This window comes from Periophthalmus magnuspinnatus, chromosome 1, assembly GCF_009829125.3.
Source record: "Periophthalmus magnuspinnatus isolate fPerMag1 chromosome 1, fPerMag1.2.pri, whole genome shotgun sequence".
Classification (NCBI taxonomy): Eukaryota; Metazoa; Chordata; class Actinopteri; order Gobiiformes; family Gobiidae; genus Periophthalmus; species Periophthalmus magnuspinnatus.
In genome coordinates, this window is record NC_047126.1 from 30,439,788 (window position 1) to 30,511,161 (window position 71,374).

A 71,374-nucleotide genomic window follows, 5' to 3' on the forward strand; every position below is an offset into this window, starting at 1 on the left:
CGAGCCAGGACCTGCAGCAGGCACCGCGGCGGTTTGCAGCTGAGTGTGAAGCAGCTGGGAAGAAAATCAGCTCCTCGAAATCCTGTGCACTGCCTAGATTGATTACAAGAAATCCTATGACTCAGTGTCACACACGGATCACAGAATGGCTGGAGTTGTACAACATCAACAGGACTCATTGCAGAGCCTTCATTGAAACTCGATGAGGTTGTGGAAAACTACCCTTGAGGCCAAAGGCAAGCTACTTGCACAAGTGACCATCAAATGTGGCATATACCAAGGAGATGCGCTGTCCCCACTGTTGTTCAGCATAGGTTTGAACCCCCTCAGCCAAATCATCAACAACACTGGGTATGGATATCGACTCTGGAATGGGGCACCATCAGTCACCTCACCTTAGCGTACATCAAGCTGTACGCTAAGAATGAGCAAGACATCGACTCACTGATCCACACCACCAGGATCTACAGCACAGACATTGGAATGTCATTCGGCCTTGAGAATTGTAGCCAGATGGTAACAAAGAGAGGGAAGCTAGTCCACACAAAACAGGTCTCCTTCCCAGAAGGGACAATAGCAGACATTGAGGACAGCTACAAGTACCTTGGTATCTCACAAGCAAATGACAACCTTGAAGAGGAAACAAGGAAAGCAGCCACGGCCAAATACCTCCGATGAGTAAGGCAAGTCCTAAGGAATCAGCACAATGGCAAGAACAAGACCCAGGCAATCCAATACCCAGCAGAAATCATAAGCTGGCCAAAGAAGGAGATACAGACCACAGATGTTAAGACCCAAAAGCTCCTGACCATGCATGGAGGGTTCCATCCCAAATCCAGCACCCTGAGACTGTACGCGAGCTGTGAGGAAGGAGGCCGAGGACTAGTGAGTGTGAGAGCCACAGTGCAGGATGAAACATCCAAGATCGATAAGTACATCAAGGACAAGGCCCCAGTGGTTGATGTGCTCAGCGAATGTCTCAGACAGTGGAGCACAGAGGAAGAGGTGCTGGAAGAACCATTATGGATGGACAAGCCCCTGCACGGGATGTACCACCAGAACATAACTGAAGTGGCTGATATCAAGAAATCCTACCAATGGCTTGAGAAAGCTGGACTGAAGGACAGCACAAAGGTTCTCATCCTGGCTGCACAAGCGCAGGTCTTGAGCACTAGAGCGACAGAGGCCCAGATCTATTACACCAGACAAGTCGCAAGGTGTAGGCTGTGCAAAGAGGCCCCTGAGACGATCCAGGACATACCTGCAGGGTGTAAGATGCTGGCAGGGAAAGCATACATGGAGCAGTATAACCAAGTGGCAGGCATAGTGTACAGAAACATCTGTGCAGAGTACCGACTGGAAACCTCAAGGTCAAAGTGGGAAACACCTCCAAAGGTAGTGGAGAATGATCGAGCCAATATCCTGTGGGACAGGTACAGACTGACAGAATGGTGATGACAAACCAACCGGACATTGTGATGGTGGATAAACAACAGAGCAAAGCCGTTGTGGTGGACATCGCAGTACCAAGTGATGGGAACATCAGGAAAAAGGAACATGAGAAATTAGAGAAACACCAGGAGCTCAAATAAGAGCTGGAAAAGGTCTGGAGGGTGAAGGCATCAGTGGTGCCCGTGGTCATCAGTGGCAACAGCAGATCCCAGAAAAAACATAAGTTGGTCTCACAGAGATTCTGGTAATCCGTCCAACTCCTAAGGAGGAAGAAGCTTCCCCAACACTGCAGGTGGAGAGCTGCTGACCTTGACTGGGGATGTTATTGGATGGTGGAAGGAATACTTTGAATACTCCTTTGAATACTCCTCAATTCCACACCACGTCGTCCAAGGAGGAAGCAAAGATTGAGGACTTGGAGGCTGACTCATCCATCACCCTGGCTGAAGTCACTGAGGTGGTTGGCAAGCTCCTCGGTGGCAAGGTTCCAGAGGTGGAAGAGATTGGTCTCCAGTATCTAAATTCTTTAGATATTATGGGGCTGTCTCAGCTGACACGTCTCTGCAACATCACTTGCAGTCAGGGACAGTACCACTGGGCTGGCAGACCAGGGTGGTGGCACCTCTGTTTAAGAAGGGGTAACAGAGTGTGGGTTCCAACTACAGGGGAATCACACTCCTCAGCCTCCCTGGTAAGGTATATTCCAGGGTCCTGGAGAGAAGAATTTCCAGTAGTCGAACCTTGGACTCTAGAGAAGAAGTGTGGTTTTCATTCTGGTCACAGAACACTGGACCAGCTCTATACTCTCATGGGAGTCTACATGTGCATTTTGTATCTGGAGAAAGCATTTGACTGTGCCCTTTGTGGTGTCCTTTGGGGGTGCTCCGGGAGTACGAGGTGTGGCGCCCTTCGCTAAGGGCTGTCTGGTCTCTGCATAACCAGAGCAGGGCCTGTGTTTGCATTGCTGGCAGTAAGTCAGACCTGTTCCTGGTGCATGTTGGACTCCGTCAGGATTTTCTTGGACTATATCTCTCGGCTGGCCTGGGAATGCCTTGGGATACCACTGGAAGAGCTGAAGGACGTGTCTGGGGTGTAGGAAGTCTGAGAGGCTCGACAAAGTGCTACACTGTAGTCAATATTCACTAACTCAATGTTAGGTATTTGTAAGCTACTTTTTGTAGCTACAGCTGCCCTGGTGTAGTGTTACGGAAGCAAGGCTACCAATCTGTGTCATCAGCTTCTCCGGCCACCACCAATCGCTCACACACACACACCACTTTCATACTAGGCAAGGTGGATGAAGTGTCCTGTTGAAAGACACAATGACAGAACTTGATCATAGCAGGAATCAATGCCCTGACCTTTGGTTTAGGGGACCACTGTAATCTTTACTGTAATCACTGAGCCACTATCAAGCCGTTGTTTTTAGAAGATGCTTGGTAAAGCAGTTAAGTGCATTTCTCATCACTCAAAACCAGTTGTATATTCTCCATTAGGTACTTAATTGTTATTGTTCAAGTTTGTCGAAACAGTTCCATGTTATGTGTGGATCTGTAGAAGCAGACGCACAGCAATACTACATGATTAAAACATGTTTCAAATATTTCAGATGAGACTGTTCTTATGTGATATTTTTAATAATCTACATACCTTCTGTTAAAAGCCAAGAATTCAAAATGGAGACACTATACAGACACATATTTCTTTTATACATATTATTATTATTAGAGAACAACAAATATATTGATCAGTTCATCTTTGGTAGTTATTTCATAGTTAATACAATATTTGATTGGATAATATTAAATTAGATTACATTACATTAAATTACATTACATTAAATTATGTGAGATAATATTGATATTTGATTCAATTGATTATATTTTAATCACACTTAATGTCCTGTCACACATGGTAGGATTTGTTAAGGTTCAATCTACCCTACAAGAGCTTTAAAGAGACACACTGTTTTCCATGGTTTTGGGCTCCATGTAAGTGTATGGTAATTTCAGATTTTTGTTTCTGCGGTCTATAGCTTCATCCAAGTCTTTCAGCTCTTTTTCAAAATCTTTGGTCAGCTTGCAGCACACATCTTCAGTGAAAAGCTCTTGGGGATACTTGCCCAGAGCAACCTGAGAAAACAAAATGCACAGGTATTGAAACATTCTGCAACTGGCATACTTTAGTGCCATAAAGTGGTACAAAATACATACAAAATCGGTGGACTGTGTGCTGAGGAGCCACAGTACTGCCAATCCATGCACAGTGGTGTTGACATCAGGGAGAGTCTGCAGCAGGGTGTGTTCATTTGCCCTGCCTTTGATGGTTGGTGGAGCTAGTTGTAAGGAGGGTGGAAAGTTGGGCATCCAGCCACCGATGTCCAACTGCAATGTATCCATATGGCCCATTAAATAATGAGAATATACACTGACTGGCCAAAAAAAAAAGTCACCACCTGGATTTAACTAAGCAAATAGGTACAAGCCTATAGGTACAAGTCAGGTCTAGATTCAGCAACAGTTTGTGCTCAAAGAATGAGGTCAGCTGACACCTGAATATACTGAATGACCAGGTTATTCCATCAATGGATTTTTTCTTCCCTGATGGCACGGGCATATTCCAAGATGACAATGCCAGGATTCATTGGGCTCAAATAGTGAAAGAGTGGTTCAGTGGTTCACTCGACCATCATCAATGCAACATCTTGGTGAAAAATTAATGCAACACTGGATGGAAATAAATCTTGTGAAATCGCAGAAGCGAAATCGAAACAATGCCACAACGAATGTGCCGTAATCAAAGCTAAAGGCGACCCGACAAAATATTAGCTTGTGTAACTTCTTTTTTTGGTGGTGACTTTTTATGGCCAGGCACTGTAATAGAGTCTGTCAAAAGTTCTGTTTAATAGTTTGAACTGTTATAAAATAAAATGGAATATGCCAATTATAACACCAGGGGAATAAATAAGTGTGAATTTAAAACATACATTGACCTATGATGTCTTTCTTGTCCTGAATAAACCAAACTTCTCTACAGAGTATCAAATAGTCCAATTGTATAGAATGTGCATGTTTCAATAATTAATAATAATTATGGCTTACACTTGTAATGTGCTTTACAGGCTTGTCAAAGCACTACACTATAGTCATTATTCATTCATTTCCACACTAAGCTACTATTGTAGCCACAGCTGCCATGGGGCAGACTGACAGAAGCGAGGCACCAATCATTCACACACCACTTTCAGGTAAAGTGGGTGAAGTGTCTTGCCTAAGGACACAACGACAGAACTTAGTCCGAGCGGGACTCGATCCTCCAACCTTCGGGTTGGGGGACCAACACTCTGAGCCACTGTTGCCCTGACAATTATGTAAACGTGAGAGTAAATTTATTGGGAGCCATCATATCAGTCCAGTTAGTAGTAGTATTTGTAGTAGTAACATATTTACTGTGCAACTGAAGTACAAACTAGTCTGTTGAACTCACCTGTCCAGTGTTGACAGCTGAGTGCTGGGCTGAGGAGGTGAAAATGACCACAGTGACAAACTTCACCACCTCATCCACAGTACTGAAGCTCTGTGGGATTCCTACAAAATAATTATCATTATGAAACAATGAATATCCTTCTTATGTAAATATTGTATGGTGTTAAGTGTGTTTTTCAAACTCACCTGTTTCTGTTTTAGACAGAAAGCCATGTTCAAATATGTCCTTGATATACTCCTGCAGTTCAGAATCGTCTTGGACCTCTTGGTCCGTCTTGTAGTAGTGATGAATCACTCCTTTCACAAACCTTTGACGACATGAAGACATCAAAGTAAGCTATAGACCTGTGCATTCTTAACTAATTGAAATGAACACTCTTTCCCACATATTGTAAACCAACTGTTTCAGCCATGTTCACAATACTTTCTAAAAACATTCCCATCACAACAGCAGAATCACCAGGGTCTTGGTCTTCTCCTTCATCACCAGTGTTCAGATTTACTAACTTCTATATCAACTGGAGTCTAAGTCACAATGTACTGCTTACACATTTCTTACAGTTTGAAGTCTCCTGGTACAAGTATTATAAAAATGATTATTCTTTGGAAACCATACCTGTGTATGATGTCCCAGAGCCTGAGCCCATCGTCCCTGTAGTAGTAGTTGGGAACAGACTCCACTCCTCTCTCTGTGATGTCCTCAGGCATACACAGGGAGCTGTAGGTCAGGGTGGACAGGCTCCTCTTCAGGATGGTCCTCATACCCTCTCCACCAGAGGCAGTATTCTGGAACAATAGAAATAATGTTCTAGTTAGGCCACAGCGGTAGGAGCTGGTGAAAGGCAAATTAGCATCATACAGTGGTGGGAAGCATGGTGAGGGTCCCTGGGAGCTGATTGGACACAGATGGGAAGTAAAGTGCCTGAGACCCTCACCATGACTTACAAATGTGCGAGTGCTTTCCGGAAATGTATAGTTTTTTTATATTTTAAAAATGGGAACATTGTTCTCGCATTGGAATGTTATTCATGGTGAAGGGCCCATTAGTACTGCAAATTAAAATTTAGGACTTTTACAATTGAAATGAAATTGAATATGGGGATCAAGACTGAGACTTTGTGGAACATTAATTTTGGCATCCTGATCAAAAAATTCAATAACACTTATGCCATATTTTTTCATAGTGTAGCTGTTGCAATGACAGAAGCTCTTGGTAATGGTAAAATAGCCAAATCACACAAACATTGGCTGATTTCAGTCAAACTTTAATCGTTGGTCAACATCCAGTCCCTGAACAGATTCATATAAGAAAATCACAATTGGGCTCAATAGTGCCCCCTACGTTATTTGTATGGAATTATAAAATTTTACCTCATCCTAAACATATAAAATGCGGTACACAGATGCATCATGGCAATAGGAACAAAAACATATATTATAAAGCTTACAAGTGTGAATACGCCATCTTTGGAGATAAGTCTCTGTCTGGCCATCACATTGATTTGTAGAGTGAATCGAGTGTGAGGAACAAGAAGCTGTGATGAGAGAAAAAAAGAGACAAATAATTATCTCTTGTTAGATACTGTGTGCTACTTACCTTTAGTCATTTCAGTTAAAAGTAGGTGTACAACCTGCTGGGTTGTACAGAACATGCAGACATTGTTCACCTTGTACAGAGGGTGCACCCGGGGCACGTTTCTCAGTAAAGCCACAGTGAAGACCTCAGCCAGCAGATGAGTACGCAGCAGATGGACATTCAGCTCATGGTAGTTAAACTCAGCACTTCTCACAAAGGTCTTGGCCAATAACCAGTCGTACTTTGGGTCAGCAGGGACAAAGATGGGGTTGTCTTCTGATGGGGTTTGTTTAAGCTGCAGGAACAGACATTAAATGTGACTTAATGCCCCTGTGTAATGTTCCAGGAGCACCTTGGTCTCTCACCTGAATGGCTACTGGCTTCAGCGAGTCATCAGGGGTTTTGTGCAGCAAAACAAGTGGAGCCGCCAGATACTGCACTTCTCCATTGATAACATTGGTCTTCACTCCATCCAAAATCTTGTAGTCACACAGGAAGATGTTGCCTTTCTAAAATATGGACCACCATACATACACTGAACTTTTTCTTGTGAAGTTAGATTAAACTGTATAAAAGAGGTTCAAGAATGTATTTGCATACATCTAGGAAAGAATGAATTACAATTAACAACAGTCACCTCCATCTCATCTGTCAAAGTGGCCCCGCCCTCCAGAGAGACCATGTCATCAGTGACAGGGAAGTTACTGGGCAGAGAGGTGCAACACCGGATCAAAATGGGGTTGACTCCATTCAGAAACTGGTAACCAAAGTAAGCATCATCTTTCCAGTTTTTCTGCACAAAGTCTGGAAAACAGTAACAATAGTAATTGTAATGGTATAATGGTATAACAATAGTAGGAGGAGAGAGAAGAGGAATACCTGAAGCATCTGTTTTGTGGCAGCAAAACACTCGGTAAAGGGAATCAAAATCAGTCCAAGGCTCTTCACAATCATTCAAATGTGACAGTTGCATCTCCAGGAGCCTTGAAACAGATTACTTTTAATATTTTACAAATGATGTGACACTGTTGTTAAAATAATGTCTTACCCTTGTAATGCAGTCCATTTGAATTCTATGTCCTTTGTGAAAGAGAATTGAACTTCAGGAGGCAGTGCACAAGCATCATCTGCTTTCATGCAGTGAGGCATGCCATCTGCATAAACCTCCCAACTGGAACACATGGCACATGTGAAGTAGATACTGAATATTATGTTTATAAAAGTATAAGTCTTCCAAAGTGATTCATCACATGCTTACCAGTATTCCTCTTTCCTGTGCTGTAACTCCTTCTGTCTTGCATATATAGCAAGAGGATTATGCTCTTCAAGGACTTTCACAGCTGTTACATTCAAAAACACTTGTATAAAAAATGTATAAATGTTGTTCTTGTTACATCACATTTTAAACACATTAAAAACCCTGTACCTGATGTATTTGAGCAAAATGTGTCAAAATAAGTCACCTGCTGCATGCTATCTGCACCTAATTAGAAATCATTTTCCTGTCCAGTAATCAGAATGTTACCATACTAGTTTTTACCTATATCGTCATAGCAAAGTCTGCATCGGCCTGTGAAAGTTGTGAAAAGTGCGTATAAACTCATCATTGTGAATAATTAGGAAGCGCCGAATGTATAAGGTAAGTGAAGAATAACTCTGAACCTGGGAAAAAAATAGAACAATTCTGTTTTTCACTTTTTTCAATAAAAATCAGATACTGTGCTGGTGGGACCTCTGCATTTCTACTTTTTTCTTTTGACCACGTCCTGATAAAAGGGAACTTTGAATTTTGAAATGAAGACTGTAGCAAACTTATTTTCTGTGAAATCATCCATTCTGAGAAGAATCAGGACCAGTTTTTATTTCAAACCAACACACTAAAGAATAACCCTAAAATTCAGAAAAACTGAAAAGGACTTTAATAGACTTTTTAAAAACCTAATTACAAGTCCCTAAATCTATTTTTTTTTAATGGAGATATGCTTCAACTTTGACACAGGATTTGTCAAAAACCCAACAAATTCTCAATCTTCTGTCTACTGGACGATACGTAAAATAGTCATTTATAAGTATGATTCCACTGACCTGTTCCCTCCCTGAAACGGTGAACTTCACCATCGTTGATCCAGTGGTATATGGGGAACTTATAAAGTTTTTCCTCTGGACTTGTGACTTCCACTTTATCCACAAACCAGGCGTCCTGTGGAAACAGCGGCAGCTCCTCCTTGTTCACTTCCACCATTATCAGATCCCCAAGAGATGCAGGACAGCTTATAATAAAAGTAGATTTCTGAAATGGAGACACATTTGGTCTGTTTGAGATTATAAATTTGGAAACATACAATTCTGTTAATATAGCCAATAGTATTGTACTTACCAGTCCGACGAGAAACCATCCTGCCCCCATAAGACGAATCCGATCACTTTCTCTATCATTACCCACTAGTTTGATAAAAACATTGTTAAATGTACTTGCATATGCAAGATTACCAGTAAAAACTGAGACTTGGTATTTTGGCATTTTCTTCTCTGCAACAACTAACCCTTGAAGCACAAAACAAAAAGAAAGGTAAACAGTGTGTCTAGTCTGAAGGCTTTTTCCAGCTGCACACAGAATAATGCTCCCATGTCCTCCTTTATATAGGCCTACAGTGTATGAATCAAAGGCATGCTATGGGTCATAAACAGTTCTTTGGAAATAAGGTGTAAGCACATTTAGCATTGATACAATCTTTAGGTGGCTCTTTGGAAAGGAGTGGTAAAGATTAAAGACTGTATTCTGGATATGTGGGCTTCCACTGAAATCGCTTTATCTTGACAAGGTAATGATTAACATATAGATTGCTGATGAATCCTGAATGGCTGAGAAGTACACTAGGAGTTATGTCCATCCACAGCTGCCCTGGGCCTGACTTACAGAAATGTGTATGTGGTTTATTTCATTTGTATTTTCTAATTTAATTGATTTATTTCAGTTATTAGTTGAATAATACGCAGATTCTGGTATAAATCACGAAAATAAAATGTTTATTCAAAAAAATATTGTCTTTCATGCCTCCTTATGTTGACTTGGTGAAACATGAATCTTAAAGTCAACATTTGCAAACAGATGCATTGGCCAAAAGAATATAAAATGTCAACAAAAGATCTACTAGGCCACAACTGGTAAACATCTTTCAGTATATTGTCTAAGAATAGTTTTGAATGAAGTTCAGTATTTTTCAGTCTAATGGACATCCAAAATTTAAAAACATGGTTTTATTTTAGTTGATTTTTGGCTAAAGGTGGAGCTTTAAAAGAGAAAAGAGTTTTATAAAAGTTTTGCAGTGCCATAAGAGGCCCTTGAATGATTCTTGTTCTGGACCCCTGAGAGTAATCACAGGGGTCCAGTCAGTAATTGCAACATAAACAGAAAGACAGTTCAGGATCAGAGAAGTTTAGTTCACATTCCCTTAAAGAAGATACAGGGGGGAGACTGGAGAGAGAGACTGGAGAGTGAGCAAGGCAGAAACCTGGTTGGTGAACTGAGTGACTTGTTGGGTCATGGTTTAGTTGCATTCAAACACGGCCCAAATACTTTGTTCGTGTTGATCATGGAGAGTAAGCAAAGGAAGAATCCTTGTTAGTTAACTAAGTGACTTGTTGGGTTAGGGGTTGGTTGCATTTCAACAAGGCCTGGACACCTCGCTCATGCAAACCGATCATGATTCCCCGCTGCGAAAATGCTTGACGCAATGTCTGGTAAAGTCCCAAGTCTATTTGATCCAAGTTGGCCAGATCGTTCTGTTGTAATGGCTGGTGGATCAAAGGATGCAGACACATGACTCAAAAATGTAATAGGGCTTATTTAAAAAAAAATGCAAAGGGTCAGATTAACAAACCTTCCAGCTCCATTGCCGTTAGAACTAATTTTCATATCTAAGTGCAGTGAGTTTGCTGTATTCTTTAATGACAAGATTCAGAGCATTAAAAGTGCCATTAATTCACATCAACATAAATAACACCCCTGCAGCCACCTGGAGACTTGGAGCTGACTCACTTTGCACCTGTAACTGACAAAACTGTCCAAGAGATCATCACCAGTCAGAGTTCATCTACATCACGGGTCACAAACACTGTGTCCATGGGCACCAGGTCAAAACCACTGCTTAGCTCGCGAGCGGTGTGAAGATATGCGATGAATGCAGTTTCTTACCCCCAAAAACATGGCAGAAATAAAAGGATCACTTTCACAACGAATTTTACAACTGTAAAAGAAACCTGCATGTGCCTCGTGTGCGGGGTGACTGGCGACACCAAAGCAGCACAATGTGGAGACACTTCACTGTCACAAAAGCTCCACGCTAACTATCCACCAGGACGCACACTACGGACAGAAAAAGCCCTGAACTAAAGGCAGCTTTAAGTAAGCAACAATATTTTTTCACAACACCGGCAAAAAAGTTACAAAAAGCAAACGAGATTTATTTAAAAAATATGTATGTTGAGTTTTCTTTAACATTACATAATTGATAACTTTTTGAAACATGGTGCAACATAGTTTATGTTTTGTTAAAAAGGTTTGTCAGTGGCTCGTGAAAATGGGACATTTTTCCTATGAGATGTAGTGATGTACACTTGGACAAAATGATTGGTACCCTTCGGTTAATGAAAGAAAAACTCACAATAGTCACAGAAATAACATGAATCTGACAAAAGTAATAATAAATAAAAATTCTAGGGAATTTAACCATTGAAAGTCATTATTTCAGAAGAGTGTATCAAACTGTAGCCCTTCGTATGACTCAGTGCCCATGAAGTAGCTCTCAGTTTCAAAAAGGTTGGTGACCTCCTGCTCTATATGCTGCATCCATGTGTTACCCACTAGATTTATAAAGTCTGTGCTCAACAGTTTGCTGTCACCAGTCACTCTCATAGTTAACATGTCACTTCCATCTGGAACATTCCCAAGAGCTTTGAAAACTGCGGTTATCAAGCCTCTCCTAAAGAAGAGCAGTCTTGATGCCACAGTACTGAACAATTACGACCCATCTCAAATCTGCCGTTTTTAGGCAAAGGCCTTGAAAAAGTTGTTGACCAACAGCGTATTAACTTTTCCCCAAAAAAATTCTCCAGTCAGGTTTTAGACCCCACCACAGCACTGAGACTGCTCTTATCAAGGTGACAAATTACATCTGCCTGAACACTGATGCAGACAAAGTCTCAGTCTTGATCCTGTTAGATCTGAGTGTTGCTTTTGACACTGTGGATCATGGGATCCTCTTACAGGGACTAGAGGACTGGGTCGGCATCTCTGCTATGGCACTAAACTGGTTCAGGTCCTACCTAGAAGACAGGAAGTACTTTGTTGAAATGGAAAAATGTGTCTCAGATAAAATGTCCCTGACCTGTGGGGTGGCCCAGGGGTCAATACTGTGACTCCTGTTGTTCAGTACATCCAGAACACTGCTGCTTGGGTCCTGACTCAAACCAGGAAGTACGAGCACATACATCCTGTAATCGGGTCTCTGTTCTGGCTCCTATGGCTCAGAGAATAGTCTTAACAGCAGCTCTGCTTGAGTACAGTTTGAGGACTTCAGGGACTGGCCTCCTGCTGGTGCCCAGAGTCAGGACTACACATGCGGAATCATTCAGTTTTATGCAGCTAAAACATGGAACAGCCTTCCTGAAGATGAGAGACAGGCCTCTACTTTGACCACTTTTAAATCAAGGCTCAAAACTGTTCTGTTTAGCTGTGCATACGACTGAAAGCTTGTTATTCTGCACTCTTTTGTTTTAATGTTCATTTTATGGTGATTATTTATGTTTTGATTTGTTGTATTGTGATTTTAATGTCGTTCTTATTCTGTAAAACATTTTGAATTACTTTGTGTATGAAATGTGCTATACAAATAAACTCGCCTTACCTTGCCTAGGGTTGTACTCATGTGTTGTATCACTCCTATAAACTACATTGACCTTAGACCAGGCATACCCAAAGTCCAGCCCGGGGGCCAGTTGCGGCCCATGTACAAATTTCCACTGGCCCGTAGCATCTGGAATAAAAATAATTATGTGTGGCCCGTCAGCACTGTTGACCAGTGTAAAATACACGTGTTCAAGCTCGCTGACTTTTATCGCCAATTGGATAAAGACAGGTTTAAAGAAATTCGACTCTTTGCTAAGAAAATGCTGGGTTTGTTTGGTTATATTTGTGTGAGAAGACATTCTTGGTAATGAACTTTAACAAGAACTGTGTGAGGACAAATCTAACTGACTCTCACCTGCGTGACATTTTGCGCATCAAAACAGCTGTCTTTGAGCCAGACCTGGTTTATTTACTACAGTCCAGATCTCAGTTTCACCCTTCACATTAGTGCAGGCAAGTAGCTCAGTTGGTAGAGTGTTTGTCCACTGGCGGTTCAAATCCCGCTCTCGACATAAACATCATTGGTTGAGTGGTCAGATCCACTGATCCATAGGTTGGCGGTGCAATTCTAGCTCACACAGATGAATGATGTCGTTGTGTCCTTGGGCAAGACACTTAACCCACCTCGCCCTCAGTGTCTGCGTACACTGGTGTATGAATGTGTGTGTGAATGGGTGAGTGGTTCCTTGTTGTAAAGTGCTTTGAGTGCCTTGAAGGTGGAAAAGCGCTATATAAAAATGTGACCATTTATTTATTCGCCTTCTGAGGTGAATAAATCTTAAAATCTCAAGGAATTTATTGTATTGTGATTATTAAAACCACAGTTTAAATGTTTACTTTTTACATTAATTGTGTTAAGGTTAAAGCTATTTGCAATTTAAAAAATAAATAAATAAATAAAAAATGACATAGTTAATTTGCAGTTAATATTAATGGTTCAATGGTTCAAACCCCTCCCCGAACCGCCACCTTAACGTGGTGGAGGGGTTTGAGCACCCGAATGATCCTGGGAGCTATGTTGTCGGGGGCTTCATGGCCCTGGTAGAGTCACCCATGGCAAACAGGTCCTGGGAGACGGGTCTGACTAAGAGCGGTTCAGAAGCCCCCCATGAAAGGAAAAAGATCAAGGCCAGTTACGTCGCCCGGACTGCCGTTACCGGGGCCCCACCCTGGAGCCAGGCCTGGGGTGGGTGCTCGCCAGCGAGCGCCTGGTGGCCGGGCCTTTCCCCACGGGGCCCGGTCGGGCCCAGCCCGAAGGAACGACGTGGGGCCGTCCTCCCGTGGACCCACCACCTGCGGGAGGAGCCATGCGGGGCGGGTGCAAAGAGATCCGGGCGACAGTCGAAGGCGGGGACCTCGACGACCGGATCTCCGGACATGGAGACTAGCTCTGGGGACGTGGAACGTCACCTCGCTGGGGGGGAAGGAGCCTGAGCTTGTGCGGGAGGTTGAGCGTTACCGGCTAGAGCGTTACCGGCTTTGTTGTCGTGTCATCTGACCTCCGACCGCGTGTCTTGGACACTAGGGTGAAGAGAGGGGCTGAGCTGTCAACTGATCACCACCTGGTGATGAGTTGGATCCGCTGGCGGAGGAGGAAGCCGGACAGACCTGGCAGACCCAAGCGCATTGTGAGGGTCTGCTGGGAACGTCTGGCGGAGCCCTCTGTCAGGGGGGTCTTCAACTCCCACCTCCGGGAGAGCTTCTCCCTGATTCCGGGGGAGGTTGGAGACATGGACTCCGAGTGGGCCATGTTCTCCACCTCTATTGTCGATGCGGCTGCTCATAGCTGTGGTCATAAGGTCTGTGGTGCTTGTCGCGGCGGCAATCCCCGAACCCGGTGGTGGACACCGGAAGTAAGGGATGCCGTCAAGCTGAAGAAGGAGTCCTATCGAGCCTTGTTGGCTCGTGGGACTCCTGAGGCAGCTGATGAGTACCGGCGGGCCAAGCGTGCCGCGGCTCGGGCAGTCACAGAGGCAAAAACTCGGGGTTGGGAGGAGTTCGGAGAGGCCATGGAGAAGGACTATCGGACGGCCTCAAAGAGATTCTGGCAAACCGTCCGACACCTCAGGAGGGGGAAGCAGTGCTTCACCAACACTGTTTACAGTGCGGGTGGAGAGCTGCTGACCTCGACTGGGGATGTTGTCGGGCGGTGGAAGGAATACTTTGAGGATCTCCTCAATCCCACTGTCACGTCTTCCGAGGAGGAAGCAGAAACTGGGGACCTAGAGGCGGACTCGTCCATCACCCTGGCTGAAGTCACTGAGGTGGTTGGCAAGCTCCTCGGTGGCAAGGCTCCGGGGGTGGACAAGATCCGTCCTGAGTACCTCAAGTCTCTGGATGTTGTGGGGCTGTCTTGGCTGACACGTCTCTGCAACATCGCGTGGCGGTCGGGGACAGTACCTGTGGAATGGCAGACCGGGGTGGTGGTCCCTCTGTATAAGAAGGGGGACCGGAGGGTGTGTTCCAATTACAGGGGAATCACACTCCTCAGCCTTCCCGGTAAGGTCTATTCCAGGGTACTGGAGAGGAGAATCCGACCGATAGTCGAACGTCGGATTCAGGAGGAGCAGTGTGGTTTTCGTCCTGGTCGTGGAACACTGGACCAGCTCTATACTCTTCATCGGGTCCTCGAGGGCTCATGGGAGTATGCCCAACCAGTCCACATGTGTTTTGTGGATCTGGAGAAGACATTCGACCGTGTCCCTCGTGGTGCCCTTTGGGGGGTGCTCTGGGAGTATGGGGTACGGGGCTCTTTGCTAAGGGCTGTCCGGTCCCTGTATGACCGGAGCAGGAGCTGTGTTCGCATTGCCGGCAGTAAGTCAGACCTGTTCCCGGTGCATGTTGGATTCCGCCAGGGCTGCCCTTTGTCACCGGTTCTGTTCATTATATTTATGGACAGAATTTCTAGGCGCAGCCAGGGGCCGGAGGGGGCCTGGTTTGGGAACCACAGGATTTCATCTCTGCTGTTTGCAGATGATGTTGTCCTGATGGCTTCTTCGAGCCAGGATCTGCAGCAGGCACTGGGGCGGTTTGCAGCCGAGTGTGAAGCGGCTGGGATGAGAATCAGCTCCTCCAAATCCGAGGCCATGGTTCTCGACCGGAAAAAGGTGGTTTGCTCTCTCCGGGTGGGTGGTGAGTCTCTGCCCCAAGTGGAGGAGTTCAAGTATCTCGGGGTCTTGTTCACGAGTGAGGGAAGGATGGAGCGGGAGATTGACAGGCGGATCGGTGCAGCGTCTGCAGTGATGCGGTCGCTGTATCGGTCCGTTGTGGTAAAGAAGGAGCTGAGCCGGAAGGCGAAGCTCTCGATTTACCGGTCAATCTACGTTCCTACCCTCACCTATGGTCATGAGCTCTGGGTAATGACCGAAAGGACAAGATCGCGGATACAAGCGGCTGAAATGGGTTTCCTCCGCAGAGTGGCCGGGCACACCCTTAGGGATAGGGTGAGGAGCTCGGTCACACGGGAGGAGCTCGGAGTAGAGCCGCTGCTCCTACACGTTGAGAGGAACCAGTTGAGGTGGCTCGGGCATCTGCTCAGGATGCCTCCTGGACGCCTCCCTAGGGAGGTGTTCTGGGCATGTCCCACCGGGAGGAGGCCCCGGGGAAGACCCAGGACGCGCTGGAGGGACTATGTCTCTCGGCTGGCCTGGGAACGCCTTGGGGTCCCACCGGAGGAGCTGGAGGACGTGTCCGGGGTGAGGGAAGTCTGGGAGTCCCTGCTTAGACTGCTGCCCCCGCGACCCGGCTCCGGATAAGCGGAAGAAAATGGATGGATGGATGGATTAATGGTTCAAAGAATGATCAGGCCAAATGGTTGGCCCCCAAACACTTTCATCTCAACAAATCTGGCCCTCTTTGTAAAAAGTTTGGACACCCCTGCCTTAGACAATGTACATGTATCTCCCATCCCATTAAAAGGTGATGCTGTAGAGGTGATTTGTGTGGACCATGTAAAATATTGTTATGAGTGATTGATTACTGATTTTACGCTGAGCTCCCTCTGGCCACTTTGGTGCATTTCTGTTCATGTTTAGTGGGTCTTTCCCTCTCTATTGCATGATTTGCATGAATGCTATTCATTCATGGGAGCTTAGGAGGACCCTGGAAATAAAACTGTACAAAATAGGAAATTAGTGTAATTGGCTTTTCTAATCAGGGGCATGCAAGATCATTTTCTGCAAAATTTCATCAATTAATGCAAAGGTATTTTTTCCCCCATTGTAAACTCTTGTAGGTGGCGTTGTAGCATTGATCATTGTGTTTGACATATCAGCGTAATCAGTAGCAGCCAGTGTATCCACCTTATTCCGGAAGTTGCCGCGGTTGGCGCCATTGCCAGTCGAGTTGTATTACAGGGCAGATGAACATCAAACATGTCAACCTACTTTATATCATATTTTAGTGGCAAAAGTTTGCCAAATTCTCCACTGAAATACTTGGGATTCCTGCTTAACCTGAAGCGCCAAAGAAAGGACAGTTTAGATCAGACTAAGCAAGCACATGTACGATTTTTTTTACTGTGTTGTTTTTAGAAATATTAGCACCCCTGCTGGCCAATGGTGAAAAATGTCCCATATCCATAATATATTTTTTTGCATCTTCTCCAGCATAGATTTTAATTCTCCAAGATTGGTAAAAATCTGTAATGTTGACATTTCATATCCGTGGTAAATTGTGCTATACTGGAGATGTCGCTTCCACCAAACAAACCAATCTAGGTTGAAAAAAACAAAAAAAAAACCAAAAACCTAAATGTGTCTTTTGTCTGCAGTTCTTCGGGCAGGTCAGAGCATTTGCAGATGGATAAAATAAAGTCACATCTGTTATAAAAATCTGTTAGAAAGACTTACAAAGACTTAATTACAGACTTACTGATCCAGGTGTAACTGAATCCCCTTTAAATGTGGTTTCATTGTTTTCCCATTCTCACTCACAAGTTTCAAGAAAATCTTGTTTGTTGTATCGACAAACGGACGGCCACTTGTAAAGATTGTGACAGTATATGGTACTGTTTCTGGCTGGCACACTGAACTTCTGAAAGCACAGGTAAACCAGGGTTAAAAAGCAAGTAGCAGTGACTCTTCTGAAGATTATGTCAATGCTACTATGGCCTCCCATATATTCAGATATATTAAGGAGTGGTCTTGACCGTTTCAGTGTAAAGATTATATCAGGATAGTAGCTTTCAGGAAATTACACAGGTTCTGCTTCTGGAGCAGACATGGGCAAACTACGGCCCGGGGGCCATACACGGCCCTTTGGGCTTATTAATCTGGCCTGCCAAACAAGACCAAATTGTATTAAAATAGGTAAGGGTAAACCTTATTCAAAGTTTTTCTGCTGTGTTTAACTGAAATTTTATAAATTAATTAATTTAATTAATGCATTTGGAAAACAATGTGTACAATGAGTCTTGCATATTCATGCTTTGCCACATGTTACAAGCCAACCTCTCTCTCTATATATACACATATAGTGAGGCAAATAAGTATTTGAACACCCTGTGTTCTCCCACTATTTAGTCAGCCACCAATTTCTCTCCCACTTAAAAAGATGAGAAAATTATGGTGGAAAATATGTTCGTCTCAATACTTTGTTATATACTCTTTGTTGGCAATGACAGGGGTCAAATGTTTTCTGTCAGTCTCCACAAGGTTTTCACACACTGTTGCTGTAGTTTGGCACATTCCTCCTGCAGATCTCCTCTAGAGCAGTGATGTTTTGGGGCTGTCGCTGGGCAACATGGACTTTCAACTTCCTCCAAAGATTTTCTATGGGGTTGAGATCTGGAGACTGGCTAGGCCACTCCAGGTCCTTGAAAAGCTTCTTGCGAAGCCACTCCTTCGTTCCCCGGACAGTGTGTTTGGGATCAATGTCATTCTGAAAGACCAGCCACGTATCATCTTCAATACCCTTGCTGATGGAAGAAGGTTTTCACTTAAAATCTCATGATACATAGCCCATAAATACTTTCCTTTACATGGATCAGTCATCCTGGTCCCTTTGCAGAAAATCAGCCCCAAAGCATGATGTTTCCACCCCAATGCTTCAAAGTAGGTATGGTCTTCTTTGGATGCAACTCTGCATTCTTTTTCCTCCAAACACAACAAGTTGGGTTTTTACCAAAAAGTTCTATTTTAGTTTCATCTGACCATATGACATTCTCTCAATCCTCTTCTGGATCATCCAAATCCTCTCTAGCACACTTAAGATGGACATGTACTGTCTTAAGCAGGAGGACATGTCTGGCACTGCAGGATTTGAGTCCCTGGTGGCGTAGTGTGTTACTGACCATAGCCTTTGTTACTTTGGTCCCAGTACTCTGCAGGTCATTCACTAGGTCCCCCCGTGTGGTTCTGGGATCTTTGCTTTCCATTCTTGTGATCATTTTGACCCCATGGGGTGAGATCTTGCATGGAGCCCTAGATTGAGGGAGATTATCAGTGGTCTTGTATGTCTGTCTGTTACTATACATTTCACACTCCTGTTCTGCCAGGCAGGGGAACCTGTGAAATACATCCAAAATGAGATGCACCATCACCCTTCATCCCTTGTCCTGATTTCTTGGATCTGACCCATCTAATGTGTGTCCTTGCCCTACAGGACAATTTTGTCATTCCTTTTAGTTGTGCTTATATTTCTGTCCCAGACAAGAACATTAGAAAAGGTCACATTAGCAAATATTTTAAACAAAGATGTTTAATTGTCCTTTTGTTACTGATTTCAGGTAACATTCAGCCCAACCCAGGTCCTGACCATAGCTCCCTCACTAATATCTCTCTTCCCTCTGTTGTTACCCCTCTATTTAAAAACACTTTTAACCCTATAATGCCAAATGCATCAAATTTGATACAAGAATTTATGAGACCTAGTGCATTACCTTATGGTAAAAAACTTCACTCAAAACCCTCTTGTATCCCATCTGATACATGTTTTCTACCCCCTGGTGGATAGCTTTATCACTACAACAATTATAACACAGTGCATGGGACAATCCAAGATGGCCGCCTTCAGGTAGTTCCCAACTCACTGGATCAAAGTAAAGAAAATTGTGATTTTTTCAATTTTCCAGTGACATTTTCTTTGAAACTTTTAGTAATATTCTAACATGAACACTTAATCTGTTGAAGCAAGTTATAATTACATATTTTTTTGCATTTTAGTATGTAGTAAAATTGTGTATAAAATTTGTGTTCAAATTTGATACTACAGGTAAAAAGTGGAATTTGGCAGTAAATCCCTCAATTAGCATTATTTTTCTTTTCTTGGTGCAATATGCATTATATTGATGATTTTGTATCATAAAAATGTTTTTATCAATCAATTACACAAATTTCAGACTGAAATGTTATATTTACAACAAATAATTGCACTCGAAAATTGATAAACCTACATTTCTTACTTTAGATGGCTAAACGGTACAGTGTTGAAGATGTCCTACGCTTTCTTGATGGCAATTCAAGCGACATAAAGGAGTTGATGTCTGCAGACGATGAAGTGTTGGATAAAGATTGGACTCCTAATGCAGACTATGATGAAGAAAACTCTAGTACTGATAGTAGCAATGAGGATGATAAAACTCTAGATGGTGGGCTTGAAGAGGAAGAAGAAGGTCTTACAATGTCACAGGTGTGACAGAAGGAAAGTGAAAAGAAAAAAGAAGAGAAAGGCACGTACAGATGCTGACGTTGAAAGCAGTAATGACCAGATTAGCACAGAAGAAGGAGGTCCAACAGTAACACAGGCCAAAAGAACAAATAAATCTGCAAAGAATAAAGTGAAAACGAAGGAGTACAGGTGGAGAAAGGAACAATTTGACCCTCCAGATGTTCCATTTATTGAGAGTGCTGATGAAGGCATCGAAGAAAGGAGTGAGTTTACACCTTACATGTATTTCAAACAGTTTGTCACTGATGACATGATACAGCTGGTTGCAGATCAAACAAACCTTTTCAGTGTGCAGAAGGAAGGGAAATCAGTCAACACAAATGTCAAAGAAATTGAGCAGGTTCTTGGCATGTACATGTTCATGGGTTTGGTTCAGATGCCCAATGTAAGAGGATCTAAGATCGGAAGACCAAACAATATGTCATGGTTCCCAGACCATCCATCGTGGAAACCTATAATAGATTCATGGGGGGTGTGGATCTTTTGGATATGCTGTCTGCCCCGTACAAATACAGCTTCAAAACCAGAAGATGGTACTTGTATATCTGGTGGCATAGTGTCACAAATGCACTCATCAATGCTTGGTCCCTGTACCGACAAGACCTGAAGGCACTGCACCTAGAGAAAAACACCATGCCCCTGAGAAGATTTCAGGCATCAGTTGGCTTTCCCTCATAAGTGCAAGAAAAGCAAAAGTCAGGGTTGGCAGACCACTCTCTTCTCCACCAGTATGCCCTCCACTGCACTCCCCACCAGCACAATCACCAACACCACCATCACAGAGGAGGTGGCGATCAACCAGTGTGCCACCGGATGTGAGAAGGGATATCGTCGACCACTTCCCATCCTGGGAAAAGGTGCAAGCACTGCACAGGACACTTTTCCCATGTGCGCTTTGGAAAATGCAATGTCCATCTCTGCCTGAACAAGGACAGGAACTGTTTCCATGATTACCACATGGCATAATAAAAGAAAAAGTCACCAAAAACAGTCACAGTTATAAAAAAATTAAGAGTCTGATGTTCTTGTTATCACTTTAACGGCTGTTTTCGTTATTATCACTTGTCACAATAAAAGAAAGTTACTGGAAAAGGTAGCAATTTGAAAAAAATAAGAGGTTGATGCTCTTGTTAGATTGCCTAAACCTGTGTTTTCATGCCTATTACTGTTCATAATACAAGAAAAAGTTACTGGAAAAGGAAGCAGTTTGAAAATATAAGAGGCCAATGTTCTTTACAGCCTTAGGTGCTGTTTTCATGCTTACCACTGTTCATAATAAAAGAGAAAAGAAGAAAGGGGACTAAAGAGACTGATGTTTTTGCTGTACCACCAGAACTGCATGTAATGCCCAATGTATCATTTATGATACAAATGAAAAACCCTATTTGCAAATAATTTTTTGTCATTTTTATTTCAGATTCTTTGAAAGAGTCAAATAAAGGTCCCAGATTCAAGAAATCAGAATTTTATGTCTATTATTTCTGGGGTCAGGCATTATAGGGTTAAAGATCAAACTACATACGATAGTTTTTGTAGCCGTAAAAGTCTCGGTCTAATGCATTTAACATCCAAAGTCTTCTTCCTAAGTTGGACGAGTTGCAAGTATATGTCCAGTCTGCTAGCCCTGATGTTTTGGTCATTTCAGAATCTTGGCTTAAAAAAATCTGTACCTAATACAGCTGTAGCTCTTTCTGGCTACAATATCTTCAGACAGGACAGACTTACCAAAGGCGGTGGAGTCACCATTTACTGTAAGGACAATTTGCAATGCTCTGTCCTACTGTCTAGATCTGTGTCCAAACAGTTTGAGCTGCTAGTACTGACTATCCGTCTCTCTAAGAATTATTCTATCAATGTAGCTGGCTGTTATAGACCACCATCTGCCCCTGCCTGTGCTCTATCTGCCCTCAGTGAACTCATTGCCCCATACACATCCTCTGAATTTTTGTTGCTAGGTGACTTGAACTGGGATATGCTTAATCCACCCACCTCGGTGCAACTCCAACTGGATGCCTTAAATCTCTCTCAAATTGTTGAGGTTCCCACCAGATTCATCAGTAAATCTTTGCATGAAAAAGGAACCCTAATTGATGTCATTGTCACTAACAGACCGTCAAAGTACACATCTGCAGTTTTCTGCCAAAGTCTCAGTGATCATTGCAGTATTGTTTGCATAAGAAATGGTACAAATATTAAGTCTCCTCCCTTAACCATCTATAAACGACATCTTAAAAACTTTAATGAGCAAGCCTTCTTGCATGATCTGGCAGAAGAAAAATGGCACAGAATTAACCTTATTCCCTCTGTTGAGAATGCATGGTCTCATTTCAAAAACACATTCATCTCTATTCTGAACAGACACGCTCCCTTAAAAATGGTCAGAATTAAAAATCGTTTCAGCCCCTGGATCAGCACTGAGCTGACTGAGCTAATCCGTGTCAAACACACACTCTGGCACAAAGCTAGGGCATCCAAGACCCTTATTGTTTGGCAGCCCTTCAGATCAGCCAGGAATCGTTGCACACAATCAATCAGAAAGGCAAAATCTGAATACTATAAAAATCAATTCCTAAAATGTAGCTCAAACCCTAGAAAATTCTGGCAGACAGTTAAAACTATGGAAAATAAAAATTGATCTGCACATTTGCCAATTGCAATTAAATCCGAGGAGATTATAGTTTCAGACAAGGCCACCATGGGAAATATGCTCAATAAACATTTCATCCAAGCTGGTCATGCCTTCACTACTGCCATGCCCACTGCTTTGGTCAGTTCCTCTGACTTATTACTAATCATAACTCCCTCCCTTCAACCGTCCCTCCTTTTGCATTCCAACTCCTACAAGAGAATGATGTGCTCAGGGAGCTTCTTAAGTTGGACATTCATAAAGCAGCTGGGCTGGATACATTGGATCCCTTCTTTCTGCGGTTAGCAGCACCCATCATAGTGGCACCTATTACTCACCTGTTTAACCTCTCACTACAATCTGGTGAGCTACCCCTGGAGTGGAAGTCAGCAGCAATCACTCCACTCTTCAAAGGGGGTGATAGTCTAGACCAGTGGTCGGCAACGTCCGGCCCGCGGGAAAATGTTGGCCCTTTGCCAATTTTTTTTGGCCCGCCAGAGGATTTTGGACTTTCTTCCGGCATTGATTCTTTAATATTGTCATGATCCGCTCCGTCTGCTCCACGTTTTTCCTCCTGTCCTGCTCCTTCCCTCCCTCACCTGCCGAGCTGGGCTGAGCTCCTGGCTCCTCCTGCGCGCACCTGCAGCTCATCAGCGCAATCACCACCACCTGCTGTGTATAAGAGGAGCCAGGACCAGACACACAGGGCGAGATCATCTGCGTTTCTACACCCTGTTCAGTGCCGGTTCATCTTCATTTCAGCCTCATCCCGTTCGGTGCCGGATCGTATGTGTGTCTCCACCCAGCTTGCTGGACCGTCTCAGCTCCAGCGCTCCCGGCTCAGCTCCGACCCTGCTTCCACCCTGCTTCCCAGCCCTGGTACTGTCTGTTTTATCTCTGCATTCCGCGACCCCGGACCCTGGTTAGCACTCTGCGTCCTGCCCTGGTGCTGCCCGCATCGTCATCTCCGCTGCGCTCCACGTTCCGCTCCTGGATCCTGGCCCGTGCCTCACCTCCTGCTCACCGCCGGATCAACCCTCGAACTGCACCATTTGTCATTTCTTTAATAAATACTGTAAATATTCCCCGAGTCTGCATCCTTTGGTCCGCTACACCCACCGTTACGACAAATGCCAAGTTATGTGGGCACTGCTACGGGCATTCCACTGCCCATGATGTGTATGTAACACAACATTAAAAGCAAACAATGAACTGGTGTGTACATACACTTTCACCAGTCAAAATCGTGGCTAACTGTTTTTGGACATCTGGTGAGGCAAGCGTGCAGACTGCGCGCAGCTCAAGGAATGTGCACCAGTTACGCTATAGCCTTCTTGCACTTCTGTGGTTAGTTATTCAAAATTCCCTATTTTATTAAAATAAATCACTTGATCACAAAACTGTCAAAATACTCAGTTTGAAGATTTCTTTTAACCGGGGTGGGGACTTGCTTTTTGTCCGCATGTCAGGTTTTATTGTTCCCGACCTTTGCTCATGTTTGACACAACATAAATCCACTTAGCCATGTCAATTTTAAACATTTTTCATTTACGTTGTGATTTTATCACGATCCTTGCTGCACTTGGCATCATCCAAGTCCTACAGCTCTCCCACAGTCGTGCGTAAAGGTGCAGGTCATTACGGCACCAAATGCGTAGTAAGGAAGCCATTAGTGCGGAATTACGCACAACTAAAAGCCTGTCGTAGTTTAACCTTCGAGGCAGAGCTAAATCGCAGCGATGGTCACAAGAAGACAGCATGAGAAAAGAATTTTGATGGAGAGATTTGACGATAAGCAATAATTATGCAGCTTCCTGGTTCAAGTAACCGTCTTAGAAAGATTTTATCCTTGTTTAAATCCGCACATTTTAACCACAAAAGTATTAGTTTCAATTAATATCATGAGACAAAGACCTGAATAAATGAGGTAAAAACTTAAAGTGAAAAGTTTTTCATAGCTCTACCCGATACTGTGCGCTTTTAGTATCCATATTACCATGTTCAACAAAGGCATAATTCTTACCAAAACCATAATTGGCTGTTTTAGGTGAGTTAAAATGCATGTAATTCATATTTATGTATTTATAAATATATGTAAGCCAATACGTTTACCATCTGGCCTGCCACCTGTGGGCGCTGAAAAAAATTGGCCCGAAGCCAAGCGAAGTTGCCGACCCCTGGTCTAGACCTTAACTGCTACAGGCCTATCTCCATCCTGCCTTGCCTTTCCAAAGTCATTGAAAAACAAATCAATCAACAGCTTACACAATATCTCGAAACCCATAGCATCCTTACAGATATGCAGTCTGGCTTTAGAACTGGCTATGGGTGTATCTCTGCGACACTTAGGGTTTTAAATGACATCATAAGTGCCATAGATAAAAAAAAAAAAAAAATATTGTGTGGCTGTCTTTGTGGACTTGGCTAAAGCCTTTGATTCAGTAGATCACAACACCCTACTCAGCAGACTTCAGCAGATAGGCTTCTCAGAGAAGTGCCTGGCATGGTTTAGGAGTTACATCTCGGGACGCACTCAGTTGGTGCGAGCTGAGGGGCATTCTGACCCCCTAACCCTGACCACAGGGGTTCCTCAAGGGTCCATACTAGGACCAACCCTTTTTAAAATCTACATTAATAACGTAGTTTCTGCTGCTGGCGCCTCCCACATACATTTATACGCTGACGACACCATTCTGTACACATCCAGCCCGTGCCTTAACACAGCCCTCCGCTCTTTACAAAACAGTTTCACCAGTCTCCAACACGCCTTTTCCAACCTTCGTCTTCTTTTAAACACAACCAAAATTAAATGTATGATTTTCAACCGAAATTTACCTCAGATTCCCTACAACGCCAACATCTCCCTAGACGCACACATCTACAACTAGTAAATTCTTACAAATACTTAGGCATATGGTTTGACAATACACTTTCTTTTGACATTCACATTAACACATTACTTTCCAAAGTCAAATCAAGAATCAGCTTTCTATATCACAATAAATCCTCATTTACCCATAAATGACAATATCTTCGATTACGGTGACATCATCTACAGGTCAGCATCAAAAACTCTCCTCCATAAACTTGATGTCATTTATCACTCACCAATCCGTTTTGTCACAGGTGCCCCTTTCACTACCCATCACTGTCATCTGTACTCACAGGTTGACTGGCCGTCACTTCACTCCCGCAGATTAATAAATTGGTACAAATTCATCTATAAAACATTAATTGGTAAAACCCCTCATTATCTTCGCTCACTCATCAATATTTCTAATAACACACATAACCTACGTTCCAGTAACATTACCACCATGATCACCCCACGAGTCCGTACATCCTTTGGTCAATCATCATTTCAGTTCGCTGCACCCAACGACTGGAACAATCTACAAAAAACTCTAAAACTTAGTACTATGATACCAATAGCTTCATTCATCAACTCAATAAAATCTATAGTACGTGACCAATGTACTTGTTTTTAACTCTGTTTTTAAACTCTGCTCACCTATGTGTATATATGTAAATAGTGGAAAATAGTAACTGTCTTAGTGTTGTTGTTTTGTCTTGTCTTTGCCTGTATGGATGTTATTCTGTTGTATGTTGAAATTTCTGCTTCTTGGCCAGGTCGTCGTTGAAAATGAGAATTTGTTCTCAACAGACCTACCTGGTAAAATAAAGGTTAAAATGTCTTACATTTTATAATAATTGCTCCCACAGTTGATTTTTTCACACCAAGCTGCTTACCTATTGAAGATTCAGTTTTCCCAGCCTGGTGCAGGTCTAAAGTTTTGTTTGTGGGGTCCTTTGACAGCTCTTTGGTCTTGGCCATAGTGGAGTTTAGAGTCTGACTGTTTGAGGTTGTGGACAGGTGTCTTTTATACTTATAACGAGTTCAAACATGTGCCATTAATACAGGTAACGAGAGGAGGACAGAGGAGCCTCTTAAAGAAGTTTGACAGCCAGAAATCTTGCTTGCTTGTAGGTGAGGAAATACTTATTTTACCGAGGTACCAATGTACCAATTAATTCATAAAAAATCCTACATTGTGGTTTCCTTTCCCCCTATTCTGTCTCTCATAGTTGAAATGAACCTATGATGAAAATTACAGGCATCTCTCATCTTTTTATTTGGGAGAACATGCACAATTGGTGGCTGACTAATTATATATGTATAAGTCAAATTACTCATCACTGTGCTCTCAGGGATCTTTTTTTTTTTTCAACCGGATGTATCCGACTTAGAGGCAGTGATAGAAGGTAATGAAGCACAGGTAATAAAGAGCTGTACTTAAGTAGAAGTTTCAGGTATCTGTGCAGATATCTGTACTTTCTACTCCACTACATCCTCACTAAAGTCTTTGAATTCACACTTTGGCTAACAAAATAAATACACAAAATTCATGACAAAAATTAGGAAATTGATTCATGTTGCTACTGTTGACCAAAATGTGTGTTATTTTTTAATCAGTATCACTACATTTAACACACTAACAAATTAACACTTGTGTCAAACACTTTTACGTTTTACTCTTAAAGTACATTACAACAAGTTCTTGGATTTTTTTACTTAGTAGATTTTTTCATGTGATACTTTTACTTTTACTTGAGTAACATTTTACCTCTGTGTCTGCACTTTTACTCACTTAAGTAATACAATTGAGTACCTTATCCACCACTGCTTATAAGTACCATTACAGTTTCTGGCCAGTAGCCATTCAGCCTCTGATCTCATTATTCACCACCCTATATCAGTACACACTGTTTTTCAAGCCATTTCTGAGCCATAAAAGCACCTGTAATTGAATAAATGCAAGATAGATATTTTTAATGCTATACTGTAAAACTGTTTTGGCAAAACAATAATATCTCCATGAGGCAAGCATCAGCCTTCCATCAGAAAAGTTATATAGGCACACACGCAATAAATCATGAACAATTTATTTGACTTGGAAAATGAACAGTGATCACATTGATAATCATATATTTGTTTTAAGTGACACATATGAATTACAAATTATTCATATCTGAGGTGAAGGAACAGTGAGCAGTCCAGTGGGTTTTAGCTTATTGATGCCTCCATCGAGGACACAAACTCGAGGGAAATTCACTTTGACCAGGTGAGTCGCAAACTGGAAAGGATAAATTGTAAAGACCATTAGGATATGTGGATACTTATATATATATATATATATATATATATATATATAAGTTTTATTCAGTAGTAGTTTTATGAGAAATTTACACTTTTAGATAAAAACTGAATTAGATTTTATTTTAGCCTCAAAAAAACAAGTGAAAAATGTATACATTACATTAAAAATGTAAATAAATAAATAGAAGGGTTGACACAAGTTTTATTTTCAAATGGAAAAAAAAAGCTTACGTTGGGCCTTAAGCCTATTCATTTCAAAATATTTTGTTGTCCTCATTTTTAAGATGATGCTTAAAATCTTAAAACAACTTGAGAAAATTGGAATGAATGATTGATTTCCCAAGATAGTGATATATAGATAGTGTATTTCCACACCCAACAGGGATTGGACAAGATCTCGTGAATTTTTTCTTCTTGTCTCCACCCTTTTTTGTCTAATTACACTGGACAAAAAAGGGTTAAGTGGTGCTGATTTGCATCACTTGAGAAGTTCTGTCTCCAAAAAGAAGTGCTACAATGACAGCAAAAACACTAAATAGTGAGGCCAAAATTGTGAACAGCATCAATCATTTCTTTATTCTAAATGATGGATGTCTGGTCTTGTGTCTCCTCACCATAGCAGCGCTCTTCATGGCGTGACTAATGACCACAATGAGTCGTCCTCTGTAGCTCTGCAGCACTCCTGATGTGGGACACTGCACCAGCTCCCCGTCCGACCCAAACACTGTGCTGAAGGGGACGTTGATGCTGCCTGAAATGTGACCTCTGCTATAACTGCAAACAGTGGGGTTAAGGGTGGACAACTGTATGGTTTGAAAATGAGATCAAATAAGCCAATAATTTGACCACTTGCATGTAACTTCAGAGCTTCTTTAGAAAACATCAAATATTATAGTTATGGTAAATAAAATGGCCGCTTTTCTACCTTCAAGTCACTCAAAGCACTTTACAGTTATGACCTGTTCACACAAACATTTGACACCACTGAACACAGACCCTGGGAGTGAAGTGGGATGAGTGCCAAGGACATAACGGAATTTTTATTTTTCCTCATTTCTTCACAGTGATGCAGAAACTGTGGTCTAACTGGTGGCATTCACGCTCCTTCAGGTGGTGCACGTATTCCTTAATATTTGCTCACATTTTTCTCCGCCTTTGGGTTAGTCCTTGCCCTAACCCTAACCCTGGTTTAGAACCTCTTGTTTTAGACCTGGCCAAATACTTTCCTAGGTGGTATTTGGTAAAAAGCTTGAGCACCACTGATCTTGGGTGTTATGATCCATTAAGTAAAAATCTAGTGTGACATTCACAATCAAAAATGTTACATTTGAGGTCATCTTTCAACAGCGTAAGGATACTCTTCCACACTGCGGACGTCCACAGAGATGATTTTGGGTTTGCCTGACTTGGTTCTTTTGGTGGGTGCAGTAGGTGACAGTTCACACAGTTCGATAAGGTCCTCTGCAGAGATCCTGGGAGACACTTCTGCTTTCAGCTCACTCAGGGACATGGGCTCTCGACACTACAGAACATGCAACAGGAGATGACAAGTATATTGTATAATCATAAATGTCTAGGTTTGAAAGGTAGTCATCTGGACAACGTTAAAATCAGTTTCCAGAAGTCATTTCAATCTGAAGATGCTGATCAGAGGAATTAAAATGTATAGTGTTTAGTATAAATTTCCACGTCTTACAGTAATGATTTTGTTTCGATTTCAAAAACATTTTTATTTTTTCCACCATAGACAATATTGTGTGCAAAAACTAAAATGTCCTTGTCAAACAGGGCTGGCTGTTGCATGAAGTGGTTTAGTGGTTATTAGTCCTTATGTTGAATCATCACATTGCAGTAGTTTTAGCTTTCAAATACACTGCCTGGCCGTAAAATGTCACACACTAATATTTGGTTGTTCGCCTTTAGCTTTGATTACAGCTCACATTCGCTGTGGCATTGTTTCGATTTCATTTCTGCAATGTCACAAGATTTATTTCCATCCAGTGTTGCATTAATTTTTCACCAAGATGTTGCATTGGTGATGGTCGAGTCTGACCGCTGCACAAAGCCTTCTCCAGCACATCCCAAAGATTCTCAATGGGGTTAAGGTCTGGATTCTGTGGTGGACAATCCATGTGTGAAAATGATGTCTCATGCTCCTGAACCACTCTTTACCAATTTGAGCCCAATGAATCCTGGCATTGACATCCTGGAATATGCCCGTGCCATCAGGGAAGAAAAAATCCAACCTGGTCATTCAGTATATTCAGGTGTCAGCTGACCTCATTCTTTGAGCACAGACTGTTGCTGAACCTAGACCTGACCGACTGCAGCAACACCAACATATTTGCTTAGTTAAATCCAGGTGGCAACTTTTTTTTTTGGCCAGGCAGTGTAGTATTTATGGCACTTGATATTTAGGCATTTTCTGTGACATCTACCAGACATTTGTGGCACCTGACATCGCACCTGCCACATACTGCCACATGGCACAGAAGGTAGTATAGATCAGTATCTGGCATGTGACATGTTAGATGCCACAAATACTGGCAGGTGCCACACTAGGTTCAGAAAATAGTGTCATGGATTTTTATGTTACATATGTATCTTACATTCACCACATTAGACTACACATTAAATCTAACTGAGTCCACTGAGGTGTCCAATCAAAACCTTGTGAAATGTATAGAAAATGTCTAAATATTCCATCAACACTCATAATTGAACGTTGGCAGTACGTACAGGTGTGACATATATCAAAATGTATCAATAACTTGAATATTAAAAACAGTCTCTGCACTTTTGCGGTTAAAGATGCTCTATGTAAGCTTCTTGTGGAGGGTCCATCAGTTGCTGTCTCATGAAAATGTTATTGCCAAAAATACTTGTCTACTTGTCTTTATGGATATGGCTAAGCTTTAGGCCTTTTATGTGAAATAAAAACTTTTGGATCCCCCCTAAAAACTAATGCAGAGTCCTGTTAATTTTACAGTCTATTTCATTTTTGTGCAATAGTTGATCTTTTAAAAAAAAACATTGGATGGCACCTTTCAGCACATTTCTGACGAACTGCAGAAATTACATTTCATCATTAGTGGAAAATGTTGAAATATAATGAGATATGATTTTTTTTTTGTCAATATCGCTATATTTTGACATCACCTGCCACAAATACTGCCATGTGCCACAGAAGGCAGTCTAGATCAGTATCTCGCAGGTGCCACATCAGGTTCAGAAAATATCAGCAAGTGCCATGAAAAAGCTGTGTCATAAATTTAGCCTGCTGTCACTTTTTTTTTATGGATGAAAATTCTTAGATGATGTAACATATTCTCAAAAGTTGATGTTTGATATTACATTGTTGGATATGGAGTTGTTATAGCTACCAGTTCAGTCTTTGTCATGTCTTGGTATTCAGAGGAGAAGTAGGAGACAGGTTTCCCAAAGCCGTTGTCTCCAGCAGGTTTGGGCGGCTGAGCGTGTTGTCTGTATGTGGCACTTTTCGGAGTCCAGCAGAACAGACTTATGGACTCTCTCACACATCTCTCAATGTCAATTTCTGCATCACAAAAACATGTACACACTAAATTATCACGTCATAACACAGCTAGACCGGTCGATTTTATTTTTTGTTGTTTACCTGGGAGGTCAGAGAAGAGTAGGATGCACTCATTGAAGCCATTGGCCAGGAGGCGGTCCCTGAGCTGCTGCAGGATGGCCACACCGATACAGAAAGGGAACGAGGAGTTTCCAAGAAGAAGAGTGTCCCACAAGTGAAAGATCTTGTGTAGTGGAAATACGTCTAGATCGGGATAGGAGAACAAGGAGATATGTTAACTAGACACGTTGGCATAAATATCAAAGGAATATATAAAGACGCAAGTAACAAATTACACACACGACTTAATTAGAAATCTGTAAGCAATGCAATTAACGTACATGAGTTTTCAAATACTTTTATAATTACATGTGTTATGAAATTAAGTTTAAAGTGCATGTATTACAACATTTCCTGATCTTATATGTTATAATGTCGTTTTGTGTTTTGTTTCAGTCGCACATGTTTAACACACAAACCCTCCTCAAACAGAAAACACTCTGTTCCACCTTGTGATGTCATGTGGTAATACAGGAAGTGACACCTTTACTAGAATCATTTGGATCATTTCAGCCCTGGAACTGCCCTTCTCTACTGAACAAAAGGTAAAAGGAGCTATTAACTTGAAAACTACCACTTCATGACATCACAAGGTGGAACAGATGATTTGGAGCTTTGAGGTTGTAGAAAATAATACAGGGTTACTCAGATATGTGTGAATGAAACAAAACACAACTCCAGGTATGTTTTTGAGGAGGTAACGGCATTATAACGTAGCTAAAAGGTCACAAGAGTCAATGCGTAATATGATAAGAAAGGTTTATGATACTTACGTGTAAACATGGTCAGGAACCAAGGAATTGCATAAAGCTGTGAAGAGTAATGAGGATAGCAACATATTATCCACCACAGACAATACTGTGTGATGCAAAAACTTAAGTATTCTTGTCAAACAGGGCTGTCTGTCGCATGAAGTGGTTTAGTGTTCATCAATCTTTATAAACGTTTTGTTGAACTTTCATTTTCGATTATTGGGGATGAACTGTGTCCTGGCATCTACTGATCACACGCATATTCATTTGGCAAACGATTTAAACTAGGCCCTTGTTTTTCTTATTAGAGCATTTGTTAATGTCTCAGTTGCTCTGGGTTCAGGTAAAGCTGAAATAATGACAATAAGCAAGATGACTACAGGACCATTACACAATTTACTGTAGGAAAAATAGAGATGTTATTATGTCCAGTGTGACACAAAAACGTACAGCGAAGAAATATCATTTTTCTAAACCGAAGGTCACTTACGTCTGGGATGAAGCCGATCTCATTCAGATGGTTGCTGAGTTCAGGGTCGTGAAAAGCAATCATCTGAGAGAAGACAGTCAGGTACTCTATAAAAACATACAGACAATGACAGATAGATACTTCTTCCATTAGATTAGTTTAGGTTAAATGTGTTTATTTGTCATTTTTGCATTGCATATGTTTCATACAGCCACCACATTAGACTATGCATTAAATCCAACTGAGTCCATTGAGGTGCCCCTCGAAAAAAACTCAGTGAAATGTATAGACCATTTCTAAATATTCAACCTTGGCAGTGTATCTAGAGGTGGGACATACAACAAAATGTATCAAAGCATCAGCTGCTGTCTCATGAAAATGTTATTGCCAAAAATACTTGGAAATGAGTCATCTGCATGTCTTTATAGATACTGCTACGTTTTAGGCCTTTTCAGAGCGATTTCAGAGCCTCCACCTAAAAACTTACATCCCTTTAATATTAGAGGCTATTCCATTTTTGTGCAATACTATTTCTGATGAACTGAAGAAGTGAAATTTGATCGTTTGAAATATAATTAGATATGATTTCTTGTTAATATTGCTTACCCTTGCACAGACTTTGGCCTTTCAAAGTTTTAATTGTTCTACCTGTTTAAGATAAGACAGTTAACTAATAATTAACTACCAGATTGACCCAAAGATTTTAATGATCTGATTATCTTCTAGTCTAATTTTTGTTTGAATTTAAAATGCAATCCACCCTTTGTTATTCTTTGATATTGTACAAATGCTCAAATTGTGTCTAAATTGATGACATTACCTTGAATGACATGAGAGTTGTCCTTTAAGAAGAAGTTATACAGGTATTTGGGAATGAAGGCAGACATGCACGCATATGCTAGTGCTGGAGAAAAAGAGACAAAGAAGGTGGAAAAGTTTGAACAAAACATACATTAACTTTCTATCTGAGTAAAACGCAGGTAGATATTCAATGTGTAACGACAGGGAAAAAACTAAACATTTACCTTCATTGTTAAAATTGAGGTAAAGGAAAGGGGCACAGAGTGAATCCAAACCTAAAAAGGAATACTGATTAATTTACCACTTAGTAATAAAACAGGATTTCTCAAGAGTTTGACTTCTTGTAAATGGATAACTCAGTTTATCAAGAAGAAAAGTCCAACCAAACTATAAACCAGAATTATATTCATAAAAGTATTCTAAATGTGCAGTATTAGGCCTAGAGATACTAAAATATGCTACAGACCCTGCCAGTACACAAGGTCTGGATGTGAGACCACCCAGGCTTTGAGCACCCGTCTGAACTTGCTGTGGCCCTGAGGAGAGGACAGTAGCTCATCGTACTGGTGACAGCGAGGAATATCTACTTCAATCTGGACAAAAACAAATATTCAGTGGGTTAAAATTCCATAGTTTTAATGCACTATGTGTTTGCTTTATAGTGATACCTGTCTATCAGTTGGAATGGGAGTGTCTTTGTCTATACTGTCATATTTCGCTTGAATATCACCCTGTAAATATAAACCAGCAGCTTGATTCAATTTTTTGTTGTTTTTATTTTTTTTATTTTTTTTCGTTCCCTTTTTGTTTACCTCAATGCCGAGCAGTGCAGCCCACGCGAGACCCCGGACAAGAGGTGGGATGTCCACTCTGGCCTCTTTCCACACCAAGTGCTTCTTGTAAGGATAGGCCTAAAAAAGCATAAAGTAATCACATACGTATAAACATATGTAGTAATTGCTGCTAAAACAAAAACAAAAAAACAACATAGAACAAAATTATCAACTGCAAAAAGAAGAAATGTTAACGTTGTATTTATTGTACAGAATGAATAAATGAGTAAGACTGAACTCTACTGAGCTCTAGAGGGCGCCACAAGCTGTAACAAATAGACTCGGACTCTCAGAAATCCATCCACTAAAATGAAATGCATGTTATGAATAACCAATGTCTATCCATTTTACTTTATACTTGTGTCCCATTGGTTTACAGAATATGTTAATACCTAAACTTGGAATAACAATCACTAATTTGAACCTAAATATAGATAAATTTTTATTCTAATGGAAATGTCAATAAAAGAGCCTGGAATGTCCTGCAATATTAGAATACACTTATTAAAAAAATCTATCTCGCATTTATACATTTGCATGTGTCTTAATTGCTCAAAAATGCCTGTCAAAAACATGCGGTCTTATGGTGTGTGGGGTCGCTTCTCCACAGATCTGACATGAAACTTAGTCTAGTGGCTTGTTTCCAGGGAGATAGATAGTAACTTTATTGTCATACTATAGGAAATTCCAGGAAGAGCAACATCTCCATGGGGACAGGCAGATATTGAACCCTCCACTAGACAAGTTACATAGTGCACCTTTAAATGCAAAAAAGAGGAATTTCCAAAAAAAAGGACCTGCAACAGCCTGTCGAAGAGGATGATCCGGAGGAGCTGGTATTCTGTGTCTCTCTCCCGGATGATGAGCGGCAGTGTGACAGTCGACGAGAGCTCATTGCTGCTGTTGGACTGAGGGAGACTAGACTGACTGAGCGTGGAAAAGAAAGAGAAAAAAGAGATAAATATCACTGCTATGTACACTGACTGCGCACTGAAATAAAGACATGTGAAGGTGAACTTACTCATCTTCAAGTAGAGGATAATATGCTTCTCCACCAACATCTTTCAGTCGCTGTTAAAAAAATACAAATAAAAATGAATTAATTAATAAAATAAACAACACATACAACAACAATAATAATAATAATAATAATAATAATAATAGTTTCCAAGCTAAAAATATTTGAAAATTCCATATTTTTACTAGAATCCCTTTGTTTTTTCCTACTATGTTAGGCAAAAAGGGAGGATGGTATTGTTCACATATTGCTAATATAAAATCCAATACTATATACCCTCACAAAGGTGGTTACATGTTTTTGTACGTTAATGAACTAAAGTGGTGTTTAAGTTATTGCAAAAGTAAATGCAGTTCTTCTGGGCAGTTTTACAATGTTCAAAAAAATATTACATCATTTCATTTATGATTATTTGGGTCAGTAGCTTGACTTTACTTACATTTCTCAGTTGACACAGTGATAGTGTAACTGTTGTGTCATCTAGCAGGAAACTCCGATCTCTCGCTTGTCCGAACGTCTCACCATCCTCTAGGACAAAACTAAAATAAAATGCGCTTAGATGGCCCGTATTATTTTTCATTGACAGCAATAACCTCATGAGTGTGTTATGTACTTCGGTAGAGTGCAGATTGGAGGCTTGGACTGAATAATGCCCTTATTGGTCAGTTCTTTTTCCAGGTCTCCTCCGGCCAAACACCACAGATGGTAAACTTCATCTATGGCTCGTTCCGACAGGTAGTCTTCATCATCATCTAGAAATGTACACACAAAAAGAAGAGCTATTGATGTACTGTACAGTATTTAGGTTTTGGTACAGGGACAGGTAATGTCGGTGGTATAGACGCCAGACCTTTGCAAAGTTCATTGATGTCTTCTGGAAGTTCTATGTGAGCGCAACGCAAAGACGAGGAAAACAAACTGACAGGTTTCTGAAAAGGAGAGTAGAGGCTGGAGATCCCAGAGAACACAGGGTCTCCCAGCAGATTGGCAGGGGTCGGCCTGTAGGAAAGAAATAGCAGCATTTAATTTACATGAATAATTATTACCAGTATATCCTGTATCGGTATGACCTCTGTGCCCTAGAGCTGAATGATTTGTAAAAAAAAAAAAAAAATGTAATTGGAATTTTTCTGACAAGAATTACAATTGTATTTACTATTTGTTTCAAAAATAGGATTCTGTTCAAAGTTCACATTTTAATCGCATCTATTTGAACTGACAAAAAGACTCTGAACTGATGAACTAATACAAGAATCACATGTACTTTAGAATATGTTAAACTACATGGTTAGCTTTTTTTGCAGCATAAGACCTAATATTGTTAGTGAAGGAAATGATGGCACTTCAAAAACTGCAGCCTTTGCCATTTCCTAATTGCGTCCATTCAAATCATAGTTTCATCTTGCAGCTCTACTGTGCTCAATCTTTTTTTTTATTTCAGATATAAAATGTAAAATCTGGTGGTTTCCATTCTCATTGTCACTATATACACATTACTTCTGCATTTCTCAGGGCACGGTTCCATTTTGCTTATCCTCCTGAATTATTGAATAGATGTGAAAGGTAATTCATTTTTCTCTTATATTTCAGGCTTTGTTATTATTTGATTTGCTTTAAAATACAGAATCTTTTCAACCTTTACCTTTTAGATGGAAGAAAGGTCAAGCATTTCCTTAATAACTCCAGGACATTTTCTGGCTGACCCTGTGGATGTAACATTGTTTGAATTGAATCTTCTTATAAACATAAAAATCTAATATACACCATTATACCTTAATGTTATCAAGGCATCCATGTTCCTCAGCAAGGACAGTAACAATGTCATCCATGCAGCCTGCGCACAAGAGCACACCACGTTTATCTTCATAGAAATGCAATTCGCTAAAGTAATTCTATTTTCTCTTACCCAGAGTCAATATAAACTTTAGTCGCTCACTTATTTCAATATTTTGCAGCAGTCGTCTTCCCTGTGGTATGACATGGACACGAGAAACCACACATTTCTTTAAAAGCGCACATCGTGGTATTTGTTTTGCTGCTATTTACCTGCTATTTACTTACAGCACAGAGCTCAAACAACAGAATCCCAAGTGACCACACATCGGATTTAGGACCAGAAGATGGAGGTGCATCGTCATGGGAACGGTCGCTAGGATGAAATGATCCTTGAGCGATCACCTCTGGAGCAAGGTATGATGGGTAGCTGATGAATACATCCATTTGAAAATAATTATTACATTTATTAAAACTGTTCCAAGGCATAATATGACAGCAGTGTATCATTTATGTGCCACTATTGAAGTAGTAGTGCATGTTCAAAAAAATGAAACTATGAAATTTAATAATACATTACTTTTACTGGACAGATGTTTTATAGCAGTCACGGTTCTACTTTTCAATTGACAAAAGGATATTACCAATTTAACTTGATACAAACATAAAAGGCCTTTTGGATACAGATCAAAGTGACGATGTTTTATAACTTGATATCTATAAATTAAATTGAGCTATCACGTCGCCTATTGAATGCTTTCAGTAACAACAAACATATGTATTTAACACTAGTGTGGACACAGTTACCCAATGGGGAAGTCCACATCTGCTCCGTGATCTGTCATGTGATAGAGCCCAAACTTTGCAAGCTTCACGTTGCCCTATAAAGAAAACATAAACATATAAGTTAGTAGGACTGAGTTTGGCCCAAAAAATGTATCATGCTTTTTTTTTTCCTTATGTTGATCATTCTCAATGTTTGATTCAATAAATGTATGAATGAATAAATGAATGAATGAAGAATTAAATAAATCAATACATTTGTGTGTGCATATTCATTCCTCCATTGCTGAACTCTGCTCCAAACCACATGCTTTTACAGACAGACGATGGGCTGCCAACCACTCAATTAAAAAGCCTTGAACTAATCACTGATGAAATAACATGAATGGACAGTATTATAATTCTGACATTGACTTTGTGTTTTTGAAGAGGGGGACATACCTTACAGTCCATGAGCACATTGTGTCCACTGAGAGCTCTGTGCACCATGCCATGTTTGTTCAGGAAGTCCAGGCCTTCGAGGACCTCATAGGCGATCTGCAGCACCTTCTCTGGACTAAAAAAAAGACCACATGCTAGTCATTAGCTGAGGTGAAAGCATTTTATTCTTCTATATACATAGAGTGACCAGATTTTCAAAATAAAAAACTGGGACACTCCTGGGTTTGAGTGTTTGGTAATAATAAAGAGCACATAATTAAAACATTATTATGCACTCAGTCCATTCATGACTTAATCACTTATCTTGTTGTGAGTCAGTATAAGCTGAGAGATTTAAGTTACTACAATTGAGGACATATGTTTGTGTTCTGGTCATTTTTAAGCAATTTTCTGTATTTTGGCCAAACAAATGACAACTGATGTCCCTTTTTGTCGGGTATCAAAGTGGTGAAAATAAGGACGCCTGGGACATTTCTTTTGTAAAACTGGGACAAATCACTAGCTTTGGATTCATCTGCTGGGACAGGGGACACAGGGCTCAAAACTGGGACTGTCTCGGGTAAATGGGGATGTCCGATCACCCTAATAACAACAGAACTGGCACAAAACAGAACAATAGTAACTAGTAAGAGTAATAGCCATACAAATAACAAAATTTTGTCATAATGAATATCAAATTTCAATAGGGCATTTTATTTATTAGAAAAATAGTGTATTACCTTGCCATTTTGCCCTGCTTTTGGAAGTCACTTAAACTGCTGTCATAGTGCTCAGCAACAACTATCAGCCGTTCTGATGAGAAAGATGAAAACACAAAATATATATAGATAGATTTTTATGTATTTTTTATAGAACAGCTGACACAAAAGAACTGACACTATAGTCATATCTACTGCAAGTCCTGAAACTTGAATATAGCTCACCATGCTTTCCTCTGGAGATGTCCACATACTGGCACAGTCTGGGGTGTGTGATGGTCTTGAGGATCTGGAAGCGTCCCAGGATCTTAATGGAGTTGGGAGTTAGAGGCAGACCGTTGCTTCCACAGACATCATGGGGCAAAGCTGAGGCAAAGAAAGTGAAAGCCCCCAGCTGAGCATCTTTCAGGGGCCTCATTCTGCTCTCAGCACTGTGGAGACAACAGGACAACACTGTTATGAAGGGGGAACAGCTAACAAAGCTTAAATGTAGATTTCCAACGCACGATCGCAAAGTTTCTGCATTTAAATGAAAATATATATATATATATTAATAATAAAAGAAAATAAAAAAATTAAGCCTGCACCATTTGAGTAACCAATGACAAAATTTGAAGTTAAAACAGATAGCAAAGGACATCATCATAACCATCGTTTCACCGATCAACGTATGCCAAAATATTAGCCATAAAGATATCGTTGTAGAAATCATGTACGTATGCATTTTACTCACGGTTAAACAGAAGATTTTAGAGTCATCTTTTGTGTTTGTAAATAGCACTTTAATTTCCTCAGTCTGAGTCGATATGAAACAGCTGAGCGCACGTGACCGATGACGTCAAAACCGTGCGACAAAAGAAAGAAAAATGATCCGAAGAATACTCTTTATAAACGAATATCATAATTTTGAGATGATTGAATAGCTCAGTTCCTTGTTAGCTTTTAATGTAAAGATTTTGTTTTGATATTTTGACGAAAGAGAAAATTATAAAAAGGCAGTTGCGAGGTTCTACTAAGGCAGTGTCCGCTTGCTGACTAATAAGTAACGTGGAGGTTGCCAGTCTAGCGTGTGACTGAAATTTCCATGTTTTTGCACATCTGCTTCTTGGGTCCTGTCTCTACGGCTTTGTAGCTGTCTCTCCGGTGCCTGTTTTTACTGGATCCAGCAGCTGTCAAGTCCTTAAGTGGAGTTAAAAACGTGCGAGCTTGGTGTCCATGTAAGTTTGAAGATTTTGTTAAACGTTTATATTAAATCTTTGTCTATTTTAGCCATCTGAGCCATTTTAGCAGTCTCAAAAGTATTTTTCGAAGCATGAACCGGTTTTATTGCTGTATTATCCACTATTTTATCCCAATGTCATATAAAATGTTAATGTGAGTTAGTTAGCTTTAGTGATTTAATTCTAATAATCAAGCTTTAGGCTGTGTTGTAAACTAATAATCACCTGTATCCTTTAGTGGTGAAATATTCTTCATGTTTTGAAACCCCATAGGTACATTGTTTTAATTAAATCCTCATAATCAGAATAGTCCTTGTCCTGTTTTGCATTAGATAGTGCTGATTGAAGGGTTCCATTTTTTTTTTTATTAAATATTTCATAGGCTGTAGCTGTTCCACTCTAAATAATGTTCACATTATTCCTATTGACAGTAGAGAGGCACATTATTTGAGCCTGGTTCTCTCCATTCATTCATTCATGTCTATTTTAAGTAAGGGCCTGGACTGTTATCAGATTCCTTCATGGGTAAAGTATGTGCTGACACAGGTCACTGATGAGCTGCTGGTGTTGTTTGACAGGTTAAGAGCAAGATCTCATCTTATACATCACATGGCAAAAGAAAAATTCTGTCAACTGGACAAAAGTTTTAAAGTGAAGACGTTTCGCTGCTCATCCATTCTTTAGTTCTGGTCAGAATGCTGATGGACACTGCCTTATATCTGTCTGAAGGGAGGAGCTAATTACACTGAAACTAAGACAGCTGTTTCTATACAGTTTCTGTTTGTTGGCTAGGTTTATTGAACTACACCTGAACTGTACCTGAGTCATATTTTGCATAATCATTCAGGCCCCTAATGGGTGCTCTCACATCCATTAGCGTACTGGCTATCCCCATCACTCTGACCAGAACTGAAGAAGCTGCTTGGATGAGCAATGAAAAGTCTTTACTTTTGTCAAGTTGACAGAATTTAATTTTTCTCTTGCTCTGCGTGATACCTGGACGAATGAGGGATTACACAGATATACACCACATGCTTTTTACAATAAAAATTTAAATTGAAATGACCCAACTATATTTTTGATGATTAGTTATGACATAATGATCTAGATCTTAAGTAAAAGTGAATAATTGCACAGCCCTTAATGGAAAACAAACAAACAAACAAAACAAAAAAACCTGTTCATTGCTATGATAAAATTTAGAACAACTCTCATGATTGAATGAGCAGCAAAACGTCTTCAGTCCTCCATTTTTTTGTCCAATTGACAGAATTGAATTTTTCTTTTACTATGGATCATGCCTGGACGACTGAAGGATTACACAGAAAGCTCTTTATGATCACATTTGGCTTTGAAATCCTTTACATCCTAATGCTTGTAAATCAAACAGTGCATTTCCAGAGAATATCTTCCTCCACTGGTGCTGCTGAAATGAATAGTTTCTTGAAAACCAAGCCTTTGATCGTTGATTTTATCAAGTGCAGTGCTTTTGTGTTTCTAATTTCCTCATCCCACTGCGCTCCGTTTTTATCTGAAGCCAGCTGGTGTTTTCCTCTGGCTCTTTGCAGCCTGTCTTATACTTTTTATCCTCCATTTGTTAGCCTTATAAAATCCATCTTCAGCTGGAGTGCCAATTTGTAGAGGTCAAACAATGCATTTAAAACCTTTAAAATCAGGGCTTAGCATTATATATATTTTAGAAGTTTACTCTACACACACAGTTTTACTTGATACATCACTCTCAAATAATTGTGTAGACTTGTTTTGACCAATATTAAGATAAGATAAGATATGCCTTTATTAGTCCCACAGTGGGGAAATTCCAGTATTGCACCGCACAGTTAAAGAACAGAAGGAAAATAGTACATGCAATAAAACAAGATAATAGATAAATAGCTTAAAATAATAAAAAAAAAACAGACTTAAAAATAAACTAAAAATAGATGTAACCAGTCAAAAGAAAATGGCATAGTTGAGTTTTTGTTGAGACTGTAAAAAGAACCTGAGGTCTTTGTGGGTTGTACTTGGCCCTATGTTTGCTTGTGTATGGCCTGCATCTGTTGTTTACATTTGTATATTCTGTGTTAGGTTTTTGGCTCGTACTCTGGTCAGGATGTCGGGACACAATCCATTGTTGAGGCTGGAGCAGAGGGCGGCGGAGGCGGACCAGATCATCGAGTATCTCAAACAGCAGGTTCAGCTACTGAAGGAGAAAGCCAGTAAGCCAATGTATTACTTCAATCCAATACAACTTATTGAAGCCACATAATTGCTCATTATTTGTATCCATTAAATACTGTCACAGCAAGGGAGTTTTCTACGTTTTATCTTATCTTGCCAAACTCCCATGGTAAGCAGTGGAAGTGGCTCAGTTAGGGTGTTTGTTCACTGATCCAAAGGTTGGCAGTTCGAATCACACTCCTGGCATTACCAACTCGTGTTCTTGGGAAAGACACTTCATCACTTCACCCCCGCTATCTGTAATTTCTCAGTGTTTATTAAAACTAGGCAAAAGATGATGATCTGTGTCGATACCTTTTCACTCTAATAAAACATTATTCAATTCAATCCAACAAACTATTTTTACCGTTACCAAACTTCATTTGCGCTCTGGGATATTCATACAATCCATTGATAAAAAGAGACAATATGAATACACAAAAATAAAAACAGCAGTGAGTTAGTGAATTAAAGCGGTTCATTGACTTGTTCTTTTAGTGCTAGTGCAAAAGTCTAATTCAGTGGGGTACGGCCAAAGTGGAGGACCATCTTTTGTTTTGGAAAGTCCATGTGGTTTTCCCTGTACCAGCAAAGTCCTGCAGCTCTGGTTTTATATGCACGTCACTGTTCCTTGTGTCAACAATTACAATATTTGAAAGATGCAGATGATACAGTATGTCTGGTTTGCCACTTTTACAGTCATTTGTGTATAATGTGAAGAGGACAAAGAGGACAACATCGACCAGTCTAGCTGTGCGTCCTGCTCTGTCCAAGTGCATTAAGTACAGCCAGAAACCTCCTGCCGCCATTACAGCAACAAGTCTAGTTATGATTACTATGATGTATTATTTATATAAGTTCACAAGACTTCAGTATCAAATATTGTGAATATATTTACATCATAAACAAAAATATTGTCAAAAGTACTTATTACTTAATACTTTGTGTGAGGATGTCTGTACTGTAGCAAACAGGATCTGACTCTCCATGTGTTTCAGAGTGATGAAATCTGCATTATACAGAGAGCTGAAACCAATGAAGAGTTTGGATTTTTTCATATTTTCATCTGTAGAAATTCCATGCTTTAATTTGTCGTTTCAGTGGTCCAGGCCAGTGCCAGAGAGGAGAAGAAACTGATGGTGGAAAACGCCAAACTGAAGAATGAGATTGAAGAACTCAAAAAACAGCTGCTAGAAAAGGAGAAGAAGAGGGGAGGTATGTGTACTTCAAAATATGTCACCAAGCTCTTACCGAAGATTCATTGGAGGTGGAAAATGATATGGTAAAGACCCTACATATGTTATATTAAGAGTTAAAATGGCATTGCCTGTATTTTCTATGTAAAGTGGAAAGGTCCTCTTCTTTTGTTTGAACATAGAATTAAGGTGATTAAAAAGCATTCCTGAGACCGCGATGTGCCTGGAGACCTGTGTTTGTCAGACTGAACTGCTCCTATGCACAAAAACTGCAGGCGCCTCAAATGAATGGTTTCGTCTTTTCAGTAGCACTATATTTTTTACTTCATGGCTCCATTTCCTGCTTTCCATCAACTTTGACATTGTGATTTTCAGCACTGTTTGCACCAGCAGCACTGATGTATAAATAACGCTCTCTGTGTAATTTTTAGTTTTGTTGTGATGCAAAGTGCCTTTTAAATTTTGGACTGTTGTGTCTGTTTCCTTGTGCAGTGCTGGATGTGCCAATGCCATCAGGTGAAAACGGCGTAGAGTGCAGTCCAAAGTCCATATCCCCGTCAACCTCTGAGCAAGCACAACCTACCTCTACTGCTGCTGCTACTCCGGTCCAGAGCCCCCCTTCCAAAGAAGAGGCCAAGAAGAAGAAACCAGAGAAAAAAGGTAATAGATTGCAGACATCCCTCCTTCTTAATGAAGGCAAATATGAGTATTAATTTCAGCAAAGTTCTTTAAGATATTAATATCAAAGTCACAACAAAAGCATATTATGTCTGCGCCTTCACTTCAAAACACTGATCAAAGACGGACTGCAGAGGGACAGGCTTCCCAGTGATAAATCACTCATCGTGTGTTTCACTATTAGTGTACACGGAAATTACAGGGCTCTGTGTTCAGTTCCGTCAATAATCATGAGTGCGTAGGCCCTGTGTGTGTGTGTGTGTGTGTTCAGCACATGTTACCAGATGTCACGGTCTATTCTTTTTCCACATTTGATATAGTTCGATTTCCTTCTCGTCATTTCTTATTAGTTGCAAAGCCATCGTAATCTCAATGGAGATGTGCAAATGTGATTTTGTTGTGCTGTCATCACAGCACAGTACACAATCAAAGGGCACAGTTGGAATGGATTTAGTGCAGAGGCTGATTAAAGCCTGGCTGATCACTCGATCAGTGCTGTCCACTGCAGCCACCGAGTCCAAATGAAGGTACTTTTGTGGAGACAAATCGCCTGCTATTCTGTTATGTCACTGGAGCATGGAACGTTTGGCCAATGCTTCTACTGGTTTTGTCATTAACCTCTGGTATGCACTTCGTCTTTTTCTTTTGCTGAATATTTATTGATGAGATGAAACACATGCTTGCCCTAGGCATTCTATTGGTGGCTTTTGTTTTCTTTTATGGCAGGAAATTAAACTGAATTCCACATGGATGCCAAGTGTTGTTTGATCTGAGACTTATTGTTCATAATTTTACTTGGAAACGTACCACTTGAGAAGTGTTTAAAAAAAAAAAAAACATTTCCTGTTATAATGTGCACATTTACTTAAAAGCTTTCACAAATGACTCTCAAATCTTTGAGTTTCTTATGACTTTTCCGAAACATGGCTCCTTTACTCTCGTATCAGGTTCTCTCTGAATATAATCAGTTGTATGAAATCTGAGCTGGGCTCTATTTGAACCTGCATGTTGCGTAACAGTATTTCCTGACTTTGCTGTCACAGAAAAGGCTGAGAAGAAGCAGCCTGCCCCCAGCCAAGACGAGGCCAAAGTGGACGTGTCCCGTCTAGACCTTCGTATTGGACTTATCATCTCCGCAGAGAAGCACCCAGATGCAGACAGTCTGTATGTGGAGCAGGTGGACGTGGGCGAGGCTTGCCCAAGGACTGTGGTCAGCGGCCTGGTCAAGCACATACCCCTCGACAAGGTGCAACCGCTCTCTCCAGTCACGTTAACTGCATGAGACAACGTGGACATGAGACAAAGCCATAAATATCCTTACATCAGTGCTTCAGACATTCATGGCTGGTAACAAAAAAAAAAAACATTAAAAGGTGTATTATCATTGTTACACTTATTATCACTGGGTAAACACTTTTATTTTCAATAGAATATTTCACTTTTCCATAATTAATTCCTACACATATTTAAATAGCTAGATAGACTAAGCAGTCTTGGGTGTCATTTTTTTACATACATTGTGTGATTTATATATGGCCAAAGAGCTCTAGTGATTTCAGAGTTTCCAGTTTTAAAACCAGGTATTTTATTGTTTGCCCCCTACAGATGCAGAACCGCATGGCCGTGCTCCTGTGTAACCTGAAGCCGGCCAAGATGAGAGGAGTGGTGTCACAGGCCATGGTGATGTGTGCCAGCTCCCCAGACAAAGTGGAAATCCTGGACCCTCCGAGTGGAGCCGTACCCGGAGACAGAGTGACTTTCCAGGGCTTCCCAGGTATATGAAACAAGACACTGGAGACCAACCCAATTATTCCTGCTTTGTGTGTTATTTCAAGCCAGCTTTCCATAGAATGTCCCTGTTTTTAGCAAATGAAGGGTGTCAGTACAGGTCTATGCCAGAAACACCGCAGCACTTGGTTTGTCTCATGATTCTACTCTCCAGTCAGATTTGTGCACAGTAAAGTGTTCAAACTGTTCTGAAATATCCCCATAATATATCATCGTGAACTCTGCTAGTTTTTAAGGCAATTTCAAAGATCGTCCCCCAGAGTCCAGCAGACGAGCTACTGCCCTTGGGACTAAACTGAGGACATTAATTCACTTTCTGGTAGAAAGGTTGTCCAAATGCACAATACAAATGATTTATGAATGCTATTAATATTATTCCCTGCTATCAGTAAAGACTTTTATTCTTTTCCATTGAAGATATTATTATACCCAAGCCCTCATAGTCAGTTGCTCGCTGATACGGTATGCAACTGCACATTTTGACCAAAACAAAGGAATGTAAGCTATAGTTAGTCTTTATTTTGTTGTACTATAGTGGCTCACTTACTTCCAAGAGCAATCACGAGCTGTCTCTAGTGGTTACAATCAGTGGTTACAGTCTAGTTTGAGAGAGTTATGGTTGTTTTATAATTTGCATGTTCTACTAAGAAGCAATGTGAAGAATTTCAGTAAATCTGATGAAAGCATTTTTATTCAGAGCCAAATCTTTTATCTCAGCTGTATTTGTTGTAGTTATTGGACACCGCAGTAGTTCTTTTATGAATTCTCAACATTATTTTTTTTTTAAAAATAGGATAGGATTATTTTATATTTATTTTAATGATACATAAAGGGGTGCTATGTAACTTTTCTGGTGGCTCTCCATGGAGACGAGCAATTGATGCTGCCAGACAAAGTTACATGTCAGATCTATGGGCGAGAGTACCCTGCTTAATGGAAGAGTACTTGTTTTTTCCAGCTCTTTGGAACATTCTAGGGCAATGCTGTAACATGAACAAGAACTGAATGTAAGACATAGATGTTAAATCCCATAAACATAAGTGTATCCCCACATCTGAGGTAAACATGTTCAGTTTTATTCTTACAAAAACATTGGGCATGATGTCCATGTTCTTCATGTTGTAATTTGGTGTTTTGGTTCTTAAGATGCTCGTCCAATCAGAAAGCAGAATGAGCCTCATATGAGTCTCATTTGAGTTGCTGATTTAAACCTAAAAGGATTCTCTCTGATCTGAATGCTCATTACCTAAAGTCCAACACCTGCAGACAAGCATTAATCAGTGCTAGTGCAGCCTCTACAGTTTAGTGAGTTAATTCTGGAGGTTCTGAGTTTTCACATGAGGCCTGTCCATATACTGAGAATGAGAAAAAACTTGTATGTGTCCTTTGTGTGCAGGTTAAGGATCTTGCAACCCAGGTTCAGTGGTGATTGTAGTACCTGTTAAAACAGACTACACACTGTTCCTTTTAAGAAGACTTTTGGTGGTTTAATGTTTCGCTATCCTCCTAGGACCTGGCATGCACATATGTGGACAACACATTTTGGACTGTCTAGGTCACAATATATTTTTTTTTCTCTACAAGGTCCTGGTGTCCACAGATGAGGACATTAAACTGTGACAGAAGAGTATAACACTTTGTAGTTTAGATTCAAGATGGACTTTGTTAAAGGCACATGTCTCCTGCTCCTGTCAGCAGCACTTCACATGAGACACATTGTTCCAAGAGCTACAATTGTTCTTTCTTATTTTGTTTTTACACTCAGGGAAAAATGTTGCTGTTTGCAATTTGCAAAAAACTTAATAGTTTTTTGCAAATCATTATTCAAGTGTGATTTTTTTCAAAATAATAATTATAAAGTAGAATGAATGTCCTCTTATGTGGACATCATTTTTCTCATAATGTAAAAATATATTTTATTTTTATACTCATCAGGTCCCAATCAGCCCAAATAACATAAGAGAATTTAATAAAGCCAGGCAAGAGCTCAGGTCTTAGGAGGTTATGCTGTTTCAGTAAAATCTTGGTTTATCGCAAATTTGCTACAGACCTTGACAAAAATTACCATATTTAAAAAAGCAACTCAAAAGTAAAATATGCTTTAGAAATGTACTGTGACAAAATCACAATCACAAAAAATCAGTTAATATCTGTAACTTGCTTAAGAGCACTGTTAACACCATCTTGAAATCAGAGCTTAAAGCCACTTTTGTCTTGTCTCGAATGTAGATTAAATTACGGCCAATTCACTGTTGGTGCGAGCCTGTAATTGCCCATGACTCCTCTTTCTAATAGGGCCCAGAAGTCGTGCATGAACTGGAGCGAGCACACAGGCCGCTCATCAAATCCTTCTGCTCAGATCTTTGTAAACTTTGGAAAATGAAACACATTTGAAGCCTCACACCTCAGGACAGTTGTGAAGTTTGACACCAAAGAGATGCTAGCCAGTATCAGCACAACAGCCAACCCAATCATTAAATGTGTAATAAAACTGACTGGAAAAGAAAGTACGGACTTACAACACCCAATGCATTCATAGAGTTTCATCGCGGCAGGTTCACATGGGAGAAACAACATTATATTTGGCTTGTATATATGAATAACACTCAAAACCATAGTAATATATTTATTGCCACATCATTTGTATTGGCCATAATTTTTATTTTTTTTATTATTATTATTTTGTAAATGGAGGTCATCCATCACCAAAACTGAATTTCTTTAAAATGCACAATGTAACTTTTCTGTGGAGGGATCACCCCACGCTTTTGTTATTGCTTTGCCAAGAATGTTCTACAGTATAGCAATGTATCTATCCCTATGGAGACAAGCAGGTGGTAGACTCTATATCTTAATCAAAATTATGTTAATTAAGAGTAAAAGAAAATTTCAATTCAGCCACTCAGGGATTACACTGACAAGGCACATGAGTCAGTTCTGAAGTTTCTTGTTTGATAAATGAGCAGTGAAAAGATGAGATTGGTGGCTCTAAACTAGTCTGTGTGATTTCAGGTGAGCCGGACAAAGAGCTGAACCCCAAGAAGAAGGTTTGGGAGCAGGTCCAGCCCGACTTGCTCACAGATGCACAGTGTGTCGCAACCTACAAAGGAGCGGCCTTTGAAGTGGCCGGTAAAGGAGTGTGCAAGGCCCAGACCATGAGCAACAGCGGGATCAAATGAAATGCCACGGCTGTCTGGAATAGCTCTCCGTTTACTGGGCTTTCTAACCCCTGGAACTTAGGATAGTGTCGGTGAGGTTGAGCTGCAATGTTTTGAAGATCAATAAAGTTGTAAAAAAAAATGTTTTTTTGGGGGGTTTTTATTTTTTTGTTTTTTTAGGTTAAAGCATTATGAGTCAGGGCAACATAGTCAAATTTTAATCATGATCAAGTCATACATTAAAACTCACATATCTAATGTAGACTGATCACTCACAGTACAGCAAAACATCCAAGCACAAATTTACCTTCTAATACTGAGAGTCACAGTGAGGTGATACTCTCCAATTAGTCAGTGGCTGATATATTTTTAAAAATATGTATTTTTTTTGTCATTCAAATAATGGTAATCAGACATGTCAGAAATGTGCAATGTAATGGGACAGGTTCAAGTATCACCGGAAAGTGAATGGACTGTAAAATGAACCACAGAAGCAGCAATATGCAATGTACTCTTATCTGAAAGGAAACACTGCAAAAGGGAAGACGGTCATTTAAAACATGCAGATTTGGAGGCGGGACCTTTTTCCTGATGTGGAGACATTTCCAGTGTTGTCAGAGGAAACACTCTGCGGGGAAAGCTTTCAGGCATATTAAGATTGCTTGTATTGTTCATACAAAGTCAGAATTCTACACATTTGGGGTTGGGTGGGGAAGTTGGAAACGTGAATAGATTTAATTGTAATTTAGTCAATAGTGTGTTGTTATGCAGCTTTTATCCTTTTCCTCGCTTCTCTCATGTGTCTCATTACGTTAAATAGCCTTTGATTCAGTTTCTTTTAGAGCACAAGAGCAAGAGGCCTTTGTTCACTTGGTCTGCTTATGGACATTTTAATGAGCCTAAGATGAAACAAGGGTTTTTACGACAAATCTCTGCAAATCCAGATCAATTGTTCTAGTGATGGAGAGACCCACAAGTCCTGATACTGCGCCCACAGCTATTATCTCGTCTGGGCTGGGGCTTTGTTGTCTTCCGTCCCCACCACCGTAAGTTTTAGTCCTAAAGAAGAACTAATTGAGACCATCCACTTCAAAACATCTGTGAAGAGCAGGTCAGAGCCAACCAAAGCTTTGAGTGCTAGTCTAGACATTTCTTTTCACATTCAAGAGGCCCAAAAAACTCCATATAAGTTGAGTACAAAATGAGTGGGGTCAAAAATACTCAATCCTGCCAGTACGATTTACCTTTGTTTTTGGGTTACTTTGCAATAACAGTCTGCAGTGTACAGTGGGTTAACAAAGTTAAAGTATTAAAGTACTGTACTTAAGTAGAAACTTTAGGTATTAGGTACTTTACTTTAGTGAATTTTAAAGTGGATGTCATTTTCTTTTACTTCACTACATTTGAGAGCAGGTATGTATACTTTCTACTCCACTACATTATTTAACTGGACTGAAAAGTAATGTAATACATGCTCATAATTTGAGCAAAAATGTAACTAATGAACAAATAATAATAAATCTGCAAAATACTTTTGCTTTTTACTCTTTAAGTAAATTTTTAAACAAGTACTTTAATACTTTTACTTAACTAGATTTTTCATGTGATACTTTTACTTGCGTATTTTTTATTTATTTTTTTCGTCCTGGTATCTGTACTTTTACTTAAGTAACAAACTTTAGATTTCTTTCCCTGCATATAAATGGTTTCTATGCAGTTTTGTTAGAAGAAATTGCAAACCTGCAAATAAAATAAAAAATAAGAAATTAAGATTATCTGAGGATGTGGTCAAACTGTGACTTACAGCCAGAATAATGTAAACAGCAGGAGTCCCTGTTGGGTTCCTCGTTATGAAGCCAGTTCTTGTCTTTAGTTGAGAATGTAAACTGACATTTGGAAGTGTAATTTTAGCATGTAAAAAAATGGATGACGCAACTCAATCATAGTGTTGATTATTTCAAGATCTCTGATCCTCTGCCACTGTGATAAATGTTATTTTTCCCTTTCTGAATTTTCCATAATACAATGGTTAGTGATGGATGCATTAGCTGCTGATTGTTTCATTCTGTTGCAGCAAAATATTTAGATGTGGATGTGGAAAACTAGTGTTTACAAGTAGAATATGTATTATTAACCACCATTCAGATTCACTGAGCCAATTTGATTACTCTACCCACTCTTCACCCCCATTTCACACTTAGTTATGTCCTGTCACGCTGCCTGGTCCAGTGGTCTAAGACAGTGTTTCTCAACCAGCGGTACGGGGACCCTTAGCAGTGCCCGAGCAGGTTTCAAATGAAGGTGCAACTGAATAATATTTGAACATATTATGCCAGGAGATTTTAGCTCTTACAAATTTAATGATTTGGAGGATTTTAAACATAATTAAAACAAGAAAGTGGTAATATTTGACAATATACATTCAAATGAGGGGTCAAATAAAGTTTATGGCAGCTCTTGGTCATATGGATATCTCCCTTTCACTTTTATATGAACCCTTGCTTTATATGGACCTTGCACCAAACCCAACTCTTCATGATAAATCTGTCACACAAAGCACTCAAACCAGAACAAATCCTCCTTCTGAATTTATGAATCTGATCAACTTCATGTTCTTTCTACAAAGAGTTCATATAAAGTCACAAAATCTGGTCTGAGTTAATGAGCAGAAGCCCCTGGCACCTGAATAGTAACAGCACGAGCCACAGGGGGGCAGAAAAACTCTCCCATCCTCAGTGTGTCTTTCATCGTGAGAGTAAACGTCCATAATTGCAATGCTAAATATCCTTTTGTCTTTGTTGACATTTGAGTCCAAGATGGCGTCATGAAAGTGGTACTGTTGAGAAACCACTGTCGGTGTGTATACATGGTGGAAGTACGCCTATTAAATGGTTGTTTAGTTACCAGACTTGGACCTTATCTGATCCACTTGTGATATTGATCCCACAATACACCCACCACAAAATCCACACATCCGTTTTCTATCAATGCCATGAAAACTTAGACTATTGGCTTTTTTGAAGAGATAGATCGATATGAAGATTGAAAAAAGTCTATCAAAGCTGGTAAATGTCATTAATCAAAGAGGAAGTAACAATAGGGATTATGTGTTAGCGAGGAATGAGCTTCGTGCCGTGTAATAAATGAAAAACAGCTTCAACTCTCACTCTGCTGTATTATCCTATTGTAATGTTTTGTTGTTGTCGGGTTTTTTTCTTATTGGATTGGACAGTGGCTGCAGTTACATGCTCACTCAAAAATGTATAATTGTCTGATTTTGGAGCTGAAAGATTATTAAAATGAGATGTAAACTGCAAAATCATCTGATGTCTTTTCTGATCATGAGCCCTCATTACTCATAACAAATAGTGCAGTTTGCATGCTCTTTAAGTCATTTTAAAGGTCTAGAAATCAGGTATTAATCAGATTTTGGTGTGGAAGAAGAGTAAGGAGGAAACTCATGACCCATAGACATGTGTGCTGCTAAAAACCACCAGGCAGCACCTCATTGCAATGTTATTAAAGCTGGAATCATTTGTGTAGTATCCAGAAGTGGTAGAGTAGCCAAATATTGTACTAAAGTAAGAGTAACGTTACTTCAAAATAGCATTACTCAAGTAGAAGTACAAAGTAGTGGTTTAAGAAATGACTCAAGTAAAGGTAATGTAAAGAGTAAGCCCAACTGTCAAGATGTCTGATTTAATGTAATTTGAAGGAGAAACATGTTAAATAATGCACAAAATATATTTTTGGAAACACCTTGGGGTGCCACCGAAGGAACTGGAGGACTTGTCTGGGGTGAGGGAAGTCTGGAAATCCCTGCTTAAACTGCTGCCCCCGCGACCCGGCCCCGGATAAGCGGAAGAAAATGCATGGATGAATTGTAAACAAAATGAAAAATGAAAACTGAAAACACAAATGTTCAAATCTTTTATTATTGTCAACAACATTATTGTTTGTGTCACTTGTAGACTCACTCACAGGGGGTAGAGTAACCAAAACTCCAGTTACCCTAGCAAGAGAACTGTTACTTTAATGAAAATATTACTAAATTAGGAGTAAAAGTATGCTGCTAGAGAAAGGACAGTTACTCAGGTAAATGTCACTGAGTCCTACCCGTCTCTGGTCATATCAAGCTGACTTGGATGAGCCGCTTCCACATAAGCCAAATATGCACAATCATAAGTTCCTATGACAATACTCCTCAACTTTGACGGGAACATGTGGAGACATTTGCGTACCGCACTGTCACATCCTTCACATCTGCATCCTGAAGCCGCGACTGAAGCTCCTGGCTGGGTACGCTCCTTAGCTGACCTGTCTCCTCTCGGCTCCAGGAGACAAAGGACAGACCGGCTCTTCATTATGATCAGTGAGTCAGGATGAGTGCGCCTTAATGCCCTTCAAACCCAGGAGGAGGAAAATCCCCCAAGGGAAATTTTGAGGTGAGGACGGTAATTGGAAGCAAACAAGGATTTCACTGTCCGCACATCCGCTAACTGAAATCCAACGCAGCCACGGAGAGAGCAACGAACGGTTAGCTTAGCATTACGGCTAATTTGTGCTCCACCTGTCATAACAGTTATGGCACATGACAGACAGAAGTGTGGCGTATGGGTAATTTCAATCTTCAGGACTTGGAGAACATGCTTATTTGATTTACAAATGGAGGGCTGGGCATTGGGGGCTTGTTTTTATGTGGTTGCATTTTTATTCATAGAGCGAAATCAGGCCAAAGTCCAATCCGGATGAAATCGAGCGTGCCTGCAGTTTATTACCATATGTGGCCAAGTGATAGACAAATAATAGAGGAAGGCTCGATGTAATGTAGCTTTGTTTTGAATATTGTGTGGTGCACCAAGCACAGCAGCGGTTTTAATGTAATCAACCATCATCGGGGTGACTGGTGTTGCCTCCCCGCAGTTGGCACAGTTGGTACATAGTGGCATTGTTGTTGCAGAAGTAATAGTGGGTAATCTAACAGTTGTTATTGAGAAAATGAGAGTGTAAAGTTAAAGTGCATGGAGTGGATTTAACTAAGCAAATATGTTGGGGTTGCTGCAGTCGGCCAGGTCTAGGTTCAGCAACAGTCTGTGCTCAAAGAATGAGGTCAGCTGACACCTGAATATACTGAATGACCAGGTTATTCCATCAGTGGATTTTTTCTTCCCTGATGTCACGGGCATAATCCAAGATGACAATGCCAGGATTCATCGGGCTCAAATTGTGAAAGAGTGGTTCAGGAGCATGAGACATCATTTTCACACATGGATTGTCCACCACAGAGTCCAGACCTTAACCCCATTGAGAATCTTTGGGATGTGCTGGAGAAGACTTTGTGCTGCCATCACACTCTAACATCATCAATTCATTCAAACCACCAACCATCAGAGCAGAAGATGAACTCTACCAACTACGCTGCTGTCACTCATAGTTAATCATCATAGTTTTACATCAGTTAAGTGAAAAAAAACAGAAACAAAAGTTCTACAACAGGTCTACCAATGTCATGTACACAAAAAATGCTCTGTTTATGCACAAAGCCATTCTTCATTTAACAAAATAAATGGTTTTGTAATTTGTTTATAATATAATCCTTAAAATTATGGTTGCTATTGACATGGAATTAACTCTACGTAGGCCTCATATCTGCTGCCCATGTTCAACCAGGAAGTAAAATGATAAACTTTAACCAAAATAAAAACAACTAGAAAACACTAGGTAACATTTTGCTCATAAAATCTTAAATATTATTGTGTTTTTAGTGAAATGTGTAGTCTAACCTGTCGTATGGACTTTATGTACTCAGAGCAAAAGTGGTAAAAAGCCGAAAAAGTCCAGCCTTGTTTTCTTTAGTGTGAGTGGTGTGGTTTTAGGCTTATACAACAACATGTGGTTATTGGTGCCCACAGCCTCTGATCAACACACAGGTTCTAAAGAGCATGTTTACTTCAGTGTGGTTCATTTGGCCATAAAGTGTTGGGTAATCCCCCTCGTGAGCTGAGAAAATGCTGCGGCAGGATTTGTCTAATGACTCACATCCCGCCACAAACCTTAAAAGGTGTAAAACTGATCACTGATACAGGCTGATCATGTTTATAACATAAACATAGCATAAATCAGCAGAAGCAGGTGAACTACAGGGCACAGTAGAGTTCTGACTATGAGGCAGATTGTGAGTCAAGTGGATCTTTTTTTCTTTCATGCTTTCTAAGCTTGAAGAGGACGAGACACTGGAAACATTTAATCCCTACACGCCAGAGTGATGGGGCCCCGTGAACAGATGAACACACACTAGCTCACTTCACATGAATCTGTCTATGTGATGAACACAGACAAAATATGTGACTGGAACAACTCCACTCTGTCTGTACATCTGATGTTGAGCCACCCCAGCTGACTTCTCTCCATGTAAAGGAGCAGCAGCTCTTCTCCAAGCTTCTCCCAGATGACTCACCTAGCTGTTCTGTGCCTGATAAAAGGTTGTACATAGATGCAGACTTTGTCTCATGTCCTACCTTTACAGTACAATCTATGAAATATTCACTCATTTATAAGAATAAGGTCTGGCACTCCAGCTTTAAGACACTGTCTCTTCACTAGCCTGGAGAGGGCAAGCTACTCCCAAAGGAACCACAAGGGGCACATGATCGAACCCCTTCTCCACGTCCAAGCTGTAGACGAGTTGTGTCTGTAATTTGTGTTGTCACTTCAGATTGAGATACAACACACCATAAACAGCTCTGAGTGCCCATAACAGAAAATCCTCCTCGTCTGTTTCATAGTAAGATTGTAGTCACGTGTCTTGAATCTGTTTTTCTTTTCACAATGCACCCACAAGTGGCGTGCAACTGTATAATTTGCGGTTGACCACAATGTGCAGTGACCACAGTCGGCTTAGAGCCCTGAGTGTAAACCAGGCAGAACAGTGAGCAGCAGAGATGGAGAGATGGAGAGATGGACCAGAGTCAGAGAATAGATCCATCCACTCTGTAATGCTATCTGCCTGAGTCAGCTCATGTTACAGAATAAACAAAGTCACTGAGATGAATGGGACGGTTCCCGCCTGCGTTATGACCGCTCATTTCCTCTGATGGATTCACTGTACTACATATTTATGCAACCTGTTGCCCTGAAATCACTCACTGTTGATTCAGAGTATTTTAAGGGGCTTTTATGGGAAATGTGCTTCAGAGGGAAATAATGTGCTGCAAGGCCCTGCATGTGTGAACAAATGTGAGGATCATGACTGAGGCATGGTTAGGGGCTGAGCTGTCCAATGTGCTGAACAGGAACACAGGCTCATGTACTACCCTACAGTGTTCCAATGGAAAAATGTACATGAGCATCTGTACAGACACACAGCAGCTGCTTGTTTCATCAGTAACAGCTCATCCAAATGTCTGTCCTATGTGATGTCACTGATCAGGCAACATGTTTAAGGATATGAATACATCATATCCTTAAACTGGTTCTTGGTATTGCTACTGTTAGTATATTCATGGAAAACGTATCAATATCCTACACACAGATTTGAATTGGATAGGCTGACACACATATGTTGTTCCATAGATATCCTTCATAGATAAAGACCGCTGCTGTGTCCCATATGTGTTTGTTATACGGCAGTGTACTGTACAGGCCACTTATTGCTATAGTGTGTGAGAAGAATAGCTTGCATGGGAATCCTGTATTTTTCTCATAGTAGAACACTGAAAAGATGTCCACTGAAGCCTCACACTGGGCTGTCCCAGGGAGACGCTTATAAACACAAGGCTAAAAAAGCCAGCAGCTCAGGTTGCACCAGCAGGACCAGCAGGTATGCCTAAGAGAAAGGGGATGCAGAAGGTATTGTGAGCTCATTGTGGTCGCTCTATTTTCTACCCCAAGTAATTTCTTTTCTCCCTTGTGTGGACCGGACACCCATAATTTCTCAACACAAAACAACATCATTCAAAGGTGGAAGACAATGGGGAGGAGACCTGATCTAATAATTGGGGTTGTGAGTCAGGGGTGGCTCGAGGCTGGACTCCAGTTTGGTGTTTGGGGTCACTACATGTCCATCAGCACTGAGGTAGCCTTGTTAATAACTAAAGGTATGCAGCTTGTTTTCCAAGTCAAACCCGAGATGCGTCACAGAAAATAAATATTTGTCTATTCTAGGTTGAAAACATTCATTCATCATTCCTTTTTCATTCCTGCATCCTGTTGTACTGGGCAGTGGCCTAAGCATTGGTGGTCAAAAGGCCTTTCTTCCTATCGAACAAGCTGTAAACAAACCCTACAAGTTTCACAGTCACACCCCAATCTTCTGTAACTCTAAAAAAAGATACCAATTTACCATTTCCATCGACAAAAGCCAGTGTACCAGGTCATTCAAACAGTAGAGACGTTATTTCTTCTCATGTCACTTTTATAGGAACACTCAGGACAGCAGAAGTAAAGACGAGCCGTAATCTTGTTAAAGTAATAAGATTCTGCCTTAGCCCTCTTTCATCTTAATATCGCGTACGCAGCCTTCCTGAGTGCAGCCTGACTCACCAGCTGAATCATGGAGAGTTTGACATCTGGCCTGGCTTCTTCTCACAACTCACTGCCAGCTTTAGTTTCATTTATCAAAGCTTCCCCTCTGTAGTTTAATCAAATTCAAATAATGCCTTTGATTATGGCATTATCTCACATTATTTTTATAATGTTCTCTGGACGCTCCATTGACCAGAGTGAAATTCCCCTTTACCACTGGCCCAATTACAAAAATAACTTCACTCCAACGACTTTGGTGCGGCGTACAAACGTTTATACTCATGATTTCTTTTATTTCCATGTTCCCATTGGAATTATTTGGAAAGTGGGTGATTCATTTGGAAAACAATAATAAAGTCTGACATTTATTCAAATCTCCAACTGTTAAAACAAACACACAAAGGCTATGGTTACACACATTTGGTGATGCACCAAGACATTAACATTAGTGAGACAATAAATCATCTTAAGCACTGCATATTGATAGATACCACCATAAGAAACTATTTTCAATTTAGGGCGTTTTGTAAAGAAATACACATGTAAAATCCTAGAAAGATAAAAATAAATAAATTAGTAAATACATAAATACAGACATACCAGGATGGACCAGAACTCAGGTAAGACACTTTGCTGTGAGAGTGAATGGTGGTAATCAGACCGGCATGTGGGTTGGTCTGGAGTATCTTAAAAAGTCCCGTGTAAATCCAAGGCGACATTATTTTTATCATGAGATGAATTAAACTTTGTATATCCGCCGCACACAAGAATGTGCTGTGTTTTATTTGCATTCTGTGCCTCTGTCATGATTGAGACACACAGTGGAGGAATACTGCAATGACAGACTTGGCAGTGATGCACAGCGCCAATTCAAGTGAGGAGTCCCTGTGTGAGCTAGAGTTACTCCAGGAGACCACCGCCGACCATTAATAACATAAAGCAGCCCACACACTCACAGTACCTTGTAACTTCCTCCAAACACAACATAAATGACTCAAAAGTGTGAAGTCAGGACATCTTTTAGGGATTGTTTATTAAGGTCTCCGTTGTCATGGATACCCCTTGTGCTAACGTGGTCCAACCTTAACCTATAAAGTATAATGGAGAAACAGAGCTGTGAATTTGTTACTTTAGGAGACCACCGCCGATTATCAATAACAAGAAGAGTTGTCCTCGGAGGTCAGATTTTCCGAGTTCCAACTTGTAAATTTACACTGGAACACCCTGCGGTCTCGGAATTCCTCCTTGGAAACTCGGGTATCATCCAACATGGCTGCACCCTGTGCACTGATAAAGATATCTGACACTTCAAATACTGATGATACTTGTGTTGGATTGTCTTTAGTTGCTCCCTCATGTCCTCCCTCATGTCCACCCTCATGTCCACCTTCATTATTGCCTCCTCCCTCATGTCCACCCTCATGTCCGCCCCCTCCCTCATGTCTTCCCTCATGTCCACCCTCATGTCTGCCCTCATGTCCACCCCCTCCCTCGTGTCCTCCCTAATGTCCACCTTCAAGTCCGCCGCCTCCCTCATGTCCTCCCTCGTGTCTACCTTTATGTCCGTCCCCTCCCTCATGTCCGGCCTCATGTCTGGCCTCATGTCCGCCCCCTCCCTCACATCCACCCTCATGTCCACCCTCATGCCCACTCCCTCCGTCATGTCCACCCTCATGTCCACACCCTCTTTCATGCCCACCCCCTCCCTCATGTCCACTCTCATGTCCACCCCCTCCCTTGTGTCTTTCCTCATGTCCACCCTCATGTCCACCTTCATGTCCACCCCCTCCCTCGTGTCCTCCCTAATGTCCACCTTCGAGTCCGCCGCCTCCCTCATGTCCTCCCTCATGTCTACCTTTATGTCCGTCCCCTCCCTCTTGTCCTCCCTCATGTCCACCTCCATGTCCGCCCCTTCACTCATGTCCTCCGTCATGTCCACCCTCATGTCCACCTTCATTATTGCCTCCTCCCTCATGTCCAGCCTCATGTCCGCCCCTCCCTCACGTCCACCCTCATGCCCACTCCCTCCCTCATGTTCACCCTCATGTTCACCCTCATGTCCACCCTCATGTCCACACCATCTTTCATGCCCACCCCCTCCCTCATGTCCACTGTTATGTCCGCCCTCATGTCCACACCCTCTTTCATGTCTCCACCCTCCCTCATGTTGCTCTGTCATGCAGTTAATGAGTTAACGTCAACAAAGACAAAAATTCAGTCTCTACCCTTGATTTCAATGTAAAAAATTCAATACCAATATACAGATTAATAAACTTGACAGATTTGAGCATTTTACTGTTTTTTTGTTGCCACTTTTAAATAATCACTGTACATATATATTTGTGTATTGGTCAGTGCATTGTCCAACTTGAGTGACTGAACACAGAAACTCAGAGAAAACATTACTCCAAAGTCCGACCTCTGAGTATAAATGGAACGCAGCATGAATCCATAAAGTGGAGAAACAGAGCTGTGAATTTGTTACAACAATGAGGATACAGTTGCTAATAAAGGACAAGCTGAGTCATAAGACATCATCAGACACACACCTCATGCTTGGCTGAACTGCATCCACCTGCTGTTATTTCAGCCCCAGAACGCCTCCAATAACCCTTTAGAAATGAACATATGACTCTTAAAATGAGTTTGTAGTGAAGACTTGCCAGGAACAACATAGTTTCACAAGTGCTACACTCGTGAAACTACACTTGTGAAACTAATATCTGAGGTCAAAGATGTTGACCTCAGATATTGGCACATGCTGTGAAACATCTGAGGAGGCCACACTGGGAGTTGTTTGGGATTCGACGATACACTGTGATAATATGAGTTATGTCCAAATCCATTCTTAGTCTCCAAACAGAAAGGACTCTTAGCGTAGGGCGTAGGTGTTTATAGCGGGACGGGGAAGATTGTCCATTAGCTAAAGGTACACTATGTAACTTTCCTGGCGAGGAGTCCGCTGCTTGCTTCTTTCCAGAGTATATTATTGCTTCTTGTGTTTATCAATTACAGATGGTTTATTGATGAAATACACAGAGGAATATTTGTTGTTACTGTAAGCGGGCTCGATTAACCACAGATCTGACCTGTAACTTGGCCTGGTGCCACTACCTGCTTGTCTCCATGGAGATAAAAACATTGTATCAAACACTATGAAACTTTCTAGGGAAGGACACACAGGTGGCGGACACTCCACAAGAAAAGTTACATAGCGCACCAACAAACAACAAAAGGAGAAAACTGTGAACTGAGCACAAAATATCAGATCAACACAGTAATATTTCACTAGAAGATAAAAAGGTAATTGAACCTGAACTCGGATTTCTAAACAATGTTTGGTTGTCCTTTTTAGCTTAGCCTTTCATGGGTGTAATAAACTCTTGGCTCCAATACGGCACTGTATGTTTGAATGGACAGGCGAATCATGAGATAGACGGCCAGACCGAGACCGCTATAGCAATCCCACAGCGAGGATGATTCAAACAATATGTGACAGCATTACCATCCACTTCTTACTTTTTTGCTGTCGATCTGTCAGGCAACCGTGGGTTTATTGTCCCAGTTCAAACAGAGCTGGACCCCTACAGAGCGGAGCATTTCAAGCAGATATAACTCACGGCTTTCGACAAGAGCCATGACCCCAGATGATACATATAGATTCTCCAGACAGATATAGAACAAAAGAAGAAAGGTTTAATGCATAGAATGGACTAGGAAGACCAATAAAAGTGTCAAGTGGTGCCGATCATATATTGCTGTGGTCCAGACTGCATTTTGCTGGTGAAAAATGATGCTAAGACTGTTGTAGAATAAAAGTACCCCAACATTTGTAAAAAGAGGCATGAAACTGGAGTGTCTTTTTTATGCAGGAGAAGTTTATTTACCATCAATATGGGGAATGGGATCCAGAGATGTGATCCCTCAAGACTTTATGATAGCAATGGGACAGAAGGGGCGGCAGTAGCTCAGTTGGTGGAATGTTTGTCCGCTGTTCTGAAGGTTGGCGGTTGGAATCCCACTCTCATCATCTGCATCATCGCCTGACCAATTAGATCCTTTGACCCACAGGTTGGCAATTCTAGGTCCCGCACCTTCAATGAAAAAATAAAAATGTAATTATTTCAATGTCCATTTTACACCTATAGCTCAGTAGTCAGCTGCCATCGCGGTTGCTAGGCGACGTAACGTGAGCAACATAATGTAAGCACACATTTTGGCATGGCCTTTGCGGTTGATGGAGGCTACACGGTGGAGCACCCTTCGTCGGCCAGGTACTTTGAACAGTAGTTCGAAGTACGTCAAATTGAGACACGGCCATTGTGTCTTTGGTCAAAACACTTAACCCACCTCACCCCCACACTGGTGTGTGAATATGTGTGTGAGTGGGTGGTTCCTTGATGTAAAGCTCTTTGAGAGCCTTGAAGGTGGAATAGCGCTATATAAAAATATTACCATTTACCATTCAAGTCTAGCTAAGCGTACATTGTAGAGAGTATTATACCGCTGATGAAAAAGGCTAAGACAACAGTGTCCTTGGCACAGCACTGCAATTTCTCAATCAATGAAAAAATGTTCCAATAACAAATTACTAACTGCATACATCTAACCCATCTAACCTATTGTTTGTCCAGCTGGTAGAGTGTTCTCATAGGGATGAGAGGGATTGAATCAATCAATAATATGTCATTTCAATTCACTCATACTCCAAAAAATAATCCTAAATGTAAACTGCTTTTTATAAGTCTGTTTATGTCAAATTAGCTGTACTTTAAAAGTTCATTTCATAAAGCTGGCACACACTCTGTGAGTGGCAATCTTAGACAGTGTGAACGCAACTTGTTTTCAGCCATGGTTTCAATAATGGTGAATAATCTTAAAATTGCAATGTTCGTTCTTACAATATTGGTAACACAAAGCTTTATACACTTATACATACGCTTAAGGTTATAAGTTAGATCCCTTGATGTAAACTGAGAGCAAAACTGAGGCAGCCGCTCCGAACTTCCCCAAACATCTTCAGTGAAAAGTGAGCTGATGTGTGATTGAGAAAGACGTGTGTCTCTCTTGAGTGTACACAGCAGCTCGGCCCTAACAGAAAATTAAAGGCCAGACTAAAGTTGTGGGCACAGCCAGGTCTCTGTGTCTATTCAAGAACAGTGGGGCTGGGAGGGGGAGCTGTCTTTATAAATGACCAGGGAGAGGGAGGATGTCTCCAGTCTTGACTGTGGCGTCCCTTTGTTGTTGCTGAAAACAAAACAAAAAGAAGAGAACCACTATGAGGGAGCGGAAGAGTGGAGGGCGGGACAAGCTGCAGCCAGTCACGGACAACAATGGCGTCTGCTGGGTGACAGAGACATGATGTCAGAGGAGTCCCTGGTGTGTGGGGGGATGGGGGTTGGGTGGGGCCATACCTCTACCTTGTGTGTGTGTTGTTTTTTTTTTAGTGAATGAAGCTTGGGAAGCATAAAAAGGCGGGCTGGCAACTCCACTTCCGAACAGCTGCCATGTGAAACAGTGAGATTTCCAGGTCGTTCATTCAGGGCTGCAGTCCCAGTGGCCCCGACGTTCAGAGAGAGTGAGGGCCACTGGAAAGGGATCGGCCCCGCGGGAAACCTCAGTGTGTGTGAGTGTGTGTGGACTATAGAGGCAGGTAGAGACAGAAAACAAGGGAACAAACACAGGCTTATCTATGCGATCAATTTCAAGACCGACTTCAACAACAGCAGGGTAGAAGCAGACTCAGCTCGGAGTTTTCCATAACATACAAGATATAGCCACACTTTGATGACTGAGTTGGAGTATAAACATGTGACAGAACACCACAATAACCACATAAAGGGCATACTTCTTCACGGAGGCCACAAGCGATTTAGTGTCTCTGTTGTCTCCTCTAAATATAACCTCGGATGCATAGATACTGTAGCCTTCTAGTGTAAGGAAACACGCCAAATTTCTTCTGGTTGTTTATTTTCTGAACACAAGGGCTAATGAAGGCTGTAACTCACGCCAAAACAAGAGTAAAACAACAGCAGTCTCAACTCACTAGAGCCAGTCTCCAAAACAGACAGAGGAACTGACCAATAGCAACTTGTCGCCATAGCAACCAAGTGTCACATACAAAAGCAGATACATTAACAACAAAAGGTGTCAACTCCACACTTAACACAAACACCATTACACTAGTATCTGCTTAGAAGAGACTTGTTTTAGCAGTAAGTATGAAACAACTAGAAGAACTTGGAGAGCAAAGACCTCCATTAAAGACTTTATTGACTCTCGGGTTTCAAATTCTAGTAGCTTGACCTTTGTGCCTCTTCTTTTGGAAATAATTCAAGTAGCCGGAGAGTTGTAAAGAGACTTGCGTCTAATGCAAGTTTATTTACCATCAGTACGAAACCTGGAGACATGGAACAGTCAACATTGATTCACAAGCCAAGAAAACGACCTTCGGTTGGCAGTCCAAATGTCTTGATTAAAAAAAACACTGCCAAACCTTTGCCCATACTTCCATAGGTGCATTATAACCCCTGATGGCTTTTGATGGCTAGGTCAAGTAGAGCTATCCCCAAATAAGGAGGTGTCCATGGTCCAGTCCTCCATCACTCTTCTTTAAGCTTGTTCTCATCTAGATACTGCTGGGAACTTGGCACTTTCTCTTGCGGAAGAATTCCTTTTGCCTTTTTCTCACAAGAGCCGAGGATTTTGATTATGATCCAAGATATTATGTTGATGTCCCAACTACACTGTATCTTACCAGCTAAATTTCTAACTATTTCCTTTCGTTCTAATAACCATTTGCCCCTGTCTGTGTAATCCGTCAGTCGTTCAGGTATGATCCATAGTCAATTTTTCTTTTGCATTTGCCACTGGTCAGTACAGCTAAACACTTTTTTCTTACTGTTTTTCTTTTTTGGCAGCCAGACCGAGGTTGTTCATTTCCTCTCACAAACATAGTCAAGTGCTACACAAGATGCAGATGATTATAGTTGTACTATTCAAAATAAGCCCACACCTTGTATGAACATCTGGGTGGCCATTCAAGTAAAGTAGGAATGGTCTTGGCAGCATTTCCTTCGACCATTAACATAGATCACTTCCTGAGCCTCATGATCAGCTGCAGGTGTGAGACTTTCTGTGGAATCTCAATCTCTTTATTTAGAGGTACGTGTGAAGTTAATGATTGTCCAGAGTCTTGTGCTTACAGTACTGGAAAACATGCAAAACCCACGGGAGTAAAGCTTGGGGCCCCTATCAAAGCCCGCGGAAAAGTAAATTTACAGTAAGTCAAACTCAATAAAAGTATGTATGTATGATCTTTCTCCAAAAACTTAATTCTGTGCAAGTCGATGTAGTTGGAGAAAGCTAGGGCATTTCAGGTTGGTCCCAGTCACCATGCTAACATACACACAGATCTCTGAATTTAATGTGTCTTTGCCCCAAAGCAAACCACTGTTGTCCCAATGTACATGCAGGTTAATTTACTTAATAGGTACAAAAATGCTAAGAGATGTTCCGGGGCAGTTTAGCATTAACACAAACAAACCTTGTAGCTGTGTAGCCATAATTGCAAATAAATAAAATGTTCATACATATTACCACAGACATGTAAGCATGAATTCATTTAAGTTAGGCATTTGATTTTTCAGATTCACATTCAAAGTGCTGCAATAGTTTTTAATTTTACACTTTAGACTTTATTGTAGCAGACCAACGCAAGTTAGTTTGCAGTGGAAGAGTGGTAGACTCTTACTCCATGCAGTTGAATGCCTCTCTTAGTCTGTACCTAGTGTGATCAGACTGCACTTTTACATGTAGCAGGGATTTGAGTATGTCACAGGGTTGAATTTTATTGTATGGTGAAGTCTGACAACCCACTGCATGTTGTTGGCTCTGTGGTGCCCTCTCTCTCCTCCATCTTGGTGTTGGAGAGAGACAATGTGTGACTCCTGTAATCAAACCTCCCTGAGTTGCCATCTGCTTATTGTTAATGGGGAGTACAGACCACATGTCTTTTTTGTAATTATTATCAAGGCTTGAATAACAAATTAGTGTTGTAACTCCATCTTTTATGATAAATGAGCTCCAAAAATAAACAAACACATCTGCCCCTTGTACCATTCATTAAACAGAGATGAGCTAAGAGAAGCTTTTACAGCTTCACAGTGGAGTCTGAACATGTTACGTCAATACTTAACTAAAGGGAGTATTGCACTTCTTTGGGGTACTAATTGTCAACACATTACATATTTAGATCAACATGTTACCTTTTATTATTTTGAAAATGCTATATTCACTGAAAACGTATTCACATGTGTAATATGTTTCATTTTTTTTGTTGATGCTAGGAGTACCTGCTCCTCAGTCAGAGCTCTATCACAATATGATCAGCCTGCATTTTGCTAATGAAACCACTGCACATCGCATCAGGTTTGTGGAGTTGTAGTATATTCTTTTCTATAATATCTGTCATGTGGGAGCGTGGGGTGACATGGGCTTGTGGGCTGAGCATCGGACAGAATCATACAGCTAACCGTGAGGAGGGTCCAAATAGAGCCCAGGGGAGATTATTGCTAGATTATTCAAACATGCATGGATGACATATAAAACACATAGAAAGCTCCAAAAAGTTGATTTTGCAAAATAACCCTTTAAGAAAGTGAGGCAGGACCTACCAGAACTTCTCAGGTGCAGAGGTAAAAGCATGTATAGGGCAGGTCCACCATCTGGTGGTAACGTGGAGATATTCTGTGAAAGACCAGAGAGATGGAACTAAAGATTGATTGGTTGTGCTTTGGATAATAGAAAGACAGATGGATAGGGCATTCAGAGATGAAGGCAGGAAGACAGTCGGACAGATCCTAGGACACTCCATGGGAAGCTTTCAGTAATTGTTGAAGTTTATTATCTAGCCAGAGGAAATTGTACCCTTTGCCACCCACAAGCACTCAATAGTAACTATCAAGTTAAACTGCCAAAGTGAGACGTTGTGACAAAGCCTCCTTTTAGAGATGAGGGATGACAGTGAGCTGGGGATGGGGTGGGGGCTGAGGTGCATCCCCTGGGAGTAGGAGGGGCAGTGTCACCGTTTGGGCCTGTTGAAAAGAGCACAAAGACAGCAGGTATCAGGTGTACCTGTTTGACAAATGGATCTCCCGCTGTGATTGTGGCGAGTGCAGGAGCGCTTATCTGCACCAATACCACACGATGGAGATAAATACGTTAGATGTATTCAGTACAAACATGGTTTACATTTGAGGAAGCACAAGTATTTGTTCATTTTAGAAGGGTCTTCATTTCAATTCCACTGCTAATTTAAAGAAAAATCTCCAATAAAAATGTACACAATAATCCTGATTGTTTACCCACCAAAAAAGTATTCAACTCTGTGTTGTTTTATTTTCATTCTTATGTTGTACTTCTATAAATAACTTTCACCAGTCTCTAGGAACAGGTTTAAAGCCATAGCTGTCTCCTGATTTACACTGTACATGCACATATAAATGTCTTTAACCCACAATGCCAAAGGCAGTCTGGGAATAGACTTGTGATGTGGACCTCCCAGCGTGTTTGCGTCATGGTATTTTACCCAAGTGACAGGAACCACACACACAAGACACTGTGATTTAAGCAGGCCTGCCCCACACGTCTCCCTCTCCTTTGCCTGAGCCTTTCTGACATATCAGCCATGAAGCCGGCACAGCCTTCACCTATGCACACAAACAGCCTTTGAACTAAGAGTATGCTGTCTGCGACGTACTCTCTCCAGTAAAAGAGCACATATATCTTCGATCCAGGCCTTGTAAATCAGTGTGAGCGCTGATCAAAGCGGTGCTGTGAATCTTACATGGCACATCCTGCATTCCCAGCTAAACGCAATCACATGGAGCAGTCTCCAGAGAGCTCGCTGACCTCTGATCTGTTTGTGCGCTCATCTTTGATTTGATTTGAAGATGGATTTGACCCTGGTGCGTTGTTCATCACAGTGGCGTTAACTGGGATGTGCAGAAATCACTTCCTCTACATTCTTAACTCATACCAGTGTACCAGATGGATATCAGTCTGATCTACACGCCCTCCATTGAGTCTCAAGCCAAATGTGGTCGTGCAATCAGATTCAGTTTTTCAATGACACATGTGAAACAAAAGAGCTCATGGGTCACCTATGACTTACAAATAATCAATTTTGTGTCTACTCAAATAAAGTAGACCCAGAGAGAGCCCTTAAGTCAGCCGACCAGCTCCTGCTGCTGTGCCCAGAGCAAGACCAGAGGTGACAGAGCCTTTTCTGTGACAGAGACTCTGAAATGGCCTTCTTCTGCCTGTCAGATCCTCTTTAACGCCGTTTAAGACTAAACTGAAAACCCACCTCTAACTGGCATTTAACACAAGCTAGACAGGATATCTTGGTGTTTTATTGTTCTTTCCCTGTGTTTTGTATTATGTGTTTATTTGTTTTTATTTACTTTTTATGTGAAACAGTTTAAGCAGCTGATGTTGTTTTTAAATGTGCTCTATCAATGAAACTGAACTGAAAATTTATGTCACCTCAGATTAACAGACAGAGCTTGGCTCATTGGTTCTTTTTTTTTCTTTTCTTTTTCCAATACAACAGATCATGTGTGTCCCCGAGACATTTGATTTTCAAATTCATGTTCGCAGTGCTCACAACTTCATAAAATATTGAAGTGTGTGTTCTGGATCCCAGTACAAGTATACCATACAAGTATACCAGTACAAGTATACCATACAAGTATACCAGTACAAGTATACCAGTACAAGTATACCATACAAGTATACCATACAAGTATACCAGTGCAGATCCTCACTTATCATCCTATTTATTTTCTATGGGGAACCATGGCAATATGGCTGGATAACAAGGCGACAGTAGCTCAGGTGCTATGCTAAGTGTTGGAGAGTTTGTTTCCTGATCCAAAGGTTGGCGGTTCAAATCCCGCTTTCAACATAAACATCATTGGTTGAAAAGTAAGAGCCACTGACCCACAGGTTGGTGCTGCAATTCCAGCTCCCAAAGTTGAATACTGTTACTACGGGAATACTGGAAAGACACTTAACTCCCCTTTGTCCCCAGAGTATACCAGTACAAGTATACCCGCACATGTGTGTAGCATTTTTGAAGTGTTGTAAATATGAATTAACCTAAAATGCATTGCACATGCATTAAAAAAAACACATCTGAGTTTATATAAAGTATTTGCACATATTAGAGCAATTAGTGTATCAGAAGACCCACTCATTTCTTCACAGACTGACTTTCTCCATGAAGCACCAGACAGTGATAGTTACTGTGCATTCACAAATGTTTGACAATTATACTATTCAGGAGAGCAATGTCATTTCAATGCTTGCAATGAAGGCTTACAATAAGCAGTGAGACGTTTGGTGGCATGGAAGCAAAATGCTAATTTACACTCTTGCTTACATTCTGGGGTTCAATTCCCATGTCTTGGTAGGTCTTCTCTGGGTGGTCAATCTATGATGGATGTTAGCTTGCCAGTTTGGTCTGGATAGTTTTTTATGGCTGCACATTCAGTCTATGTTCATTGACAGTCTGTTAAAAATGGTATTGTGCATTGTAAAGTGCAGACAGAGCGTGAGCTTCCTCACACATGCTGTAGACTCTCAAAGCAGTTTACTTGACCCCTGTTTGACTCTTAATAATTGCATCTCTTTCGCAGTTTGCTCATAAAGTCTGCTGAGCTTTATTGCGAAATCTAACAGGAACCCAATTGGTCACACATAAACATCTGTTTGGCAAGGAAATTAGCAATGATTACTAACTAACAACAGGCGTGGGCTCGTGGAAGAATCCTCATTATGTTGTTATTAAATCAAAAGTACCGACACTGTTGCCTTTTCAGTCCATGTTGAATGCAAGAGTAAACTTAACAACCAAAACATCCTCTCTGCATTATTGAATTTTAATCCTTACGCCCTATCATCAACTAATATTAAAGTAAATCTGCAAACAACTGCTCTCCATTGGGGATCACATAACTTGTAACACTCCATAGCTTGGCACACTTTGCACTATAGGAAGCCAAACACATGTTCAAAATTGTACCTAGTGAGACAGCACTACAGACCAAATAAGCGTGTTGAAAATCTAAATTTAACGGGTATAAACATGCTATTATAATCATCTTGGGCATGTCGTTGGACTAATAAAATAAATACATATGTGTGTGGTCATTCCCTGGTGAGTAAACCAGGCCTGACAGTACAATATGACCAAAGTGGCACAGTTAGATAGATGACAATAACCAAAGTGGGGCATTTAAACAGTGGTGTCTGTATAAGTACAGGTCATGTATAGAAGCTGCCGTGCAGATGTGAGGCCTTGGAAAGCACAAATCATTTAAGCATATGTTGTTCTGATTCATAACTTGTGCATGAAGTAATTGGAGCTCTTATTTGGATGTCCTGCATAATGTCCACATGATGTGCCATCTGTCTGAGAGCTCTCCTCAAGTGCACAGACAAAACCACCTGTCCTGGCTAGCTTGTTTTGGAGTAGCAGTGTCCTTGTATAGTTTTTGCACATTCTTAACTTCAAGTAGAAAATAAAACAATTGCAGACGTTACGGGTGTGTCCAGCTCCTGGATGGCATGCTAGCGTAGCGGTTGTAAACATATTTTGGTGTCCCATCATGCAAACTCATGTTCTCATAAATGTCATAGCATATCCTTTGTAATTTTATGGTCATTGCTCTGTGGAAGCGCTTTGATGTGTCTTTCGTTGCATGCTATTTTGAACACTCTCTGGCTTAAAAATTGTCACAACAGCACGGTGCTCAGGCCCATACGCTCCACCAGCCTCACAGACTGCAGACGCCATTTTCACGATACCACAGCTAGTTCCCGTTGCCTCAAAAGTGCAGATCCTCACTGATCGTCCTATTTATTTTCTATGGGGAAGCATGATAATATAAATAAATAGGTAGATAATTTACCATCCTTTGGTTTGGTTTGTAATGAGTAAAAATCATGCAGTGAAAAGCAAGTTACGGCTGGATAACAAGGCGATATTGGCTCAGGTGGTTTGAAGTGTTGGAGTGTTGGTTTACTAATCCAAAGGTTGCCGGTTTGAATTCTGCTTTCAACATAAACATCATTGGTTGAACAGTAAAAGCCACTGACCCATAGGTTGGTGGTGCAATTCCAGTGTGTGAATGGGTGAGTTTCCTTGATGTAAAGTGCTTTGAGCCTTAAAGGTGGAAAAGTGCTGCATAAAAATGTGACCATGTACCATTATCACAGGCAGCATGTTATGAAACTTTATGAAAGAAGGTGTTTTTTATGTCTAATCTATTGCTAACTACATTAAACAGTATTATTAATATGAAAATAGGACCACAATCTGAACCATTCTGCATATAGAAACAACTGACTTGTCTTTGTTTTATTTTGACTCGGCTAATTTTTTTGATGTAATGAAGGACAATATAATGATGTTGATATCTAATAGTCT

At 40.8% G+C, this 71,374-nt stretch overlaps 3 protein-coding genes across 3 annotated transcripts; 1 reads left to right on the plus strand and 2 right to left on the minus strand.

Moving 5' to 3' along the window:
- Window positions 1–3,376: 3,376 nt before the first annotated feature.
- On the minus strand, window positions 3,377–9,034 carry LOC117370238 (polyunsaturated fatty acid lipoxygenase ALOX15B-like). The gene is made up of 14 exons (XM_055224663.1): window positions 8,891–9,034; window positions 8,599–8,803; window positions 7,772–7,853; window positions 7,562–7,684; window positions 7,393–7,496; window positions 7,151–7,317; window positions 6,879–7,022; window positions 6,605–6,808; window positions 6,386–6,472; window positions 5,554–5,723; window positions 5,124–5,245; window positions 4,939–5,039; window positions 3,666–3,836; window positions 3,377–3,584 (listed from the first exon to the last, which is right to left on the minus strand). Exons 1-14 carry the CDS (start codon window positions 9,032–9,034, stop codon window positions 3,405–3,407), a joined length of 2,004 nt encoding a protein of 667 aa, XP_055080638.1. The 3' UTR covers window positions 3,377–3,404.
- Window positions 9,035–27,643: 18,609 nt separating this feature from the next.
- On the minus strand, window positions 27,644–39,930 carry tbck (TBC1 domain containing kinase). Its single transcript, XM_033970041.2, has 26 exons — window positions 39,830–39,930; window positions 39,322–39,527; window positions 39,118–39,190; window positions 38,399–38,513; window positions 37,982–38,055; window positions 37,463–37,604; window positions 37,308–37,368; window positions 37,174–37,235; window positions 37,044–37,105; window positions 36,252–36,400; window positions 36,015–36,153; window positions 35,841–35,940; window positions 35,405–35,454; window positions 35,181–35,310; window positions 34,363–34,461; window positions 34,219–34,281; window positions 34,017–34,143; window positions 33,775–33,825; window positions 33,570–33,653; window positions 32,771–32,856; window positions 32,302–32,338; window positions 31,511–31,672; window positions 31,257–31,429; window positions 29,232–29,395; window positions 28,488–28,647; window positions 27,644–27,850 (listed from the first exon to the last, which is right to left on the minus strand). Exons 2-26 carry the CDS (start codon window positions 39,512–39,514, stop codon window positions 27,740–27,742), a joined length of 2,667 nt encoding a protein of 888 aa, XP_033825932.1. The 5' UTR covers window positions 39,515–39,527; window positions 39,830–39,930; the 3' UTR covers window positions 27,644–27,739.
- A 312-nt stretch (window positions 39,931–40,242) lies between these two features.
- On the plus strand, window positions 40,243–49,476 carry aimp1a (aminoacyl tRNA synthetase complex interacting multifunctional protein 1a). The gene is made up of 7 exons (XM_033972139.2): window positions 40,243–40,313; window positions 42,405–42,535; window positions 43,638–43,751; window positions 44,225–44,392; window positions 45,454–45,656; window positions 46,016–46,184; window positions 49,211–49,476. Coding segments are annotated over exons 1-7 (954 nt in total). The 5' UTR covers window positions 40,243–40,311; the 3' UTR covers window positions 49,378–49,476.
- The last annotated feature ends 21,898 nt before the right edge of the window (window positions 49,477–71,374 follow it).

Excerpts from the sequence above, each read along its gene's own strand:
- LOC117370238 (XM_055224663.1), bottom strand. The coding sequence starts at position 9,034 with ATGCCAAAATACCAAGTCTCAGTTTTTACTGGTAATCTTGCATATGCA. Across the intron at positions 5,040-5,123 it reads TCTGTCTAAAACAGAAACAG|GAATCCCACAGAGCTTCAGT; the intron begins GTGAGTTTGAAA and ends ATTATTTTGTAG. Across the intron at positions 3,585-3,665 it reads GCACACAGTCCACCGATTTT|GTTGCTCTGGGCAAGTATCC; the intron begins GTATGTATTTTG and ends TTGTTTTCTCAG.
- tbck (XM_033970041.2), bottom strand. The coding sequence starts at position 39,514 with ATGAGGCCCCTGAAAGATGCTCAGCTGGGGGCTTTCACTTTCTTTGCC. Across the intron at positions 38,056-38,398 it reads ATGTGCTCATGGACTGTAAG|GGCAACGTGAAGCTTGCAAA; the intron begins GTATGTCCCCCT and ends TTTTCTTTATAG. Across the intron at positions 35,311-35,404 it reads TATCCTCTACTTGAAGATGA|TCAGTCTAGTCTCCCTCAGT; the intron begins GTAAGTTCACCT and ends TTCCACGCTCAG.
- aimp1a (XM_033972139.2), top strand. Across the intron at positions 44,393-45,453 it reads GAAGAAACCAGAGAAAAAAG|AAAAGGCTGAGAAGAAGCAG; the intron begins GTAATAGATTGC and ends TTGCTGTCACAG. Across the intron at positions 45,657-46,015 it reads AGCACATACCCCTCGACAAG|ATGCAGAACCGCATGGCCGT; the intron begins GTGCAACCGCTC and ends TGCCCCCTACAG.